Genomic DNA, 72,089 nt, shown 5'->3' on the forward strand with positions numbered 1-72,089 from the left:
AATCCAATATAAATCATGCTCATTGCTCAGTTTAACTTAGAAAGAGAAAGTCTTTTAATTGAGAGGGAAAAAAAAAGTATCCAATGGATGAAGACATTGGGGCAAATTTAGAAATGTGAAGACCTAGCTTCCTTTGCTGTTCATTTCCATAATTAAAGAGCCCCCCTTCCTTTGCCTATTGCTTCCTCATGATTAAGAGCTTCTTGATAACATTGTTTTTAAGGGGCATTAATATCTCATTTTTATTATTTGTTAATAATTTATATATATGAAATTTTTTATTTTTCAGAGCATTTTAAAAAGTACATCTATATAAAGCTTTCTGGTGATTGATGATAGACTTTCTCTAATTTCCAAAAACTGCCCATGCAGGACAATTATCTTTTCACTATACAGCTTTTCTGGATTACACTAGTGGATTACATAGTGGGCTTTTTTTTTTTTTTTACAAATTTCCATTATTTCACATTGCTTATATTATTATTTTTGATTTGTTATATTAAAATTTGGGAAACTGTACATCTCCATATGTTGATATGGAAGCTTCTTATAAAATTGCTTGTTCGTTTCCCATGGTGGTGTTTTTTATTATCCCCAAACTTTTTTTTAATGATTTTATTTATTTATTTGATAGAGATCACAAGCAGGCAGAGAGGCAGGAAGAGAGAGAGAGGGGAAAGCAGGCTCCCCACTGAGCAGAGAGCCCAATGCAGGGCTTGATCCCAGGACCCTGGGATCATGACCTGAGCCGAAGGTAGAGGCTCTAACCCACTGAGCCACCCAGGCACCCCACCCCCAAACTTTATCAACATGATAATCCTTACACTATAGAGTATTAGTATTCACTATATTTGTCTTCCCTTAGAGAATATGAGACTCTTTTAAAATTTTATTCCAGGGATACCTGCGTGGCTCCATCAATTAAACGCCTGCCTTCAGTTCAGTTCATGATCCGGGGGTCCTGGGATTGAGCCCCACATTAAGCTCTCTGCTCAGTGGGAGCCTGCTTCTCCTTCTCCCATTCCCCTGCTTGTGCTTGCTCTCAATCTATCTGTCAAATAAATAAATAAATAAAATGTTTAAAATAAATAAATTAAATAAAATTTTATTCCAGTTTTATTGAGATAGAATTGAGATATAACATTGTATTTCTCCAAAGTATACAAGATAATTGTTGATCTGTTTATAAAGAATATGAACCTTTTAAGGGCAAGGACTGATTATTCTAAATGTGTGGATTCTTAGCATCTATTAAAATTCCTAGTTGTTAATAAATTCACAATAAATAGGTTATGGAATTATGAACTAAATGTAAACATTTATGCAACTTCTTTCAATCTCTAACAAGCCAAATTAAGAAATAAATGAATTAGGACTGCCTCCATTAATTATAGTACATTAATAGGTGGCTGAGATTATTTTCTCATGCCTTGGGGTCTTCTCCCAGATGATCCTCGATGTGCTTCTTTGAATGTTCTACATATCCAAATCGGTCACATGACCAAGGACGAATCTTCAGAGACTCTGTCTTGACTGAACACAGCATGGGGAATTGAAAAGATCTTTCTTTCTGTGGGCCAGGCTGTGGAGCACCATGATGCTGGAGCTCTGGGAAGTCTCCTACTAGGTATGGAAGGCATGACAATGAATCAAGTGAAAGAAAGGTAAGCCCGACAAAAGGGTAGGGAGGTAGAGGAATGATGAGAATGACTGCCAAAAAGGCAAAGGAAAGAGACAGAGAGGACTGAGAGCTCTTTAGGACTTGGTGTGAGGATCTGAACAGAGCCTTGCCTGTATTGAGACACCCCAACAACCAACAATATTGTTTAATTATATTATAAATAATTTATTCCTATTCTCTCTCTTTTTCTCCCTTCTCCTTCCTCTGCTCCTCCCTCCTCTTGTTCCTCCTTCATTTTCTCTCCCTCCCCCCATCTCTCTTTCTCTCTCAGTTATTTAATAGAATGTGGCTTGTATCTCTGACCCTGCAAACAAATACTTGATGATGGTGAAATAGTTAACTATAGGAAAAATCTGAAGTAAGTTTCGATGTTCTGTTCTTAAAATGGATAATAGCTTATAACTTGGAAGATTTTACCTTTCATGATGATAATGATGACAAAAGTGCTATTCCTTCAAATGCTACTTCATTTTGCCCTTGAATAATATTTCAGGTTTGTTAATCCAGAAAGGTGAAGTCATTGGCACAAAATATTTGGGCAATATCTGAAGAGCCAAAGAGTCAAACAGATGATTTTGGCCAATAAGATGGATAAGTAACTATTTTCTTTATGTTTAAAAAGTACATACATTTTTCCAGTGTATTATCCTTCCTTATAATAGTCAAGAACTACTTTTCACATTTCAAGGGTAATTTATCTTTTGAAGCAACCAGTCTGGAATCTGTAGTAGAATCTGTAGATTTGTAGTCTTACTGAAAAAAAATATATATATATATTTTAATGTATGTGAAGTGTTTCCTTAATTTCACTGTCTTCTCCATAATACATGACTCACAAAAGCTTCATTTCTCTGGAATTAAGTATGGAATGTCAGCAAAAGCTATACCTTGGCAAGGCAATCTGGTCAAACAAGTTAAGATGCAGATGTGTTTTTGAAGCATCCTTGTGTTCTTTTTACTCCCTTTTGTTTATATCAACACTCTTTCACATTTCACTCTTTTTCAAGATAGAGTGAAAAAATGATGTATGCATAACCCACAGAAGGAAAGAAATGGCTGCTGATCTTTACCACGTTGGGACATGGACAATGTAGTTTTTTGTTTTGTTTTGTTTTAATTCTAGTCCCTCTCTGGGCACTCAGTTCTGAGGACCACTGCATTCCTCTTCTTGTCTGCAATAAGTGACGTATTCTGATAACTAATGATTCTTAATGTCATTTTGATGTATCAGTAGCTTCATCACCACATGCTTCTTTTTCCAGGGGGAGGCAGAATAACCTCGGGATAAAACTATGGACTATGGAACCAGACAGGTAGAGGTAGAGGTGTACATTCATTTTGTCACTTCGTAATGTGTGATTTTAAGAAAAGAACTTAATTCTTCACTCCTCAATGCTCCTTAAAGTGGTAATAATGACATTCCTTAACATACAAAGTTATTGAGAGGCTTTGATGACAATATTTAAAATTAATTAGGAATAGGATGTGGCGCATAATAAACCATCAATATATTAGGTGCATTTAAAAAAAAATTCTCCCCCTCTTTGTCTTCATCCCCCATCTCCTATTTCATTATCACCATGATATAGTTTTTGAGCTACCTCTATTAATGGGATTTATCATCAGTCCTCAAGTGAATTGAAGAAGAGAAGCTTGTAAACCATTATAATAAATTAAGCCCCTATAAAGGAGAGATTTTATTGGTGAAATGTTACCACTCCAGACATTTTTATTTGAGAGGATTTAGAAGATGGTAAAACCTTCATACAAAGGCAGATGGAAGAGATGAGCATCTCATTTGCTAAGTCATGATCCCAATGATTCTCTTAGGGAAGAATGTCTTCCTCTTCAGCAGGCTCATGGGGGCTAAGCCTCCTCTTGAGTCACCTGTGGAGGATGCTGTGGGGCATAGGAACTTACATACCTTGCCGACATGTCAAGGAACACTTAAAGCTGACTCTATACATCTTAGGCTGCATAAATCTGTCTACAAAGTGGGCAAACAGATTAGTCCAACTCTTTGAAAACAACAACTCACCAAGTGGTTCTTTAAGCAGGAGTCTGCTGTAATTCACTGGAACTCTATTATATGCTTGAATGAGCCCTGAAATAACACTATTCTGCTTTTTTCAGTGAGTTATGCATGATCACACGGAGAAGAACAAGTATCAGCAATAGCCTCTGCATAAAATATTATTGTCTTATTAGCATATTTACTGGACAAATGCAAAGCGTGAGAGGTTCAGCCCAGAGGGTCTGCTGGGGAGGGAGGGGTGGAGGCCAAATATATACTTGGTAGCAGTCAGTGTCTGGCCAGATAAGGATTTCCATTCCAGAGCTCACAGATTTGGTTCTAAGTAGGGTACTTCACAGTATTTGAATAGATGGGAAACACAGCTCTTTTCCTTTACTTGCTTGCTGGTTTCTAAAAATAGATCTGCATACTCTAAAAGGGATCTTCTCGGATGGTCTGATGTGTAGTGGTAGACAGCAAGAATGGAAATGGTATAGTCTGGTGTTTGAAGTTCTTCATAATATAACCCCAAGTCTCTCTTTCAGCCTTATTTTCCACTCCATTCTTTTCTGACCCTACACTTCAGCTAATCTGGATTCTTCTAAATCCTCTCAACTCAGACTTCATTCATTCCATTACCTTCTGCTAGAGTGTCTTCATGATACTTCTCCATTTAATGATTTTTTGAGGGCTAGCTCAAGGTCATCTCTTAAAGCTTTCTAGTGGTCTCTTTAAGAAATTCTCGGGTCCAAATTGGTGCTAATTTTACCCTATATCTTATTTTCCCTCTTAATCCATACATCTTTGTTAGGAACATGTGTTCTTTATCTCTGGATTTCTTATAATACTTACCACAGTAGAGAGTTGGTGGTAAGGCTTCTCAAGCCATTATAACAAGAGAAAGACAGACTGCAAGTTCATGACTTTTCTTAAAATTATCACTGAACTGCAGTATCAGGGAAATCTGGAGAGAGACAAACACCTGTAAGGAATCATGGGATGGAATCATTTGCTTACCTGAGGCTTACTGTTTCTACATTTTTGCAGAGTTCATTACCTCGACTTCTTAACAATGGTCTATCAATACTTTTAAAATGTCAGGGGTAATTTATCTTTTGAGTTAATCACCCTTGGATTTTTGTAGTCCTGCTGACTAAATTTTATTTTTTTTATTAATAGGTATGAAGAGAACTTCCTTATTTCAGTGTCTTCCCCATGTATTGGTCCATGAAGTACTGGTCTCAGCAAAAATTACACCCAGGGGCAGAAACTGTTACCTAGTCAAACAAGTTAAGATAAAGATATCTTCTTGGTAAGGGCTCATCTTTTCTTGGCTCCTTTTCGTATCTACTCACATTCCTCGATATATCACTCTTCTTCAAAATAAAGTAAAAAATGTGTGCCTAAACAGGGAAGAAAAGAAATGACTGCTGATCTTCAGCCAGATTGGGAAGTAGACAATACAGTATCTTAAAATTCTAGTTTCATACCATCTTGCAGGCAATTTTACCTGGAACTCTTACCAGTTGCTCACAGAGAAAATCATGGTGGATTCTGAGAAAGCTTTCCCTGTGGGGCTGACATGGGGAAAGGCAATAGTGGGTTCTGCTGGAGCACAGAGCTCCCCTAGGCCCACCTCCCCATCTTTTAGATGGAAAAAATAAGATGAGGTAATTTTATTTTTAATTTTGAGGAATCTTCATACTATTTTTCACAGTGGCTACACCATTTTGCATTTCCAACAACTAGAGGGCATCATCTAAAGTGAAATAAGTCAGACAAAGTCAAATATCATATGGTTTCCTTCATGTGGGATTTAAGAAACAAAACAAGTGAACAAACAAAAAAAGAGACAGACATAAAAGAGAGTACCTTCAATAAAGAGAAAAAACTGGTGGTGGCCAAAGGAGAGGTGGGGTGGGGAGGGCGAGGAGAAGTGAAACAGGTGATGAGGATTAAGAGGACACTTACTGTGATGACCACTGAGTAATGTATAGAACTTTGAATCATTATATTGAAACAATGCAGCTAATACAACACTATGTTAATTGTACTTCAATTTAAGAAGAAGACTATGTTAAGTTCTTAAAAATAATAATAATAATAATATAAGAATAAGAAGAAGAATAGAAACTGTCACTCTCAGGGTACTGAGGAAAGGAAATTGGAAAAAAATTGGACTGTATGGAAAGGAAATTGGAAAAAAATTGGACTGTATGGAAAGAAATTATAATGGTAGGCAGGGCTAGAGCCCTGAACAGGCCATACCACGATACGAGGAACATGGTTCCTTCCTGAGACTAACCAAATCCTCAGGATGCCCCACTGCCTCCCATGGCAGGCTAAGGAGCATCAGTAGGAAGCTGCAGTGAGCTACTGCCAGGACACCTGGAAGAGATAAGACTCTCACTGGGCAGAGCACAGTGGGCAATCCCCATACTGAAATTCAAAGAGACATTAATTAACATTTCTATAAAACCAGCTCCTGCCTGCCCTTAAACAAAAGAAGCCTCTAGGTGTCTTGAGACCTTTGTTTTGCTGAAGATAAACATAGCAATAATAAACCTTAAACCAAGCCTAAATCCAGACCAGGAGTTAACAATAGCAACAACAAAACAACACTAAAGACTCCACAGAAGAAAAGGCATGACCCTTTCCAAGCATAAAAACCACTTCCTCAGACTGTACTTCATTGACACAATCTGTCTGACCAGCAACACAAAAACTACAAGGCAGAGCCCCAGAGTTACAGCCACCACTCTCTCCTCTGGGAAGAGCCCAGCCTGTCCCTTTTTTCCATGTTTTCATCCAGAATTCAAACCAGGATATCTCATTACATTATTATTATGTCTCCCTATAGAATTTGAACTGTGGAGAACTTTCAAAGTCATCAGTCTGACCCCAGAATGCCTTTCAAGATCCCCAGGTGGAAGAGGGGTCTGTAGAGAGACCACACCTCTCAGGGGCTCTTAATAGAGCTAGGTTCTTAATAGAGTCTTTATGTATCTTTCATTTGTAGTTTGTTTTTGTTTTTTTAAAGATTTTATTTATTTATTTATTTGTCAGAGATTGAAAGAGAGAGGGAGAGAGCATGTATAAGCAGGCAGAGAGGCAGGCAGAGGCGGAGAGAGAAGCAGGCTCCCTGTGGAGCAAGGAGCCCCACACGGGACTCAATCCCAGGACTCTGGGATGGTGGCCTGAGCCCAAGGCAGCGGTTAACTGACGGAGCCACCTAGGCATCCCTCATTTGTAGGGTATTTAGATTTTAATTTTTTAAAATAAGTAAAATTATTTTACAAGCAAGTCCTAACCCAAAAGTTTTGGAACCTGTGAAAAACTGTAGGGTTCCATGGAACAGTCTGAAAACCACTGAGATGGAGAAACCGTTATTTCCAAATCTCACATTCTGGGATTCTGAGACGCCGGATACTAGGGGAAAGTAGGTCTTCTCAACATGTGTTTATATGACAAACAAGTTTGATAGAATTGATCCATTCCAAAAATCAAAAGGAACTGAAAGTAATCCAACTGAAAGGCATATGAACAGCTAGATATTCTGATTTTGAATTTGTGGAACAAACCTACAAGTAAGAAAAGCCTTTGGAGCTACATTTTCAATTAAATTTGCTGCAGTTGCTCTTCAGGTTTTTGTTCTTGCCTTTTCCTACGGAGTCTGAAAACATTAGCTCTACAAATAAGGTGGAAAGTTCTGCTTGTTAGAAGTAGATAAAGAGATTACATGCCTATCTCTCTGGTATCTAACCACCCTACCAGTTGAGGAATTGAATACATCCATGTATAAGCATGCAGTTTGCTCTGCTTATCCACTCTCTCTATTCTGTTCTCAAAAATTAAATTGTGATAGACTTTATAAAAAAACACAATGGTTGTTCAGATCAGTATTTTACTGATTCTTACAGAATGGATTGTAATCAAGCATGCCCTTTTTTGGTTTTAACAAGAGGAGCACAAAAGCCCTCTAAAACAAAAAAATAATTCAATATTCCACTATGACTACAATTATAAAGGTGGATAGTAATTAATAAACAGCCCTGGGGGGAAGTGTGTTGTGTTTATATTATTCTTCTTGAATTAACCATACAATAACTCACAATGAAAGTGACATGTATCTCTGGTGAATTATGAAACATCAAACACACTGATTGAGGAAAAACTCCCTTAATGATTCCAACATGTGTTTAATTATGTATGTTCATGCTTTCTCTTTTTAAAATGTAGTTGATAAGATTCTGTCTTTTGGAGTCTCATGAAACCTTTTCAGAGAAACACCTCCTGATCACCCCACTGGGCTCTTTTGCCTGTTTGCATTCAAAGTAGGAACTGTAAGGATTGTACCTTAGCCAGGACTTTGCACCTACTCTTTTAAAGTTCACCAAGTATGGTGTTCACATGCAAGAGAAGGAGAGATTGTCCTCATCTCTCAGTGGGAGGAATGAGAAAGAATTCAAAACCATCTATAATGTGCCACATATGGTGATCCTTCAATGACAACTTGGACATACAGTATTGATTAGTGTAGAAAAAAAATGATCAATGTACCATCCACATCTTGTTACTGCAATGTCAAAAATCATCCTTTGTAGTTGCACAGCTCATTTTATATACCTTAACATAAATATACTCTTTTCTGAACCATAAACAATAATACTTGTAGAAAATCCCAAAACACAGAAAAATATCAATAGAGAATACAAATGGCCTGTAATCCAATCATCTAGTGATATCCATATTTTACACTTGTAGTATACACACTCATTTATATAATTTTGTCAGATTGCTTTTTTAATTTAATAGAGTTAAACATTTCATAATATCAACATTGTTTTATATTTTTTACATATTTTGAATATTTATATTATTTTTAAATAATCTTGCATTGTCTTACTAATTTCTTAAACAGGATACAAAGCAGAATTTTAGCCTGACTTTCCTTAAGCTTCTCATCTACTATTGTTAGGACATTGACTTTGATATGGTAGGGATGCAAACAAAGGTGGTAGGAAACATGATTAAATAAATCATCTTGTCAAGAAATGGTGCTGAGAATGGTGCAGGTCTAGCCTCCTAGATCCAAAATTCTAAATTGAAAAAGAATCTGAAAAACAATTTTTTAAACTTAATTGATTTTATGATTTATTTATCAATAAGGACTGATCTAATCTGGTAAGAGACTATATGATCTTTATTTATATCACTATTATGTATATTCATATCTTCTGCTGCAGAAATACTAATATTTCATTATAGGTTGTTGCCTGAGACTCCAACTGGTGAGTTATGTTCTGTATTAATTTTCTAAAATCTGGAATTTGAATTCTGGAAAAAAAAATCTGTCCTCAGTGTTTTCTCAAGAAGTAATTGTAGCAATTAACACTTCTGAAGGCAGTGCTAAACATTGTTCTAAGCCATTAATATACATTTTTGTTCATTTTATCCCCTAAATAAACAAGGATAGCTGGTTACCCATCTCTCAGATGATATTAAATAACAACCAGTGTGTGGGAGAACTGTGATTCAACCTGAACCTCACGCCTCTGTGCTTATCTTACCCTTTAATTTGCCTGAATTCCATCGCCAGATGTCTTCCAGGCTGGACTGAAATACCTGGAGCAGGGCAAAAGGATGCTTTCAGCATTTAATTCCTCTCCACTCTTGAGTTTTTCTAAATTCCTATAAATTCCAAAATTTCCATCATAGAATCCAGGTACTCCCTGCCCTGCTGTTACCTTCCTGAGATAGTCTATTTTTAGTTTCTTTGCTCATTTTTTTCCCTCTGTTGACAATTTCTTAACTTCTAATATTCCCTACCAAAGACATTGCCTAATTCAATCTTCTTTACTGTGTTTTTTGTTTAACATAAATATGACCAGCCACCACCTGAAGGTAACATGTCATGTCCAAAAATAAATTCACATGGAAAGTGCTAAGGCTTTGAAAAATCATGCAAGTCCTCACAAAGGGATTCTACAAAAGATAACAAAGGAGAAATTGTATCATATAGTACACAGAGGGTCTTTCTAAAATTATCTTTCTAAAAACCATATCTTCCTCCAGTTGTATTTCTCACAGCAATTCTTTCTTTTCTGTTCCTTTCTTTTACCTTCCTTTGTTTCATCATCTGACTTCATCTTTTTGTCAAATCCGCAAATCCTGTTAAACCTCCTTCCCTCTTTTTGCATTCTGGACCTATTATGTTTTTCTCAGGGTGGCCCCATGTTATTTCTCATGTCAAGTAACTCATCCTTTCTTTCAAACAGAAACTTTCTTACAAGGTTCATATAGGTCGGGGCACCTGGATGGCTCAGTCAGGTAAGCAAATGACTCTTGATTTCAACTTGAGTCATGACCCCAAGTTACGAGTTCCAACCTGAGTCAGATCCATGCTCAGCAGGCAGTCTTCTTGAGGATTCTCTCTCCCTCTGCCCCTCCTCCTATTCACACACACACACTCTCTCTAAAATAAATAAAAAAGAAAAAAAGAAGAAGATTGATGTAGGTGTTGGGGGGAAGCTTACTTAGGTGTTTGTTTCAACTGTGCATGTCTTTCTTGTGGTGTTGTCTATGTCTTTCAGTTTATGCAATGGCTAAAATTAAGATACAATGCTATGCAATTAAAGCATTTAAGCTCTAACTCCTGATGATTTCTTTTTTTCTCATCTATTTACTGTCTCTGTATCTGGTCAGGTCTATATTGCTCAGCAAAAGTGTCCTTCGCTTGTTTTATTTATGATTATTCTGGCTTTACTGTGATTACTATCTTATTGAGGGTTAAGAGGGGAAATTATTGTCAACTGGGATGAGAATGAAGTTGACATCTACAGAAGAATGTGATGATCCCCAGATCTCTTCTTACTCACTGGACCACTTCCATCATTGCCCTTTTTAGAGTTTCTACCATATCTTTCTCAGAGCAGTTGCTCAGCAAATATTTGAACAGATGTTACACAGCATTGGCTTTCTAATAAAAGGATGTGGGCCCATGGGATTTGCTTGTTAGTCAACTTCTAATCCTTCCCTATTGTTCAATCACATTTCACTATTGTTCCTGTTTTCTAAATATTTTTTTAAAGATTTTATTTTTTTATTTGAAATAGAGTAAGAGAGAGAAAGGATGAGCAGGGGACAGAGGGAGAGGGAGAAGAAGACTCTGTACTGAACAAGGAGCCCCATGCAGGGCTTCATCCCAGGACCCTGCGATCATGACCTGAACTGAAGGCAGATGCTTAACTGACTGAGCCACCCAGGCACCTGGGTTTTCTAAGCATAAGAAACAGGTATACCACAGGGTCCATAATGGGCATCCCCAAAGCACATAAAGGACAGGCTGATAGAGGCAGTCTTGTGTTTGAATAGGATACTTATATTGATAAAAATCTGCTAAAATCCACATTCCCAACTGTCAGATATATCAGTGGCCACAAGTTAACCTAACATAGTGATCCACCCAACTTTTTCTGAAGCACTGAGTTCCCTGGTAGATGGAAGAAATACTAAAATATTTGTCAGGATCTGAGTTCAGACACATATGAGTCATTTTTATCCCAGTCCTCTGAAAACAGAAGTACCAATGCTTCATTGTTCTTGATTTTGATAAACTAATATTCAAAGCAGAGTTTAATTTGTAATGATGGTGAGCTTGGAATATGATGGGAGCAGAACGAGACCTACTAACTTGTGTGTGCAGAATCCAGTTTTAAAGGAAAGATAAGATTATATGAAATTTTCTACCTAAAATCCACAGGACACTTTCAGTTATTTCTGGGAATATTTTGTCCTATGGGTCCCAGTGCAAAATGAGAATGCCTATCTCATTTTAGGAAGCGTGTAAAACATGCCATTAAAGCCACAAAAATATAAAGGCTTTTCTGTGGTCTTTCTTATCTTGTCATAATGACTTGATATTTTAGTGTCTTTCTATGTATATAAAAATTAAAATTTTGAATTATTAGCATTACTTTTACCATACATCCTTATGTTGGGCAGTGTTCGTTTTAAATGAAAATATAGGAGCATTTAATTCATAGGTGGAATGATCAAAATTATACAATTTATGTTTCCTAGTTCATATATATATATATGTACTTCATTCTTGCCAGAAAAATAGAAATACTGCAGAAAAGTGACTCAACTGCTTTTACTCCTCTTCTTGATACGTGCACATTCTAAAAACCTATTTTTTGGTCTAAAAACAAGTAAGGAAAGGGTGAAAGAAAGAGAAACTATGGGTTGCCCTGTGTTTCCCTTCTCTTCTTTTCAGTGGTTGGCTGATACAGGGAAGTAAACAAAGAATATCTATGATATGGTTCTTTAAATCTTTGTGTTTCTTAGAATGATTTCTTTCTATCTTCAAAGCATGTTCTGGTTTGAAAAGAAAGTGTCACCTCTCAGAGCTTTCAGGACTGTGCTTACACACATATAAGAAACATCTTTCCCTTCCACAATCTTTGAGTCTTGCCGAGCTCTCGCATATTGTAGATCCACCAGAATTTTGGGTTTGTGGGTCATCAGCACCGCTACATCCAAATAGGACAGGAAGGAACACCAGAAGACGTGCATGTTGCGTGTCTCTCCTCTGCTCCCCTGGATGCTCCAGCGTCCCCTCAGACAAAGCACCAGGGCGAATATCAAATTATTACTGATTTCACATTGCGACGACAGAGCATTAACTCAACAGTGCCCAGTTTGCACACATGTGAAGTCACCCCTGTGGACATCTCACTCCTGTTTTCTGGGACAGCTCTAACCCAAGAGTGGACAGTGTGGGGAGGAAAGGAAATGACATGACTCTCTGCTTTCTTGGGTCTCCTGTCAGGATTTTTAAATAATGTGTTCACATGACATCCATTATTGGGTGTCATTTTCATAATGTCATTTTCAACCCAACCTAATTTTGGTGAAAATCTGCCCTATCCCAGAGAAGAATGAATAAAAAGACTTACTGGAAAAATTCATGGTGCCTAAACAGATGTTGCCTAAGTGAGAAGCTTAAAAAATTATCACCGAAGAACAAGAGATGGCTTCTTTCTTTCTTTTTCTTTTTTCTTTTTTTTAAAGATTTTATTTATTTATTTGACAGATCACAAGCAGGCAGAGAGGCAGGAAGAGAGAGAGGAAGGGAAACAGGCTCCCCGCTGAGCTTAGAACCCGATCTGGGACTCGATCCCAGTAACCCGAGATCATGACCTGAACTGAAGGCGGAGGCTTTAATCCACTGAGCCACCCAGGTGCCCCCATGAGATGGTTTCTAAGTCATAAACTCAAACGCAGATAATGTTTAAGTTTTTTATTTTTTCTATCCTCTGTATTAAATTCTTAGTTCCTGAAAAAATAAAAATCGTGGACCATGAATCCTGACACAAAGCTCCTTCTACCCTACATACAAATTATATTTTACTTAGGGGAGATTCACCCATTCAATGACGAAGGTGCCACAGAAGATGTTTAGAGCCATGAATATCCAGCCAGATTGTGCCTGCTTGTTTGGGGCACCTCTGATCCATGATTCTGAAGACAAATAGTAATCCAGAAATGGATTTGTACCTTTTACACCTCATTAGCTTACATTCTCCCTGCCTGTCAGACAGGGCAAAGATTTATGACTCAGGAATTCTTTGCCTCACTGCTTCTCTTTCCCACCTGGGGATTGCATATTTATTTCCACCTTCCACCTTTGACCATTGAGTTTAACTCAGTGAAGCATGTACGACAATGAATCTTGGTACCACACTTGTCTAGTCCTCTAGCTACATACGATCTGTAAGAGGACAAAGTGGCGATACAAAAATCGAATGGCATAACAAAACCAGTTCGGTAAATTTGGGGATTTTTCTGTCCATTGGAGATATATCAGTGTATTCTGAAGAATTTATCTTGCCTGTGAGATCAAAGCTGGTGAAATGCAGGTGCCTAGATGGATAATAGGTAAGATCTTAAGTTTCAAACATTCAGGCAATTTTCACATATTTCACTTCAGGGGAAGTCAGTTTTCTTAGCTTACTGAAAATGACAAACTGCTGTATTCTAAATAGCTTTACATTTTCAATTTTTAAGTGAAACTTAGGTGGAATTTCTATCAAAATTTTTATATGAAATATTTATTAGATGCACTAAAATTCTTTGTTGCATTTGTCATAGCTGAATAGTTAAAGGAGCTTGGCCCCGTTTATTGCCAAACACATGTTTTTTTAGCTACAGCTTAATGGCAAAAGGATAGGGTGTGAAGTTAGGGGCAGCGTTTGAGACCCAGAGAGTCATTAGACTGCACCACGTCTTTCAGAGTTTCAGTGGCCTTGTCTGTAAAACGTTTGTAATGATTAAGACCTCGGTTGTGAACTCTGAAGAGAGATTATGGGATGTTGAGTCTGAAGGAGATGGAGGATCTAGCATATTCAAGGGGTAGGTTGAGTATTATTGAGTATGAATTAATAGGTTATGCATCAATAGGTGTTTATTAAGTACCTACTTATTGTGAGCCCTTTGAAGATCTGGAAGACGTGGAGAGTAAGTCTCTGCCCTCAAGGGGGAAAATGAAGCCAAAGATGCAACACTAGTAAGAGAGAAAGCACCCTCACATTCCCTGTGCCCAACACTCAGCTGTCCCCACAGGCTAAGCATGGCATGTGCAGAAATACATTCGATCTTCACAGCCCTCTGATAAGTTCGTGTGTGTTGCCTCCATTTTAAAAGGAAACTGAAGTACAGAGAAGTGTAGTAAATTCCCCAAGTTCACACAGACAGGAAATGGTGAGATTAGGACCAAAGGACAGATTGTTTAATTGCAGAGCCTGTAATTGTGCCCTTCATATTACAAAAATTAAATGCTAAATTTTGTCTTTAAATCTTCAGAAGTAATTTTGTGTTCATTCCAAGAAAATAGTTCTGTGTTTCATGGGCATTTGCTAGTTATTTCCCTCAATAAAACAGGACCATAAAATAATTTATTTGTTGAAAAACCACAAGAGGGAGGCCAGAATAATGTGATAAATGAAGAATCCAAATATAGCAGAATACTAATTACAAATAAATTGCCAGTGGTTTATACACATTTAAGATTCAGTATAATTTCAAGAAAACAATTTTTGGTTTGTTCATAGATGTGGTGACATTTCAAATTGACTTTCTCACTTGTAAAAACAGCTCTGAAAATAGGCAAACACAATATTACAAAATTTCTCAAATTTAAGCCATGTAATTGTACAGGTGCAAACTCCTCTGAAGCTCTTAGGAACATAAATGGTTGCTATTTTATAGAACTGGAGTTTAATGGTTAGAGAGGTCTCATTTGATGTGAATGTATTTTAAATTTCAATGAACTGTGGCCGTATGTTAAATCTCACAAACTAATGTGAAATATCACAACATAAGACATGGTTTGTCTAATAGACTAAAATCAAAACCTCCAAGACAATTTTTGAGAAATATTTTCATAAAAGTAAAGTGTTTATTCCTACTTAGACATAATTATCTTACACTGAAGTATACCAGGGTATAAAGGAGGCTTTAAAAATAAGGTCACTTGAATTCTACTGCTTTTCTCTATCATTGTCAGTGTCAGATCATTCATGTAGCCACTCGATAAATATTTATTGAGCTGTAGGTATGCCAGACACTATGCCACAAAATGAACTTATACAGATGAACCAAGCAGATATGGTTTCAGTCAGCAGTGTTTTAAGATAGGCAGGACGTCACAGTAAGGCCAGTTCAGCCAGGTACAGATAGTAAGTGAGACTTGAAAAACAATAATATAATGTAATAAAATTGGTCTGCTTTTTATCATTATATTCTAGCAATCCTAATGATAGAATTTTGGGGCAGTTGGGGCAGACTTTCCTATGTACCTGTGTTCCTCTTGTTATTAAAGAATGTTGATAGCTTTATTCAAAAAACAGAAACAGCCTGGGTATCAAGCAACAGGTGAACGGGTAAACAATGAAATGCTACTCAGCAATAAAAACAAATTTTTGTCACATGCAACAATATGGAGAAACCTGCGAGATAATATTAACTGGAGGAAGCCTTACACTGGCGTATCTGCTGTATGATTACATTTATATAAAAATCAAGATTATGAAAACTAGCCTCTGGTAGAAAGTGATTAGAGCAATGGTTGCCTCTGGAGTAACATAGGTGGATTTTGACTGGAAAAAGATATGAAAAGTCTTTTTTGGATGCTTGTCATATTCAGTATCTTGATAGGGTTTTGTGTTACAGAGATATGTGCACTTGTCAAGATGCTGCAAATTTATATTTAAGACATGTGCATCTTACTGCATATAAATGTCATACAAAAGAAGAAAACTATAACCAAACAATTCAATTATATAAGTGTACTACTTATGTCAAAGTCTGTTGGCCTCTGAAGTTTACTTTGTAATGCCTCAAAAGTAAGAGGAATTGATGGATAGATAGAAGAATGAATAAATGGTGAAGTAAATATAATAAGGTATTATTGGTAGAATGCAGGTGGTGGCTCTACACGTTTTTTATAAAATTCTTTCAGTGGTTTTTGATGCTTGATAATTTTCATTATACAATGTTTAGAAAAACAGATGATAAAACACAGATAAAAAATACCTAGCTTTCTGACCAAGTGAATGCCATGTGCTGATTGTTTAAGGATTAGAGCAAGTCACTATTTGCAAAGGAAATGACGGCCACTGATGGGCCTAGGTCAGCTGACACCCACCTCATAAACTGAGAGTGATATTCTGCCAATACCCACTGCAGTCCATTTTGTTTCTGAAAATATTTTCCATTTTTGTTTGTAGTGTATTTTGCCTGCCTTTAGCAGTAACTCACACTCACCTCCAAACCGAGGAGACAGAAGGATGGCAAGCTTGGTAATTTCTATTAGCAAGCTGCAGGACCTATAGGTCTTTAAGGAGGATCATGCAATGAACAGAATCAGTCCTCTAAAGCTACTTGTTCTCCGCCTTGCCTTTCAACTCACTGAGTTGCGCAGCCTCTGGGGGGTAGAGAAGGAAGCCTTTTCTATTTTTCCCTGAGTTCTGAGAATGCCTTCACAAAGGTACCAGTCAATGATTCTTGATCTTTGCGTCTTTCCCTTTCAGCATTTGTTGTATGTAGTTTTGAGGTCTGGAATGGAAACTCAGCGATCTTCGACTCCCTAATGACTCCTTCCTGGCTTTTGTTAGTTCATAGAAATAAGCCCTGTCATTCAGCAAATCACATCTTGCTGGCTGGACCAGGCAAGCTTCCAGATAAATAGATCTATTTGTTTCCTTGAGATGTCCTTTTGGTAGCACAGACTCTAAAATATATGCCTCAGTACATTTCCAGCACCTGAAACCCCAACCTGCCTTTTGCCAGTTCACAGCAATACTTCGGAGTCTGCATGATATATCTGTTCCACATTTGAAAGCTTTAACTTTACTAAATGTAAACTACTTACTGACAATATACTTTTACTTAGAGAAAAGGTTTGGGAAGGAAGGAAGCCTAGGTCTGCCATCCCTTTTTTAACAGGGATGTTTTCTCTTACATTTGAAAAACAGTGTCCTAATTTAGTATAATGGAGAACATAATTATGCCCCCAAATTTTCAATGGATGATGTATTTTTGCATGTATTCTGGGATCCCACCTTCAGTCAAGTCCTCCAATGGGCAGGGACATGGAGATAAGTATAGATGAAAAGTCTGATCTGCTATTCTGCATATAGCACGAAAAGAGTTTTAAGGCTGCATAGTTTCTTATGTCTGTCTGTCTGTCTATCGATCTATGATCTATCTTTAAAAAAAAAAATTCTATGGACTTGTCACTTAACCAGAATTCAACTGGCTGGTCTTGTACTAGACTTTATGGGACAGAGGTTAGGGATAGGCATGTGCAATAATCAGTAAGAAAGGCTTTGATACGGAACAGAAGAATCATCTGGACAATGTAGTACAATTGCAGACTTCAAAACCCATAGATTCTGCTTCAGTTTGCTTCTGGAGATAGACCCTGAATCTGAATTCTTAACAGGTAGCAGTTATTTTTGACGTAGGTGATTTGAAGGGCTCTACTTTGAGGAATACTGTGCAGAGTCCAGTTCAAACGTAGTAGTATCATAAGAATTCACATAAAACTCAGGCAGAAGTCAGAGGCAGAGAGATTTAAGTCTGCATTCTAAATGTTTCTCCTATTTTGGGGAGCACAGTGGGTGAATTATTATTTTTTATTTTATTCCCAACACAGTTCACATACAGTGTTATATTAGTTTCAGGTGTACAATACAGTGCTTCACCAATTCTATATGTTACTCTGTACTTCCTGCAGTAAGGGTACTCAGTCTCCTGCACCTGTCTCATCCATCTTCCTACCCACCTCCCCTCTGCTCACTGTCAGTTTGTTCTCTACAGTTAAGAATCTTTTTTGGGAGGAGTTGGTTTGTCTCTTCTGTTTCTTTGTTCATTTCTTCTATTTCTTCTTTAAATTCCACATCTGAATGAAATTATAATATATGGTATTTGTCTTTCTCTGACTTATTTCACCAAGCAGTATATTCTCTAGATGTAACCATGTTGTTATAAATGGCAAGACTTCATTCATTCTTGTGGCTGAGTAATAATATTCCATTGTGTATACATAGACCACATCTTCTTCATCCATTCATCTGTTGATGGACACCTGCGCTGCTTCCATAATTTGGCTATTGTAAATAACGGCTAATGTAAATAATAGCCAAATAATTTGGCTATTGTAAGTAATGTAAATAATATTGTAAATAAATGTAGGGGTGTGTATATCTTTTTGAATTAGTGTTTTCATTTCTTTGGGTAAATGCCCAGTAGGGGAATTACTGGATCCTACAGCAATTATATTTTTAATTTTTTCCACAGTGGCTGTACCAATTCACTGGTGGGTGAATTATTAGCCTCTCTAGCCTCAGTTTTGGTAGCTCTATCAAAGGACTCATACTGGTATCTGCCTCACAGTCTTCTGAGATGATTAAAATGAGTTAACCAAATAAACACAATACCACTAAAAATACACTATTATTTCTGGATGTAGACATCCGTATAAAACAGAAACATTGATCTTTAATTTGTGCAGATCTACCTCTCCAGACCTACCCTAATCTCTAGGGGTGCTGGGCTGTGCACTGGTCTGGGAAAGAAAAAGAAACTCTTGGTTATCGCGTACATCATTAAATCCTAGGCATTGTGTGGGACCCTCTAGAATAGTTACCTCATGTCACCATCACAACATCATCATTCCTTTGTGAGGGACACAAGACAGAGAAGCTAAGAAGTTTGCTCAGCATCTCTTATCTTATCAGTGGCAGAGTCTGTTTCAATCCACAACTATTTGATCCCCAAATTCCTTCAAATAATGGAAAGCATTTCCTTTTCCAGGCATGTTATGTGATTCAAATCACTAAGTGAGTTAATTTCCAAAATGATATCATTTCATTATCAGGAGAAAATTGATTTTTGTCAAAATGTCTATTTTCCTGTCTCAACTTTCAGGACTGAGCACATAGATTTGTCCACGGGACCATCAAAACATGTCTTTCAGGAATGTTAATTTTACTTGAAGATTTAGAAAAAAAATTTCTTTAGAATCAAACAAGCAGAGACATATTATGAAGTTGAAGTTATGTAAAATTATATAAAATTGTGTAAATTATGTAAATTTATAATAAAATTTTACATAAAATTATGTAAAATTATATAAAATTTGCCTGAATTGTGGCAGTACAGCAGGCTGACATAGCATACACCTAGAGGCTTAGAGCTTGGTTTGTTTATTTTGATAGCTAAGGCTTGCAGAGCTCCTACTCTGTGCCCCGCAATGTGGCAGATGTTCTACCTGCCTCATCTTACATCGCCTTGAAGTAGATATTATTACTACAATTATTTTACAGGTAAGAAAACAGGCTTACAAGCTAAAAGAACTTTCTCACAGTTGCCTAGTAAAAATCAAAGCTTGACCTGAGGTTGGTGAAGTCTGTACTTGGAACTGCTGCGTTACACTCAATGCTGATATCTGTTACCCCATACTTGTTAAGGAGACTCAGTGGCCTTGTTTAACAATAAGTGACTTCAGTGAGCATGAAGGAGTAGCTAGCTCTGCAAGAAGTTTCATTTCTGGAAAGCCTGTGTGGAACTGATCTTTTAATTTGCAAAGCCTCAACAGATAAATTTTTTGTTTAGGCTTTAATAGGATTATTGGGAGAATTAAAGAGAGGTGGCCTATTTCCTACTTCACTTGACAAATCAACTGTCTGTTCTTTTAAGGGAAAGACAAATAGTGGTGGCTCCAAAGGGTACTTTTTTTTTTTTTCTTCAGAAACTGGAATATACAATAGTTTCTGGTTCATAATCAGTGAATTACCTGTGCAAACAGAATGTGATGCTCTTTCTCACAGTGGGAGATTTCATAGGTAAAATGTATTTGCTTTTATCAGCAGAGAGGTATTATTTCTGCATTTTCCCCAAGCTAGTTCTTTGCGCCTCTCTGGTTTCAGATTTCATCCAAAATCCTTGAAAGTCAAAGACAAGTAGTTAGCTCCTCTGTTTCTGAACTAACCACACACTGTAATTTTACAAATTATACATATGAGATCAAGGTGTGAAAACTTGCAATTGTCTCTCGAAAATGGTTTTATTCTCAATTATCTCTGGGCAACAAAAACACCTCTTTGGGTCTGCCTAGTGCTTCATCATCTATTAGGAGGTTTCGAGTGTGTTATATCATGCAATGCTCACAACAGCTCCAGGAGGTCTGTTATGATTATGTGTGTTTTATGCATTCAGATAAGTTAGCAGGCAGCCAGGATGTGGAGGAGGCAGTCCTAAATCCGGTGCTTTGATTCCAAGTCTGATCTTCCTCCTAAATCATTCCTGTCGTCCATCACTTCTTTCTGCCTAACAAAAGTGGACAAGGTGCATTGTGTGATGAGCGCGGTGATGAACAGGGGCTTCAAAGCCTAACAGTCATAAGCGGGCAGATATGAGAAAGAGTGTGACAGTTGATTTTATATGTCAGCTTGGCTGGGCTAAGGGATACTCCGCTGGGAAAACATTATTTCTGGGTGTGTCTTTGGAAGGTATTCTGAAAGACATCAGCATTTGATTCAGACTCAGACTGAGTAAAGAGATACGGCCTTGTGTGCAGGCCTCCTCCAGTCCCTTAGCCTGAACATGGCAAGAAGGCAAAGGAGGGATGAATTTCTTCTCTTCCTTCTTGAGACTTCCTTTTCCTCCCGATCTTGGACAATGAAGCTCCTAGTTTTTGGGCCTTCAGACTCTAGGACTTATACCAGCAACCCTCTGGTTCTCAGTCTCCCAGCTTCTGACTAAGTGACACTACTGCCAGCTTGAAGATGGCAGATTGTGAGACTTCTTGGCCTCTATATCCACATGAGCCAATGGCTATCATAAATCTCTTACATATACTTCTGTATAGATCCTATTGGTTCTATTCTCTAGAGAACCTTGACTTGTCTTTTGGGCTTTTTTTTTTTTTTTTTTAAGATTGATTTATTTATTAGGGAGAGAAAGTGGGAGGGGCAGAGGGAGAGAAGCAGATTCCACTGAGTTCAGAACCTGTAATGGGGCTTGATCTTATGACACCGAGATCATGACCTGAGGTTGAATCAATAGTCAGATGCTTAACTGACTGAGCCACCCAGGTACCTCCTGACTTACCTTTTTCATCTGTCTTTTGTGACCTTTTATCTTTTCTCCTCCCTCTTTCACATTCATCTCTACTCTTGGAATCTTGTGCTGGCCTTTGTTGTACAAAGCCCATGGGTTAAAGCCTGCTGGTCATCCCTTCCTTCCACCGTGCTCCGGTCTCAATGAGGGCCACAGTTACTGGTATCCATCTTACTTAGTTTGTTGTTGCTACTGAGAAGTCAGATGAATCATTTTCCAGGAAAGTTTTTGTAACTACTGACCTAATCACGATTACTTCTCAGAATTTTAGTTTTGATTGGAAGATGCCTACGGGTAGTAATGATTCATCCAAAGGCATAAATCATTAGGACTTTTTCCCTTCCTCTCTCCCTTGATTTCTTCTTCCTTTCTTTTCTTCCACTTTTCCTTCCTTCCTTTCTTCTTCGCTTCCTGCCATCTTCTTGCCATGTCTCTGCCTCTCTCTCATTTCCTCTCTCCATTCTTTCCTCCTCCCTGCTCATAAACGGAGACATTTTGCTAACAATGACTGAAATGTGCCAGGCAATATGCCAACCACTATGGACAAAAGAGTCATGAGAAAATGACACTGACTCTGCCTAGAAATTCCCTGAGGAAGGCAGACATGTTGACAACTATAAGACAAAGAAGTGTTCTAGTGGGGGAACCCTTTATTAACTTCCAATGAGAGGCTGTGATGCAAAAATCAAAAATAATGAATAGAATCAGATTTTCAAATGTTTAAAATGAAGTAGCATATAATTAAATATATAAATAGTATGATTTAATAAAGTACCAAGTAAGGCACAAATGAGATATATTTTTGCTGTAGGGGAATTTTTTTTCCTGGACATAATGTCATGGGCATTGAAGCAACTTGCCCTGGTAGAGACTAAATTGATAGATTTATTTTGGCCCATGATCAATACTTCTCTCTTTCTTTTCCAAGCAAAAGCAGTACCAGAAAAATTATCATGGAGTCACTTGGTGAAATTTTTCTTATAATAGACATCCTTTCTCAGAAAAGTGGACTTATTGTCCAGGAAAATGGGTATGATCAGCCCTATTGGGTTTTAACTGTTTAGAAAAAATGTGATTGACTTTTACAAATGAATGTCCGGAGAGGAAAGAGAGTTAGGGTTTCTGCATCAATAAAGTACAGAATACAAATACCAGCCCTGTTCTTATTTATATGCTTCCCTGACCTGTGATGTGAATGGGAGCCGGAACACAGCAGTTTGAGTTGGGGCTCCAAGAGACCCGTTGCAGGACACCTTGATCTGTGTTTGGCATTGAGGAAGTGAGATTGCCCTTCCTTGGGGAATCGATGATTCAGTTTCACATCACTAGTGGATCCTCCTCTTGTCTGAGGCTAAGCAGAGTTCGTAGGTGATGGAGAAATTTTGTGGCAGCTAAAAGCAAAGCAATAGAGGACGGAAGAGACACTTTCTTTCCCCTGATGGGATGTAGAGGCACAATGGACAACCCTCCCACTGCCATAGAAAACCTATTGGAGATTATGTAACTTAAGAAGAGAGAAAACCCACAAGGGATGTAATGAAGTCACCACAATATGGCATAGAGAATTGTGATTATTAAGATTGTTAAAATAACAAAAGCAGCTTAAAAAAAAACCAATTTGTGGAATAGTTGAAATAAGTTATACAGATTTGGGGTCAACTCCATAACTTACATTTCCATGTCAAAAACTCTCATGGTAGACAGTGACTCCCAACATGGAAGATAATAACTGGGAGGTCTGGGAGGATCTGAAGTAGGGATAACATTTTCTACCCTGATTCTTCATAAGGGACAAATTACATTTCTTTTTACACAAATTGGCCCTCTGAAAGCTTGGCGTGTATCATGTAGTTAAAGTCTGAAAAGGGCCTAAGGAGTTGAGAACACCTAATTAACCAATTATGATCTATAGCAATTACTTTTAAATGTAAATTCCTATACAAGTGGCTCTGACTAGAGATATTCATCTCTGCCACTAACCCTCATAATATGCAGTAATGAGAAGAAATATGCTGTGTGTATTTTGCTTTCTGACAGGCATTATTTGATTGCCTTATTTCTCTTTCGTAGGTTTAGGGCATTCTGTTCGAAGACGAATGAATATGTGCTCTGCCAAATGGTCCAGGCTGAGAGTGGGACTTATAATATGTAGGAAGGAATTTAGGAGGTCATCATTCATAATAAACACAAAATGCCCTTCATGGCTAGATTTGTTGGAGTCATAGAAGGAAAACTTTATACAAAAACAAAACAAAACCTGTAATCTTCTTCTGAAAAAACTGAGCATGTAATTAGTTATTTTCTCAGCCCAAGTGCTTTAGAAGAATTTGTCCTGAGGTATCTAGTGGATGGCATTGTATTGCAAACAACTTTTAAAATAATAGTCTCTGGCGCCTGGGTGGCTCAGTGGGTTAAGCCGCTGCCTTCGGCTCAGGTCATGATCTCAGGGTACTGGGATCGAGTCCCGCATCGGGCTCTCTGCTCAGCAGGGAGCCTGCTTCCTCCTCTCTCTCTCTCTGCCTGCCTCTCTGCCTGCTTGTGATTTCTCTCTGTCAAATAAATAAATAAAATCTTTAAAAAAATAAATAAATAAATAAATAATAAAATAATAGTCTCTGACCTGTTTACCTCTACTTGAGGTACCTTTAAATAGATGGTTATGTCCCTGCTCACCCAGGTATGATCATAGGGAACATGCCAAAAATGTTTGTGTAGATTTATGCCATTTTAACCTCTTTCTCAATCATTAATAAGACTTCTTACTTTGCTAGTGCATTTTCCTGTCTTCACCCATTCTCTACAGATGGTTCTTTCTGGACAGATTTATTCTTTGCAGTTTATGGAAAATTGAGGATTATAGGTGGAAAATAAGACCAGATAGGTAATAGAGAAAGGACAGGACTTAATAGAAGTAAGTTTCAGTCTATTTATTAAGAGTATGGAGAAGGAAAAATCGTTAAAAGTCGGCAAAAGAGTTGAAAACTGGAGGAGTTGAAAACATGAGGGCAGGTAAGAGAGAAGGGATTGTTCAAGAATTAGACAATAGAGCAGTGAAAAGCACCTGTGGTGGGAATATCAAGTAAAAGGGAGAGATACCAAGAATTTGTCTTTCTGTTATAGTATTGAAGATTCGAGTTAACTAAGTTAAGCATTTATTATTTTAAAAGTACGATTTGGTTTCTAAACTGTCTCATTAACTGTAAGAAAGCCTGAGGATTGGACCAGGTGTGGGATGTTTCTTAAGGGTTAAGTATTACCATTTTTCAGGACGCCTGGGTGGCTCAGTTGGTTAAGCAGCTGTTTTCAGCTCAGGTCATGATCTCAGGGTCCTGGGATCGAGTCCCACATCGGGCTCCTTGCTCAGCGGGGAGCCTGCTTCTCCCTCTGCCTCTGCCTGCTGTTCTGTCTGCCTGTGCTCGCTCTCTCCCCTTCTCTCTCTCTGATAAATAAATAAATCTTTAAAAAAAAAAAAGTATTACCATTTTTCTAGGGAATGTTTCATGGAGGGCAGAGGTCTGCAAAGTATTGATCATGGGCCAAATCCATCCTGCCACCTGTTTAGGTAAACAAACATTTTTTTTTTTTTTAATACATCTCTGTTCATTGGTTTCCTTGTTGGCTATGGCTGCTTTCACACTACATCAATAGAGATGAAGGGTTGCAACAGAGACCTTGTGGTGTGCAAAGCCAAAAATATTCACAGCCTTTTTCTTTAAATCAAACTCTTTAATATGAGGTAATTTCAAATTCACAAGCAGTTGTAGAGAATAATATGGAGGTACTCAGGCAGTGGTTATCCATTTCCTCCACAAGTAGCATCTTTCAGTATCACAGCCAGGATATTGGCATTATAAAGTCAATATAAAGAACAGTTCCATCACTATAGGGATCCCTTATGTTGCCCTTTTATAAGCCACATCTGATTTTGACTAGTCCAGACTCTCTCCCTCAATCCTGGAATCCATGAATCTCTTCTTCATTTCTATAATTTTATCATTTTAAGAATATTGTATATATGGAATCATACATATGTTACCTTTGGGGACTGGCTTTTTTCACCTAGTATAACTCCCTGGACATTCATCCAATTTGCTCTATCAAAATCACATTCACTTTTATTGTTGAGTAATATCCCACTTATGCATACACTATACTTTGTTTAACCACTGACTCACTGAAGTACATCTGGGTAGTTTCCAGCTTTTGGTTATTACAAATAAAGCCACTTTGGACATTTGTGTATAGGTTTTTTTTGTTGTTGCTGTTTTGTAAGATTCATCACAGGTGAAGTTTTCATTTACTTGTGATAAATGCCCAGGAGTACAATTTCTGGGTCATATAGTAGTTGAATGTTTTGTGCTTTTAAGAAACTGCCAAACAGTCTTCCAGAGTTTCTGAACTGTTTTGCAGTCCTATAAGCAATGTGTGAATGATCCCATTTCTCTGCATCCTTGACAGCATTTGATTCTCCCTATTTTTTATTTTAGCCATTCTGGTAGGTGACAACAAGTTCTGTAATGTTTAAATATTTTTAATGTTTATTTCATGTGCTGTTTTGCCATCATTATATTCTTTTTTGCAAAATGGTCATTCAAGTCCTTTGCATATTTTCTACTTTGACTGTATTTTTTTTTTAGTGTTGACTTTTGACAGTTCTGTATATATTTCAAGTACTAAATGCATTGTGGGATATGTTTTGAAAATAGTTTCTCCCCATCTATAACTTGTCTTTCATTCCTCTTAACAGGGTGTTTCATGGAGCTAAAGTTTTTAAGATTTTTTTAAAGATTTTATTTATTTATTTGACAGACAGAGATCACAAGTAGGCAGAGAGGCAGGCAGAGAGAGAGGGAGGAAGCAGGCTCCCCGCTGAGCAGAGAGCCTGATGTGGGGCTCGATCCCAGGACCCTGAGATCATGACCTGAGCTGAAGGCAGAGGTTTTAACCCACTGAGCCACTCAGGCACCCCTAAAGTTTATAATTTTGATGAATTCTGTCTTATCAGTATTTCCTCTATGAATCACAGTTTTGGTGTCAAGTTTAAGAACTCTTTGTAATGGTCCCAGAAATTTTTCTTAAAATGATTTTTCTTAAGTTTAATGTTTCTACATTTTACTTTTAAGTCTTTGATCCATTTCAGGTTAATATTGCTATAAGGTAAGAGTTTTATCAAGGTTCTTTTTTTCTTTTTTTAAATGTCTATGGATTCTAATTTCTCCAGGACCATTTGTGGAAAAGGACTACCTAATGTTTAAAAGAAGGAATTTGCTAACTCCTGACCCAGGATATTAAGAAACATTTTTTAGAAAGTATACTACAGAAAGAGAACCCAGTCTAAGTTATTGTAATCAATTTCAGCATAATTATATTCAACAACTTTACAAAGATATATTATGAATTTTTCATAAAAACAATTGTTCCTTTCTCACTAATAAATGAGCAAAAGGAGACATTACAACCAATAAGATAAGGGCACCTGGGTCACTCAGTAGGTTATGCATCTGCCTTCTGCTCAGGTCATGATCTCGGGGTCTTGGGATGGAGCCCCACATTGGGCTCCCTGTCCAGTAGGGAGCCTGCTTCTCTCTCTCCCCCTACCTTCCCTGTACCCCCCACTCATGTTCTCTCACTCTCACTCCCTCTCTCTTTCTCAAATAAATGAATAAAACAAAACAATGCAATAGTGCCTGATCTTATCTGTCCTACATTTCTCTACCAACATTGTTCTGGTTCAGGTGAACTTCATCTGGGGACTCTATAGACATTTTTCATTTGTATTGTGCAGAAATTTGTTTTTATTGTACTAGGATTTTTCAAGCTTTGCAAAACTTTTTTTTTTTAATGTCTATACTATTTGTGTCTAAAGTTCACCTGACCTCATTCTTTATCACGGAATATTCGACTGAGTGCATAATGCTCTGAAACACGCAGTTGGCCTGCTTCATTATTCAGGATGAATAATCAGAGTATTCTGACATCTTGCATTCAGATACCCTTACTGCACTGCAGTGAAGGAAAGACGTTTCTACTCCTTGATAAAATGGATAGCCTTAAATAAAAACATGGATATGACCCTTTTTGAGTGAACCTTATTAATGAACTCTTTCCCATTTCACCTATAGCCTCCAAAAGATATTCCAGATCAACAATTTAATGACCAATGTTATGAGGGTCACAGTCTTATTATGAAGTATTTTAGTTATGCCTGGAAAGTGGATTTTAAATGGGATTTTTCCAGATTCTCAGGGTTGTAAGCACCACAACTTTCCTTCACTTTAAATATTGATATGAAAATCTTTCCTACAGGAATGTAGCTCTTCCCTGTTTTCTTCAACAGAAGATGCTGCATGATATCTGACCTTCCCTCAAGATCAAAAGCTTTTGCACAGCAAAGGAAACAGTTAACAAAATCAAAAGACAACTGACAGAATGGGAGAAGATATTTGCAAACGACATATCAGATAAAGGACTAGTGTCCAGAATCTATAAAGAACTTAGCAAACTCAACACCCAAAGAACAAATAATCCAATCAAGAAATGGGCAGAAGACATGAACAGACATTTCTGCAAAGAAGACATCCAGATGGCCAACAGACACATGAAAAAGTGCTCCATATCACTCGGCATCAGGGAAATACAAATCAAAACCACAATGAGATATCACCTCACACCAGTCAGAATGGCTAAAATCAACAAGTCAGGAAATGACAGATGCTGGCGAGGATGCGGAGAAAGGGGAACCCTCCTACACTGTTGGTGGGAATGCAAGCTGGTGCAGCCACTCTGGAAAACAGCATGGAGGTTCCTCAAAATGTTGAAAATAGAACTGCCCTATGACCCAGCAATTGCACTATTGGGTATTTACCCTAAAGATACAAATGTAGTGATCCAAAGGGACACATGCACCCGAATGTTTATAGCAGCAATGTCCACAATAGCCAAACTATGGAAAGAACCTAGATGTCCATCAACAGATGAATGGATCAAGAAGATGTGGTATATATACACAATGGAATACTATGCAGCCATCAAAAGAAATGAAATCTTGCCATTTGCAACAACATGGATGGAACTAGAGCGTATCATGCTTAGCGAAATAAGTCAAGCAGAGAAAGACAACTATCATATGATCTCCCTGATATGAGGAAGTGGTGATGCAACATGGAGGCTTAAGTGGGTAGAAGAATAAATGAAACAAGATGGGATTGGGAGGGAGACAAACCATAAGTGACTCTTAATCTCACAAAACAAACTGAGGGTTGCCGGGGGGAGGGGGTTTGGGAGAAGGGGGTGGGATTATGGACATTGGGGAGGGTATGTGATTTGGTGAGTGCTGTGAAGTGTGTAAACCTGGTGATTCACAGACCTGTACCCCTGGGGATAAAAATATATGTTTATAAAAATAAAAAAATTAAAAAAAAAAAATCGAGACATTCTTTTTTAAATTATTTTTTATTATCATGTTCAGTTAGCCAGCATATAATACATCATTTGATTTTGATATAGTGTTCAACAATTCATTAGTTGCGTATAACACCCAGTGCTCATCACTACATGTGGCCTTCTTAATGCCAATCACCTGGTTACCCATCCCCCCATCTCCTTCCCTTCTGTAACCCTCAGTCTGGTTCCCAGAATGTAGGGTCTCTCATGATTTGTCTCCCTCTCTGGAGATCCAGGAAATATTCTTGTGTTATTATTGCATCAGATATTATCCCAGATGCTAAACACAGTAATTTTCTCCATAGCCACAGATTGTATAAACAAGATGTCCATCACTCTCCACTACTGGCTCCCAGAATGATGAAATGTTGTGATCTTAGAACTGACTTCAGTAGTTTTACCATGGCCACTTTCACTTGTTCTTCCAACATGCTGTTTCTATTGCTATGGGTAGTGGGGTTAGAATTAGAATAGTGACCATTTTTTGTAGAATAATGTACAATTATCACATTACAATAATTCCAACTGAAATAAAATAAAATTTGTCCTATAAAAAGTTCGTGAGATTAAAAAAAATCTTGCTATCATCTTTTGCAGTCAACAAATGAAAAAAGAAAGGAAGAAACTGAGAAACTTCCATTCCATGGAGTGATTATATAAAAGTTAGAGTTCCTACTTTTAATGAACTTCTAATTTAGGAATGGAAGTATGAACTGCTACTCATTTTCCTCATTCTCTTGTTTCTCCATATCAGTGTGTTTTGCTCTCAGAATTTGTCCTGGGCATTATGTGCTAGTGTAACTCAAAGAAACACACACAAGTGTCTTCACAATTCAGAAGAAGCTCATACCACTTCCTATTATGGAGACAGATAATATTAAAAAACAGTAAATGCCAAAAATTATTATCAAAACTGATATAATTTAAAAGAGCTACATTTAACATATAAAAAACTTTAACATAAAATATAATTTGATGATGACTATACAATTCACATTATAATTATATAATTCATAAAAATTACGACTAATATAATGATGGGGTTAGGTAATGGAACATACGCTTAATGTGTGTGTGTGATGAGCATATTATACTTTTTTTCTGATAAGTGTTTCAGTCTTACAAGTATATCTCCAATTTTACAGACAGTGTTAAAACTCTCAAAACTCTTCATGCATGTGAGGTCTAAGCTGATGCCTCTCCTTTGACCTGTTAGGTGGGATTCAGTTCAGCCTCTACAAAGTGATGATGGACCAAGATAAGGAATAAGGCCCACAAGGAAGTATATCCTGAGAGGCCCAGGAATAACCCAGCCCAGTCATAGGTAAAACACAAAAACAGTTTCAAAATTCCAAGGAACATAACCATGGGCTTCTTGACTATATGAGTGAAAGAGAATAGGAAAACACTGAGGCAGGTGGGAGATAGGATGCCTCAGATGGAATCCTCCTTGCTGTTGTGCATGTTACATGCCCCTCTAGGGCCAATTTAGACTTTCTGAGTTGGTACTTCACTGAAATGACTTCTGGAAGATGAATTCTGACCTCTATACTCATTTACTCAGTAAGTGCAAATTCAAACTGAGATAGTACAGCTTAGCCATTTAGACGGTTACATAGTGATTTGGAAGATGAGCTTTATATTCAGGTGGACCTGGGTTCATATTCTGGTTGTGAATGAACTCACAATGTATTTGACATTTTTGAGCAAACATGCTTCCTCATCCGTAAAATGAATTTATTATTATTGTAGCCTTCATAGGATTTTTGTATAAATTAAACATGATTCTTCATATAGATTATTTAATACTGTGCCTGGCACAAAATAAGTTTGTAAGGTACACATTATTTATGATTATTATTAATGTCTCATTTTAGCTCTAACATTTTAAAAGATGGATCTTTGCTGAGACATGGATAGGTATTATTGTGACTAGTTGTAATTTGTTAGAGTTTTGTAGTTCATTGATTAATGGGTACATTTATTTAACAAATATCTATTTAACATTTGTTATATTCAGAGACTCTACACGTGTAAAAGGCTATATGAAGTTCTTTAAAAGTAGCTCTTATTTTTTTCAAGTTTCTTGAACCCACCTTTGCATTTCTATTGGGTTATAAAAAGGTCAAGATTTTTAAATGGTTTTATTTTCCTCACAAATGAGGAAGGTCATACTAGCCAATAGGATCCAACAGTACCTTAAAAGGATTATTCACCACGACCAAGTGGGATTTATTCAGGTATGCAAGGTTGGTTCAACATCTGCAAATCAATCAATGTGATACAATACATTATTAATAGAAGAAAGAATAAGAACCATATGATATGCTCAATAGATGCTGAAAAAGCATTTGACAAAATACAGCATCCTTTCCTTTTGAAGATCAAAACTCTTCAAACTATAGGGATAAAGGGTACATAACTCGATATCATCAAAGCCATCTATGAAAAACCCACTGTGAATATCATTCTCAATGGAGAAAAACAGAGAGCTTTTCTGCTAAGGTCAGGAACACATCAGGGATGTCTATTCAACATAGTACTAGAAGTCCTAGCCTCAGCAATCCGACAACAAAAAGAAATTAAAGGCATCCAAATCGGCAAAGAAGAAGTCAAACTATCACTGTTTGCAGATAATATGATACTATATGTGGAAAACCCGAAAGACTCCACTCCAAATCTGCTAGAACTTGTACAGGAATTCAGTGAAGTGTCAGGATATAAAATCAATGCACAGAAATTAGTTGCATTTCTTTACACCAACAAGACAGAAGAAAGAGAAATTAAGGAGTCAATCCCATTTACAATTACACCCAAAACCATGAGATACCTAAAATAAACCTACCAAAGAGGCAAAGAATCTATACTCAGAAAACTCTAAAGTACTCATGAAAGAAATTGAGGAAGACACAAAGAAATGGAAAAATGTTCCATGCTCATGGACTGGAAGAAAAAATATTGTGAAAATGTCTATGCTACCTAAAGCAATCTACACATGTAATGCAATCCCTATCAAAATCCCATACATTTCTTTCAAAGAAATGGAGCAAATAATCCTAAAATTTGTATGGAACCAGAAAAGACCTCGAATAGTTGGAGGAATATTGAAAAATTCAATATTGGTGGCATCACAATTCTGGACTTCAAGCTCTATTACAAAGCTGTCACCATCAAGACAGTATGGTACTGGCACAAAAACAGACACATAGATCAATGGAACAGAATAGAGAGCCCAGATATAGACTCTCAACTCTATGGTCAACTAATCTTTAACAAAGAAGGAAAGAATGTCCAATGGAAAAAAGACAGTCTCTTCAACAAATGGTGTTGGGAAAATTGGACAGCCACATGCAGAAAAATGAAACTGGACCATTTCCTTATACCACACACGAAAATAAAGTCAAAATGGATGAAGGACCTCAATATGAGAAAGGAATCCATCAAATTCCTTGAGGAGAACACAGGCAGCAACTTCTTCGACCTCAGCTGCAATAACTTCTTTCAAGGAACATAGCCAAAGGCGAGGGAAGCAAGGGCAAAAATGAACTATTAGGACTTCATCAAGATCAAAAGCTCTTGCACAGCAAAGGAAACAGTTAACAAAACCAAAAGACAACTGACAGAATGGAAGAAGATATTTGCAAATGACCTATCAGATAAAGGGCTAGTATCCAAAATCTATAAAGAACTTATCAAACTCAACACCCAAAGGACAAATAATCCAGTCAAGAAATGGGCAGATGACATGGACAGACATTTCTACAAAGAAGACATCCAAATGGCCAGCAGACACATGAAAAAGTGCTCCATATCACTCAGCATCTGGGTAATACAAATCAAAACAACAATGAGATATCACCTCACACCAGTCAGAATGGCTAAAATTAACAAGTCAGGAAATGACAGATGCTGGCGACGATGCGGAGAAAGGGGAACACTCCTACATTGTTGGTGGGAATGCAAGCTGGTGCAAACACTCTGGAAAACAGCCTGGAGGTTCCTCAGAAAGTTGAAAATAGATCTACGCTATGACCCAGCAATCACACTACTGGGTTTTACCCTAAAGATACAAATGTAGTGGTCCGAAAGGGCATGTGCACCTGAATGTTTATAGCAGCAATGTCCACAATAGCCAAACTATGGAAAGACCTAGATATCCATCAACAGATGAATGGATAAAGAAGATGTGATATATATATATCACATCTTCTTTATTCCGTTGTATGTATGTGTGTGTGTGTGTGTGTGTTACACACACACACACACATACATACAACGGAATACTATGCAGCCATCAAAAGAAACGAAATCTTGCCTTTAGTGTCGATGTAGATGGAACTAGACGGTATTATGCTTAGTTAAATAAGTCAATCAGAAAAAGACAATTGTCATATGATATCCCTGATATGAGGAAATTGGGGGACAGGAAAAGAATAAATGAAACTAGATGGGATCGGGAGGGAGACAAACCATAAGAGATTTTTAATCTCACAAAACAAACTGAGGGTTGCCGGGGGGAGGAAGGTAGGGAGAGGGTGGTGGGGTTAGGGACATTGGGGAAGGTATATGCTATGAAGTGTGTAAACCTGGCAATTCACATACCTGTATGCCTGGGGCTAATAATACATTATATGCTAATAAAAAAATTTGAAAAATTAAAAAATGAGGACTGTCTTATTTCTACTGATTGAAAGAAGTGTCAACTGAAGGTAATAATGTCATTTCCCCATATTGTAACGCTTCAGTTATGATAATATAACCAATGATACAGTTTCAAAGTCAGACTGTACCTACTACATCTTCAGCATTCAGCCAAGTTTACAGCCTTGTCTTAAAGGCAAGTTTCTGCCAACAAGGAAGCTCTGGTGATGCCTTCCAGTTACTCTCATTTTGCTTTAATAGTCCCATGCAACTTGGAGATTGAGTCTCAGTGGACAAAATGGAAATCCATGGGGAAATGTCTTGCACTGATGAAACCTAAAGGAATGAAAATGCGGGGATACCTTCCCACTCCTGCTCTCAAAATGACCTAACCACAGTGGTGGGCAGTTTCCAAAAAGAGATGCTGCATAAAAACAGATGCCTAGAGTTTTCCAGTGACTTGTGTCATGTGTATTTACATGGGGACTTGCTTTTCTCAGAGCAACTAGGCAGATGGGAGCAAATAATTCTCCCAAAGGGGTGCCTGGATGGCTCCATCAGTTAAGAGCCCAAGTCTCAATTTTGGCTCAGGTCATGATATGGGGGTTCTGGGACCAAGCCCCACTGTCAGGCTCTGCACTGAGTGAGGAGCCTGCTTGGAATTCTCTTTCCCTCTCCTTCTGCCTCTCCCCTGCCTCCTGACCTGAGCATTCTTTTTCTCTCTCAAAACAAACAAACAAACAAAACCACTCCCCCAAAGGAATTAGAATCCAAGTTTTCCTTCTGAATAGAGAATGTTAACATATAAAATAAATCCCTCAGAATTGGCAACTAAATCATTTTAATGACAAGAAAGTTGGTCAGTGTTTTAATAGCCTGAACACTAGTTTTGACTACTTGTTGCAGGAAGGCAGAATTTAGAAGGAACATTAAAAAGGAGAAGCTAAATGGAACATTAAGAGAAGAAAGTAAGTTAGGGACCATGTAGATATAAACACAATGGGTGTATTCTCAAATTTGACAATGATGTACACCTAAGCCTGGTAATAGAAGCCAGTGTTAAAGATCTGAAGGAAGACGAGTCACAAATTAGCAGGATTTTTCAACCTCAGCACTCCTGACATTTTGCATCAGATAACTGCGTGTTGCTGAAAGCTTCCCTGTATAATGTAGGACTTCAGCAACATTTCTGGTCCCTGCCAACAAGGTGCACTAGCAACCTTCCTCCACCTCACATTATGACAACCAGAAATGTCTCCAGCTGTTGTCACATTCGCATGGGGGGGAAGAAGAGAACAAAAGCATCCTCATAATGATAAAAACAACTAAAAATAATAAAAGAAGTTCCATTGCCAAAGCAAACATAACAAAAAGTAACTTGGGATTTTCTTAGGTTCAAGGCCTGGCTTTTTCTTTATTCAAGCTCAGAAATTGTAGTTGAGTTACTTAAAAGTGCTTTTTTAAAAAATTTTTTAAATGATTTTATTTATTTATTTGAGAGAGAGTGACAGAAATAGCAAGAAAAAGCATGAACAAGGAGGAGAGGGAGAAGCAGGCTGTCTGCTGAACAAGGAGCCACCGCGTGACTCAGAGCTTGATTCCAGGAGCCTGAGATCATGACCTGAGCTGAAGAGAGACACTTAACTGACTGAGCCACCCAGGCACCACAAGTTATTTTAAAGTTCTGAGATGTAATATCCTTATCTGTATGAGGGTTATGACACACACAAAAGCAAGTACTACATGCTTTTGAAAAGCCAAATGAGACAATATACTACGTGAAAACCATTCTATATAGCCTTGACATAAATGTTCTCTATTTTTCTCATTGAATAAATGTTTGTATGTGGTGTGCGTGTATGTGTGTGTGCACACTACATATATATGTATGTATACACACATACACACACACACAATGGAGTACATACAAATACTCCCTTGCATATCAATCCTTTGTTTTGTTTTAGAGTTCTAGTATTTAAGAATGCCATTTTTTTCAGACTCAAAATCTTTCATCCTATAAAGTTCACCCATTGATTCCTGTTCTGACTTCTGGAGCTGCTTACAATGTCTATTCACTGTTCAATAAGAACAGCTGGTAACATTCTAGAACATGGCTCTTCCACATTAGCTTAATTGCTGCCTTTATTGAATGTATCACAAAACCTTCAACTGCCAAAATTTTAGTTTACTTAATTTCATGCGAATGTAGGGTTAGATTATTCTTGTTCTGAAAATGACCCTGAGACATGGACATGCACAAAGCTCCTATTACTAATAGCAATATTAATAGTACTAGAACTATTAACTATTATTATATTAAAATTACTAATATTAATTATATAATTAATAAATAATAATAGTAACAGAACTAATAATTGACTACTTTATTTCTGTCACTAAGAAGGGTCCTTTTCATATGAGCTTCTTCTTTCTTCATAGTTGTCCTTTTTAAAAAAGATTTTATTTATTTATTTATTTGAGAGAGAGAGAAGAAAAAGAATGAGTGGGGGAGAGTCAGAGGGAGAGAGAGAAGCCATGCGGGGTTGGATGCCAGGCACAATCCAGGATCCCAGAACCTGGAATCATGACCTGAGCTGAAGACAGACACTTAACCAACTAAGCCACCCAGGTCCCTCTCCATGGCAGCCTTATGATGCAAGTGTTCATTTTCCATTTTATTGGTTAAGAACCATAAGCACATATAAAACTCTTCCATAGTAACGTATAAAGTAGCCAAAGACAGTAATAAAATCAAATTCTATCTGGGGCTGAAGCTTGCCTTGTTAACTACTTGCTCTCTTGTTGCTGTCTGGTCAGCCTCTCTCAAGAAGCGGTTGCTAAAGCCAGAACCAGATTGGCATCACCTCATGATCTGAATTAAGAGCTTTTATTGTGCCAGTCATACGAACAGGATGCAGTGTGGGAGAGAAATCCCACAACCTGCCACCACTACCCTTTCAGATGGGCTAGATTTCTGTCTAATGCAGATGTCAGGATGGCTTTCCGAGTTCCTTAGTTATTTCTCTTTGAGGATGGCTTTATTCTCTCTTAATCCTTAATAAACGTAATTTTTAAATTATATGCTAATTTCTGTTTGAAATAATGGATAAAGTAAAGGTCTTTTTTGTTATTGTTCATTGGGTTGCTTCAGTTTTGTCCTTGACTAACCTACATCTGAAACAAAGAGAAGTACTCTGGAGAGTACTCTGGAGAGAAGCAGCAGCCCCTCCGTAAACCCAAAGACGCATGAGTGGGCACACACGTACACACATCCCACAAAGAGAACAATTCCTTCTCTTTTTCTGATCCCCAGAGCAGTGCTTCCCAATCTCTGTTGAAAAAATCTTTATTTACTTATTTTTTTAAAATATTGTATTTATTTGACAGAAGAAGAGCTCAAGAGAGCTCACAAGTAGGGGGAGAGGCAGGCAGAGAGAGAGAGTGGAAACAGACTCCCTGCTGAGCAGAGAGCCTGATGCAGGGCTTGATCCCAGGACTCTGGGATCATGGCCTGAGTAGAAAACAGAGGCTTAACCCACTGAGCCACCTAGATGCCCCTATTATGTTATTATTACTTTAATTTTTAATCTTTTGCAGGCTGATACTTCAGTAAAATATAAAAAAGAAATGATAGTACAGTGACATTAATATATGATCATAAAATACAAGCCTACACTTCCTATTGTTATATTCAAGGAACATAAATTTACTCTGTCAGACTGCTATACAAGTGTCTAAACATGATCAATTTCTGTCCTTATCTGTAGCAATTACTTTGCATAGCACTTCTGCAGAGGGTTTTGTTTCAGCAAATGGCACATGAACATGTTTGTGTATAAAAGGTTACAAAATAGCTTGACTTTAAGTATTTTTCTAATGGTTGTTTTTTTTTAAGATTATTTATTTATTTATTTGACAGACAGGCAGAGAGACAGGCAGAGAGAGAGGAGGAAGCAGGCTCCCCGCTGAGCAGAGAGCCCGATGTGGGGCTCGATCCCAGGACCCTGGGATCATGACCTGAGCCAAAGGCAGAGGCTTTAACCCACTGAGCCACCCAGGTGCCCTTTTCTAATGTTTTAAGTACTGAGAAGGAAGATCTGGGACAAATGGAAAACAGATGTGAGAAAAGAGAAGAAATGGGAGCATCCAGGGGACAGGGTGTGAGTCTTTGCTCCATTTGTAGCTAATTTTATTTGGAAATTTTTCAGTTTTTTTTTTTCTCTTTGCTTTTCTGTATTCTTTTCTTTCACTTATATTTGTTATTTCCTAGTAGTAATTCTTCTCTTGACTACTTTTTTGATACTATCACTTTGATACTTTCACTTTGATACTATCACTTCTTCCCTTTTTTTTTTTTTTTTTTTCTCTCATTTTCCCTTTTCCCTGTTTGGTTATATAGCAAATATTCCAAATACAGAAAACCATCAGGACACGTACAGGAAAGTGCTCATGAACCTGTCCTCATATTAAAATATTAACAGTTTCATTTAAATCTTTCATGATTTTGGGGTGGAATAAAATATTTTATGTATAGAGAAAAATAGTTTAAATCCCTTTCGTCTCTCTCTGGGTCACTATTACACTGAAGTTAATTTTTTTTTTTCTTGTCTAGCTGTTAGGTTTTACTCCATTATAGCCACTCAAAGACCAACACATACTACTGTTTTATTAATTTTTGAACATTGCTCAAAATTGATGGCATGTGTGTATATCATGAAAATATTCTTTTTTAAATTCAGTACTGTGTTTGTAAGTCTTTCAGTCTTTCAAACATGTAGATTGAGTTCCTGTACTGTATTGTTACATAGTATTCCATTGTATATATATGGCATAATTTGCATTTTCCATTAGTTATTCCTCTTACATGGATGTTATTTTTTTAATTTGCTATGATAAATATTGTTGCAAACTATATCTTTGTGTATGTCTGATATAGACTTTTGAAGAGTTTTTGTGGCAGAAAACAAAGATTGAAACTAGATATTGTCAAAATAATCTCTAAATTTGTGAAGATGTGCATAACCTATATGATTACTATTTCTTCATTTTTATCCAACCTTGGTGTTGTCAGTTTCCTTCAATTCTTGCTAATCTAATGAGAGAGAAATGTTAACTTTTAAAATTGCACTTCCGATTACTAGTGAGATTAATATTCTTTGTACATTTATTGTCCAAACAGGATTCTTTTTTTATATGTATGTATGCATCACTTTATTATTTTAAATTATATATATGTTTATGTTTTTATGTTTATGAATGTGTATGTGTATGAAAATATGTATGTATATATGTATGTATGAGAATACAGGGCAAGTTCTAAACAGTTGGTTTACTAATGAGCTTTTTAGTATATAGCCCATTTGTAAGGTGAAAATAAGGCTAATATCCTAAATCATGAACATTTATTAATCTTTTGCTAATGTGTAAGGCAACAACAAACAGGATTCTTTATATGAGTGTTGTTCATTCACTCTTTCCTCATTTTTATTTTTCCTTTTTTTTTAAGATTTTATTTATTCACCCATTTTTTTTTTAAGATTTTATTTATTTATCTGAGAGGCAGGAAGAGAGAAAGGGAGAAGCAGGCTCCCCGCTGAGCAGAGAGCCTGATGCAGGGCTTGATCCCAGTACCCTGAGATCCTGAAGGCAGAGGCTTTAACCCTCTGAGCCACCCAGGTGCCCCTGTTTCCTCAATTTTCTATTGGAAAATTAGGTTTTTATTTTTATTTATTTATTTTATTTATTTATTTTTTTAAAGATTTTATTTATTTATTTTACAGAGAGAAATCACAAGTAGATGGAGAGGCAGGCAGAGAGAGAGAGAGAGGGGGAAGCAGGCTCCCTGCTGAGCAGAGAGCCCGATGCGGGGCTCGATCCCAGGACCCTGAGATCATGACCTGAGCCGAAGGCAGTGGCTTAACCCACTGAGCCACCCAGGTGCCCCGGAAAATTAGGTTTTTAAAAATTAATTTGTATGAGTTCTTCAAATGTGACAGTCATCAACTGTTTATCTGTAATATGGGTTACAGGTATCTTCTCCAAGATTGCTTGCTTTTGAGGGGCTTAGTAAATGCTTCCTTTTGTTCTTAAGAAAAGCAGCTTATGGAGTTAAACTTATCAATCCATTCCTTTATATTTGTGCTTTTAATGGATGTTTTAGAAAATCTTACCTTTAGCAGTATCTTAAGCATATCTTGTTCTAAGAGTTTTAGAGAGGATTTTAAACATTTCAATGTATAATCCATCTGAAACTAATTTTTGGTCTCTTCACTTTTCAATCTTCTATTTTATTGTATTTTACCTCTCCTCAATGCTCTTTTTCATTTCTTTTCTCCTTACTTCTGTATATCCTTCAAAACCTGTTCACCTATTAGGATATCTGCTTAAAAATTAGATTTTTTCATATTTACTTGTATGCTTTTTTAAAAATTTCTGGAATGCTGTTGCTATTTATGTTTCCTGTTTTAAATACTTAAAATTTTTCCATTATATTCATAATTCTGTTTTCTTAGCATTATCAAACTTGACCATCCCTGTGCAGAGTAGGAATATGAAAGATGGAGAATTAATTCAAAGTTAGTATTAAAGAAACTTTTCCTTGCTTTTTAAATATTAAATAAGAATGCCTTGCCTAGTATTATTTCCATCGGTAAATGAATAAATCAAGTCCTAACATAAATTTATTGCCCTCTCATTAAGTATTCAGAACTTTATTTATTTAAGATTTATTTATTTTAGAAAGTAGGTGCATGAGCAGGGAGAGGGGCAAAGGGAGGAGAGAGAGGATTTCAACCAGACTCCTCCTCTCCCCAAGCATGGAGTCCTCCACAGGCCTCAATGAGGGGTTCAGGGTGGGGTTCCACTCCAGAACTCTGAGATCATGACCTGAGCTGAAATCAAGAGTCAGATGCCCAACCAACTGAGCCACCCAGGTTCCCCAGTACTCAACCTTTAATATAACTTGCCTAATTTGTTTCTTGCAACAACATTGTGAGAATCCTCTTATTCTCATTGTTTGACAGACAGACTTCCAGTCCCAGTTCCCTGGGCACTATTCTTTTTGTCCCATGCAAGAAAACAAACCTATAAATAAGAAAAGTAGAAATGTAGTGGATTAGATTAAAAATGAGTTAGAAGGGGCACCTGGGTGCCTCAGTGGGTTAAGTCTCTACCTTCCTCTCAGGTCATGATCTCAGGGTTCTGGGATCTAGCCCCACATCAGGCTCTCTGCTCAGCAGGGAGCGTGCTTCCCACCTCCCCACCCCCGCCTGCCTCACTGCCTACTTGTGGTCTCTCTCTGTCAAATAAATAAATAAATAAAATCTAAAAAAAAAATGAATAAAAATGAGTTAGGGACACCTGGGTGGCTCAGTTGGTTAAGCGGCTGCCTTTGGCTCAGGTCATGATCCCAGTATCCTGGGATCGAGTCCCACATCAGGCTCCTTGCTGAGCAAGGAGCCTGCTTCTCCCTCTGCCTACCACTCTGCCTGCCACTCTGCCTGCCTGTGCTCACTCTCTCTCTCTCTCTGACAAATAAATAAATAAAATCTTAAAAAAATGAGTTAGAAAAGAGAAACATACCCTACTTGCCATTTATAAAAGCTATGACATTTTTAACAATGAATGGCATTTAAAATTAAAATTCAAAAGAGGGGCGTCTGGGTGGCTCAGTGCATTAAAGCCTCTGTGTTCGGCTCAGGTCGTGATCCCAGGGCCCTGGGATCGAGCCCCGCATCGGGTTCTCTGCTCAGCAGGGAGCTTGCTTCCCTTCCTCTCTCTCTCTGCCTGCCTCTCTGCCTATTTGTGATCTCTGTCAAATAAATAAAAATAAAATCTTTAAAAAAAAACTATTAAAATTCAAAAGAAAACAATTTCCCCCAAATTATAGAAAAATATTTCACATGTTGGGGCCGATTCCACGTTAAAACCTGTTAAACCCCTAGGGCCTACCTGGGCCTACTTGGCCATAGAGACTCCATGTTGCCTAGGTAGCCATTTTGTTGTTTAATAAATGCCTCAACAGTTACTGATATCAGTTCCAGGTAACTGTTGCTAAAACACACACCTAAAACAAGGCCTTTTTGCTGTTTAATAAACACCTCAGCAGTTACTAGTATCGGTTCCGGGTAACCGTAACTAAAACACACAGGTAGAAGACATCCAATTAGCCAAAGCCACATATGTAGAGGTCTGCTGTTGCGCCCTATGAAACTAACCTGTAAGACCAAGGAGGGGTTGCTCTCTTTGGAGACAGCTCTGGCCACTCAGTCTGACTTCTAATGCTTAGCATCAAATAAAGCTTTACATAACTTTCACTTTGTTTCAGCCTCATTCCCCTGGCTGGTCAGTCTAACTTCTAATGCTTGGCATAGAATAAGGCTTTGCAAAACTTTCACTTTGTCTCAGTCTTGTTCCTTTGATAACGGACCTAACACACAGACTGATTTGAAAGCATAATATGCAGCTCTAATCCTTAGAAGTTGGTTATTAGAAACAAATTTCTGATGAATTAGTAATTTGGTAAATGGTTCTTCAGTAAATTGATTGTCTAATACAAGACATTTCTTCAGAGAAGTGACATTCTGTTCGTTGGTATTTTCACAAATTGACTTTGACTGATTGCTTTTAATACACAGAGTACTTGGTGTGCCGGTCAACTTTCTTCTACATAAGTAGAACATAATTCCCTTTATTCCAGTCTCCATGGAGCTAGCTGTGTTCATTTATCTACCTGCCTTTTCCATCAACACTGAGCTTGCAGTCTTTGTCTTACACTATTTCAGACATAATCAACTGATCTGGATCTTTAAGAATGTACTTTGCTATTGTTCAAGAACTGAACACATCATTTTAATTTCAGAGATGCCTATGGTTGAAAGGTAGTTAGAGAGTTTACTTTAGTTAAACCCATTTTATAGTAATAACCAGCTTCAAAATTAAGTGACACTATGCTTTTTGAGATGCAAGATAAACTGCTTCTTCATTAGATGATCTAAGGTGCTCTCAATTTACTTCATTACTGGGTAATTTTGAATTTGTGCACAACTATGCACAGATTTCTTTGTTTGTTTTTTCTTCTTCATATAAATTGCTACCAAATGGTGAGGTCTCATTTTTCCTGAGCTTAAACTTTTTGATGTTAGAGGATGAGATCTGTCTTGTTCTTCCAACTTAAATTACCTATCTGGTTAAGATTTTGTCAATTTACTTAAATGTGTGCATGATTCAGTGAAATACAGTATTGGAAATTCACAATATATAATATATTTTATTCATGTATTCATGACATATTAGAACACTGGGATTTGAAAGAATCTTTGAGACCATTTTGCTCAAATTTGTCCTACATAAATGTTTCTTGGAAAACCCTTACAAGTGATCAATATCATCTCACCTCACTTAATCCTAGCATCTAAGAAGCCAGTTTTTGAAGGAAAAATGTAGATTTAGAAATGAAGTAGCTAGGTTGGATTCTATTTCCATTACTAATTTCATTGCAGTCTCTTGGCTTAATTTCTTTATATATGAGAATGGACAAAATTAAAGACGTGAAGTAACTATGAAGATTATACCAGATAAGGATGCAAATGCTGTACATGTAGTTAGCAATTGATTAATACTATTCCTACTTATATTTCTTGACAACTGCAGTGAGTGTGATACAAAATATCAACATCTGTAAGATTTGGTGAGCCCATTCAGAGGAAACAATTTCCCTTAAAAATGGTGCAAGGGTTGGAGCTAGCAATTTCAGAAGTTAAACAAGACAGCAACAGAGCTGCATATGACTTAAATTAAGAATAAATGTGAAAATTACAGGCACATCTTACCATCCCTAGCCATGCTGACATAGGAGGCTGTCTGTTTAAACAGTGGATTTATTTTGTTGAGGGGTAATAAATGCCAGGAAGCTGAGCATCAGTGTTGAGAGACTGCATTTTCCTTGATCAGTGTCTAGAAAGACATATTGACAGCTTGTTCCATTTTGTTGTCATAGGAAGAAAGGTTATACAGGCAGTGCTCAATGAAGATTGCTCAGGAAATAAATTGGGCATCAAACAGCCCACAGGTTGATAATGACTTGCTGAGCCACTCTATGTTTGATATATTAAGAAGGTAGATTTAATAGGCATTTTCAAATTGTAGAAATGATCATATTGTTTTCTGAAGCCTTTCTAATGAGCCCTATTAGTGGAAACATTCTCCAATATGTATTGTTTCTCAGGCCTTCAGCAGTGAACCAATTACCTTTGAAATGGAACTGGCAGGAAAAAGCTTCCAATGACAGCACATCGATACTACACCCTATAACCAGGTAGATGCTTTAAAAAAATTAACATATAATGTATTACTAGTTTCAGGGGTACAGGTTTGTAACTCGTCAGTCTTACACAATTCACAGAGCTCACCCTAGCACATACCCTCCCCAGTGTTCATCATCTAGCCACCCCATCCCTCCCCCAACCCCTCCACTCCAGCAATCCTCAGTTTGTTTTCTGAGATTAAAAGTCTCTTACAGTTTGTTTCCCTCTCTGGCTTCATCTTGTTTCATTTTTCCCTCCCTTCCCCTATGATCTTCTGTCTTATTTCTCAAATTCCTCATATCAGGGAGATTATATGATAATTGTCTTTCTCTGATTGATTTACCTCACTTAGCATAATACCCTCTAGTTCCATCCACATCATTGCAAATGGCAAGATTTTGTTTCTTTGATGGCTACATAATATTCCACCATATATATATATATACATATATATGGTATATACGTCTTCTTTATCCGTTCATCTATTGATGGACAGCTAGGCTCTTCCATAGTTTGGCTATTGTGAACATTACTGCTATAAACATTGGGGTGCATATGCCCCTTTGGATCACTCTATTTCTATCTTTAGGATAAATACCCAGTAGTTCAGTTACTGGGTCATAGGGTAGCTCTATTTCGAAATTTGTGAGGAAACTCCATGCTGTTTTCCAGAGTGGCTGCACCAGCTTGCATTCCCACCAACAGTGTAGGAGGGTTCCCCTTTCTCCACATCCTCGCCAACACCTCTCATTTCCTGACTTGTTAATTTTAGCCATTCTGACTGATGTGAGGTGCTATCTCACAGTGGTTTTGATTTGTATTTCCTGGATACTGAGTGATGTTGAGCACTTTTTCATGTATTTTCTGGCCATTTGGATGTCTTCTTTGCAGAAATGTCTCTTCATGTCTTCTGCCCATTTTTTGATTGGATTATTTGTTCTTTGGATGTTGAGTTTGATAAGTTCTTTATAGATTTTGGATACTAGCCCTTTATCTGATAGGTCATTTGCAAATGTCTTCTAACGTTCTGTCAGTTGTCTTTTGGTTTTGTTGACTGTTTTTTTTTGCTGCGCAAAAGTCCCAAAAGCTCATTTTTGCCCTTGCCCTTGCCTTTGGTGATGTTTCTAGGAAGAAGTTGCTGTGGCTGAGGTCAAAGAGATTGCTGACTGTGTTTTCCTCAAGAATTTTGATGGATTCCTTTCTCACATTGAGGTCTTGCATCCATTTTGAGTCTATTTTTGTGCATGGGGTAAGCGAATGGTCTGGTTTCATTTTTCTTCATGTGGCTGTCCAATTTCCCAAATACCATTTGTTGAAGAGACTGTCTTTTTTCCAATGGACATTCTTTCCTGCTTTGTTGAAGATTAGTTGACCATAGAGTTAAGGGTCCATTTCTGGGCTCTCTATTCTATTCCATTGATCTATGTGTCTGTTTTTGTGCCAGTACCATTCTGTCTTGATGATTACAGCTTTGTAATAGAGCTGGAAGCCCGGAATTATGATGCCACCAGCTTTGGTTTTCTTTTTCAACATTCCTCTAACTATTTGGGATCTTTTCTGGTTCCATATAAATTTCAGGATTATTTGTTCCATTTCCTTGAAAAAAGTTGATGGTATTTTGATAGGCAGAGCATTGTGGCCTCAAAATGTGCAGGGAATGATCTAGTCTTTTGCTACCAATTGAGACCTGATTCGTGACCCAGGATGTGATCTCTGGGGAATGTTCCATGTGCACTACAGAAGAATGTGTATTCTGTTGTTTTGGGATGGAATGTTCTAAATATATCTGTGATGTCCATCTTGTCCAGTGTGTCATTTAAAGCCTTTATTTCCTTGTTGATTCTTTGCTTAGATAATCTGTCCATTTCAGTAAGGGGGGTGTTATAGTCCCCTATTATTATTATATTATTGTCAATGTGTTTCTTTGATTTTTTTTATTAATTGTTTTATATAATTGACTGCTCCCATGTTAGGGGCATAGATATTTAAAATTATTAGGTATTCTTGTTGGGCATAACCTTTATGTATGTTATAGGGTCCTTCCTCATCTCTTATTATAATCTTTGGCTTAAAATCTAATTTATCTGATATTATGATTGTCATCCCAGCTTTCTTTTGATGTCCATTAGCATGGTAAATTATTTTCCACCCCCTCATTTTAAATCTGGAGGTGTATTTGGGTCTAAAATAAGTTTATTATAGACAGTATATTGATGGGTCTTGTTTTTTTATCCATTCTGATACCCTGTGTCTTTTGATTGGGGCATTTAGTCTATTTCCATTGAGGGTAACTACTGAAAGACATGAATTTAGTGCCATTGTATTGTCTGTTAGGTGATTATTACTGTATATTGTCTCTGTTCTGTTTTAGTCTATGTAACTTTTAGGCTTTCTCTTTGCTTAGAGGGCCCCTTTCAATATTTCCTGGAGGGCTGGTTTGGTGTTTGCAAATTCTTTTAGTTTTTGTTTGTCCTGGAAGCTTTTTACCTCTCCTATTTTGAATGACAGACTAGCTGGATATAGTGTACTTGGCTGTGTATTTTTCTCTTTTAGTAGTCTGTCTACATCATGCCAAGTTCTTTCTGCCTGCCAGGTCTGTATGGATAGCTCTGCTGCCAATCTAATATTTCTACCATTGTATACTACAGACCTCTTGTCCCAAGCTGTTTTCAGGATTTTCTCTTTGTCACTAGGAAGTGTAAGTTTTGCTATTAGATGATGGAGTGTGGACCTATTTTTATTGATTTTGAGGAGGATTCTCTGCACCTCCTGGATTTTGATGCTTGTTCCCTTTGCTAAATTAGGGAAATTCTCTACCATAATTTTCTCCAATATACCTTCTGCCCCCCTGCCTTTCTTCTTCCTCTGGGAACCCAATTATGCTAATATTGTTTTGTCTTATGGTATCACTCATCTCTTGAATTCTCCCCTCATGGTCTAGTAGTTGTTTGTTTCTCTTTTGCTCAGCTTCTTTATTCTCAATCATTTGGTCTTCTATATTACTAATTCTCTCTTCTGCCTCATTTATCTTAGCAGTTAGAGCTTCCATTTTTTATTACATCTCATTAATAGCTTTTTAAATTTTGACTTGGTTAGATTTTAGTTTTTATTTCTTCAGAAAGGGATTCTCTAGTATCTTCTGTGTTTTTTTCAAATCCAGCTAATATCTTTATAATCATCATTCAGAACTCTAGTTCTGATATCTTACTAATGTCAAATTGATTAGGTCCCTGGCAGTCAGTTCTGCCTCTTCTTTTTTTTTTTTTTCCTGAGGTGAGTTTTTCTTTTTTGTCATTTTATCCAGAGAAGAATAGATGAATGAGAGAACAAACACTAAAAGTGTAACAGTGACCCCAGAAAAATATTCACTAAGCCAATCAGAGGAGACCTGAAACTGGGGGAAAAGAAACAAAAAAAAAAAAAGGAAAGAAAGAAAGAATATGATCATGTTGGTGACTAGAACAAAGCCACATACTATATTTTGGGTGTATTTTGGTCTGTTAGAAGAAACTCTCTCCCAAAATTTAAAGAAGGGGAAAAAAAATTTATATATATATATATATATATATATATATACACATACATACACATATACACACACACACACACATACATATATACACACACACACAAATAAGGGTAAATATGATGAAGGGATGGAATATGACTATAAAGATGAAAATTTAAAAATATTTTTAAAGAGGAATTGACAAGAATTTGGCTGAAAAAAGAAATAAAATAAATAAATATATGAAAAGGAGAGAATGTGATCGAGCGGGAGACAGAACAAAACCATACACTAGATATAGGGTATATTTTGGTCTGTTAGAAGAAACTGTATCACATAATTTTAAAGAAAAAAAAACTTTATATACATAAAAAAACTTATATACATACAAAAAAATAAAGGGATAGAATACATACAAAAAATGAAGGGATAGAATATGACTATAAAAATGAAAATTAAAAAAGATTTATAAAAGGAATTGATAAGATGTCGGTTAAAGTAAGAAAGAAGAAGAATTTGAAAAAGAAAATTAAAAAAATTAGCTTTGAAAGGCTAAAGAATCATGGGGGGAAAAGCCATAAATTCTATGTGCTGTGTTCTCCTAGTGCTGGAGTTTTGCCATTCTCATTGATCAGTGAACTTGGTCTTGGCTGGATGTTCTTGCTGATCTTTCTGGGGGAGAAGCCTGTTGCAGTGATTCTCAAATATCTTTGCCTGAGGCAGAACTGCCCTGCACTTGCCTGGGGCCAGGCTAAGCAATCTGCTTGGATAACTCTTGGTAGCTTTTGTTCCTTAAAGGCTTTCCATACAGCTTTGGAGGGCAAGAATGAAAATGGTGGCTTTCCAATCTCTGGCCCCAGAGGAGCCAACAACTCAGGACCCCATTCCTCAGTGCACCTTCAGAGAAAAGCAGTTAATCCCTCCTGTCTCTCTGGTCCTCGGCTGCACCCTGTGCTCACCCAACATATGACTGAGTGTTTCTATCTCTGGCACATGGCCCCATTTGGAGTCTCCAAACCCAGCAGATGCCTGAGCTGTGCTCCTGTGCCACTTCTTCCAGGGGAGGAAGGTGAGTCTCCCTGATCTGCTGCTTATTGGGTACCTGCTTGAACAACAGTGGCCTGACTGTGTCTCAGTTCACAGTTTATGGTAATCCTGAGTTGAGAGCCCCTTCCTTGGCTCCGTATTTGCTGCCAGGTTCCCCACTTCAATACTTGGGAGCTCTACCACACTCAGACACCCCCAGTCTTTCTGTGACTCTGAGGGTCCTGAGACCACACTGTCCCAGCAAGTGTTCTATCCCCTGCATAGCCACTGGAGCAATGTCCTTCAGTGGAGCAGTCTTCTAAAAGTTCTGATTTTGTGCCCCACTGTTCTATCACTTGCCAGTAGCTGGCTGATGGAGGCTCCCTCCCACCACGGTCTATCTTCCCAAATATTACCTCAGATTCATTTCTCCGCATGTCCTACCTTCCCGAAAGTGGCCACTTTTCTGTTCATAGGATTGCTGCTATTTGTTTCTTTGATCTCCTGTTGAGTTTGTAGGTGTTCAGAATGGTTTGATAACTATCCAACTGAATTCCTGGGACCAGAAAAAATTTAGGCCTCCTACTCCACAATTTTACAACCCCCTCCACTTCCCTGCCTCATACACACTTTTGTGCTTTGTTCCTCCAAGTGTGGTCAGTGGACCAGCCACGGTCATCACCTGAGAGCTTTGAGAAAAGTATCATCTCATGGCCTACCCCAGACCTCCTGGATTAGAACTGGCATTTTTGTAAGATCCGCAGATAAGTTCTATACATGCAAAAGCCTAAGAAGCTACTAGATACACATGTGCACACACACACACACACACACACACACACTTTTACATAATGATTCTGGCATAGGACTCAGGAATCTGCATTTTTTTACAGTGCAAGTTGTCATCAAATCATACTTTGAATGAGTCTGTTCATAATGCTCTCACTCTATCTTTACAGTGTGGACATTTCCTCTGGGAAAATTTAGAAGATTGGAAACTTAAGGTGTCTATATTTTCTGGTCAGCTTAATGACACCACAGTGTGCATGGTTGATAAATGCATTTTAATACATAGCCTTGAAAGTAACAGTAGTATAATATACTTGTTTATGTGTATGTGCCCACATATGCACATACATTCACTTTGGTCTTATTTTGTAAATTCTCTAGGTACCTGGAAAGAATCCACTATGGTAACAGAAACATGATATTTTGGAGAAAATAAAGCTCTGCTAAATAAATGAACATGTTTTGTTAAATGTTGGAAGCTCCCTCAGAGTCTGAATGCCAGTAGGAGCTGTGCTTGTCTCTGCAAAGTAAATCGAATGTGTTTAATCAAATTACTCCAGGGAGATTCACCAACTAGAATTTAGTGGGAGGTGACCTTATGTCGGGGTTCCCATTTTCTTGCTAATGCTTGCTTTTCTCTGTGTGTGTGTGTGTGTGTGTATGTGTGTGTGTGTGTATTTAGCAAGAATAGTAAAAAAACAATTGATTTTGATATATCTATGCCAATCTTCATTCCCAACTATGGAGAGCTCTGCCAAGTCTGAAAGGGAAAAATGGAGCAGAATTAGAATCAAAGGAGATGGAGAAGAAACACATTACTGTAGAGAGAAATCTAGAAGAAATACACAGAGAAAATGTGCAGAAGGGTAAATTTACCTGTTGAAAGAGATGTTGTATTGAATCATTGAAAAGGACACCTGTAGGTGAAAGGGTATAGCCCCATATGCATATGAAGCCACAGAAATGCAGTTTGGAATTATAGACTGTCAAGGAGGCAGGGTGTTTAGACAGCATCAGGCCCACGATATTTCAAAAGATAAGACAACTGGGTCCCAAAGAAAACTGATCTCACTGAAGTACCTAAGAATTTAGAGAAATCAGTACAAATTGAGTCCTCATCTCTTGGGTTTCTTCTAGAGACTTAGAATCATCCTTTGAGTTTTCTCCCTCATGACTCTTTAGTTCATCTATGAGTGTCCTACCACTTGGATTTCCAAACTTACCACAGTGTGTGCTGAGATTTCCAAACTTACCACAGTGTGTGCTGAGACCGCCCAATTTCAAGCCATCCTCCCTGTCTCCTCTCCACTCTGAGCTGCTTTTCATTTCCTCAAATCTGTAAAACCATTTCTCAGGATAGGGCTTTAGCATAAACTGTTTCCTCTGCCTCTTGGTCTGCTGGCCACACCTTCTCTGCTGGTTCCTGCTTACACTTCAGCTTCAATGTTACTTCTTCATGGAGGCTAACACTAAACCATAAAGTGTGCCTTCCCTGTCATTTGTGTCAATGCATGCTTACCATTTATCATTGCATTTACTATAATTTACTATACATACTTTCCCATCTGTTCTGCTACAGTAGACTGGCAAATAGCAAAATAATTAGAATGACCATATAATTTATTATTCAAACCCAGAAACTTTTGAGAGTGGAGGGGTGCTATTAACGATCATGCCAAGGCAGCAGGCTTAAACCAGAACAAACTGGGTCATGTGGCCAGGATAGTCATAATGTTTTTCTAATGTGGAAGCAGTGTTTGTTCATTGTAATTTTTTCCTAGGTGAGGAAAGCCAGAATAAATGCAGCAGAGTTTAATACTTTACCAGGAAGGGGGGGGGGGAGAAAGAAAAAACCTCTAAGCTTGCCTGCTGCACAGAAATGTTTGAACTCTATTTTAGGGCTGAAGGCTTTTGGTCTGAAGAGGTTTAGAGAAGATAGGAATGTTTAAAAATAGATGCCCACATCCAGTCCCCCTCCTCACAGAGGTGCAACCCTTACCCTTGCATGGCTTTCTGCTAAAAGCAGGTTTCACGTTCCGGTGTTCATCCTAACAGCAGCCCTGACCACACAAAGCTCCACTTCTATTTGCTTTTGTTCTGTACCTGCAAGCCAGCATTCTAAGACAGCTGTTTTTTCATAAATCTTTAAACTTCTCTGATATTTCTTATTTAGGCTAAGTTATCGATTAGTATATATATTATTGTTTGGATTATTGCTCTGGTTACAATATAGCATAGCAGAGGTTTTGAGTGATTTGATCTGATTTTTATTTTTCCTATAAGCCACTGCTTTTATGGCCATATATTCCATTGATAATTGTGTGTGTGTTTGTGTGTGTGCGTGTGCGAGAGAAAGGGAGAGAGAGAGAGAGAGAGGGAGAGAGAGGCAGAGGGAGAGGAGAGAAATAATCTCAAGCAGGTTCCATGCCCAACACAGCGCCTAAGACAAGACTCAATCTCACAATGCTGTAATCATGACCTAAGCTGAAATCAAGAGTCGGATGCTTAACCAACTGAGCCACCCAGCCACCCCTCCCTTCCCTTTCAAATCTTTTTGGCCAGAACTCATAGTAGAAAATACATTTTGTACAATGACCCATTTTATGTGTTTATATGTCCATATGCCCATAGATATAAACATATATATGTGTGTGTGTGTATATATATATATATATATGCCTACATAAAGACATACCACATATATAAACTGAAATGGTTTTACAAAAAATTTTACCTTTTCTATGTATGAGAGGTCTCAAAGGAAGAGGGGGATAAGCTTTTTTACATAAGTTGAGTTTGAAGTTATGGAGGGATATCCAAATGGAAATTTAAAGCAGACAGATTATGAAGGATTTGAATTGGTATAGTTTGGGGTGCAGTCCAACCTGTAAGATTTGACGAAATCTCAAATCAGATTTATAAATACAGAGAACAAGCTCTGTATTTGGCCAGAGGGACAGGGGGACAGAGGGACAGGGGAAGATAGAGAAAGGGAGAGTAAGATACAGGCTTCCAGTTAGGGAATGAACAAGTCATGGGAATAAAAGGTACAACATACAGAATACAGTCCGTGATACTGTAATCCCATTGTATAGTGAGAAAATCCAGCTACAGTGAGCATAGTGTAAAGAACATATCTAAGGAAGTTGAATCATTATGCTGTATCTCTAAACAAATGTAACATTTGTGCCTACTATATTCAAATAAAAACATTTTAAACAAAGAAAATCCAACTGAATAAAGGGACAGACAGGAAAAAACAAAACAAAAACCATGAGATCTCAGTGTGTGAGAGCAAAGCAAGAAAAGAGCAGAGAAATAACCAAAATTTGGGAAGTCCTTATTTCTGGGGATAGAGGTAGAAGTAGGAGCAAGAAAGGAGCTTAGAAGGAAAGGAGCAAGAAAGGAAGAAAGGAGCCAGGAGAATGTCATCTGTAAGGAAACCGTTTTAGAGAAGAGGAGAAATTGGTGGTATCAAGTGTTTATTTATTTATTCAATATATGGCCCATGAAAGCTGGGTATTTCTTTTGTTCCTCGTTTAATCACTGAAAGAAAATGCCCAGCAATGGTAGAAACTCCCTCTGATTCAGGACGCCTGTGTCTTCTGTGTTCAGTGATATAGAAGGTATACTGAAGAGCACATTAATTCTAAGACAAAGGGACACGATTATATTATTAGCAGTAAGTAATCCCTATCAAATGACTTCTGACTAATGAATACATGGTACAACTTCCACTGCCTAAGTAGAATCTAATTGTTAGGTTTCATTAAAATGTAACAATTGTTCGATTTATGTAATATTATTTATAACACTGTCTAATTATTTTCAGCATCATTATTTGCAGAATCACTATTTAGAATAAGAATTGTGTAATTATATCCACAATGGAGCTGTGAATGTGACATGAAATGATCTGACATAGGTAGTGATTAGTAATCATCCCAGGAAGAGGAAATTGCAATTTATCCTTCTGCCTTAATAGCCAATTCTCTCAAATCTCTCTTTACTTATCGATTCTCCCAGTGAGAGTTTTTGTATCTTCTCAATCATCTATAGGGAAAGCGTGCTTTTATTGTGTGGATTTTACACATATTTTTTCAGGTACTCATCTGTGTGTTACAGACTTGTGCAGGGCTTTCTATTTGGCCTTTGCTACAGATGCCCAACAAACACGATTAATACCTGTTTAGTTGCTTTTGTACTTTGTCTTTGATGAAGAAAATAATAATATTCCACTGGTACATTATAGAGGCAAGTAGAATAGCAAGAATTTTGTAACCAGAAAATTCTCTGTCTTACTACTACCTGTGAGTGGCTTGGCGTTAAATGGAACATGGGTATATAGTTTAACCTGCAGTTCTCAATATTGTTATTTTTCAAACATAAATATTAACATTACCTCCTTAAAATCTCCTTAAAGGAGTCACTCAGAAGCATGTGACTACTACATGCAAAGCCTGACGTGGAATAGGTGCTCAGTCACTATGTGATAATATCATATTATTTTGGCACTAAAATCCTGAGGAGTTTATTTTCTTGTAAGAACCAGCTTAGCTCATTTGGCAGAAAACCCACAGCAGTTCATTATTCACACATCTATTCTTATATATACATGATCCATAACACTTAAGAAACATAAAAATACTGAGATTAATGTACCCCAAGAGGTGATAAGGAAGTTAGTAATCTTAATGTTCTGAGACCAGAGAGGCAGGATTAGTTCAACAGAGGTGATCAAGAAACTTCTGTGGAATGAAGTAGGATCTGACTGGGATCTTGAGGCTGCCCATAATTGTATCAGATATCTGGAATAAACCACACGGGTTGTTTGAGCAAAACAAAAATAGAGGCATATAAGTAATTCTTTTGTAACTTGAGGAGTACTATGAGAGGTGGTAGAAGAAACACGTTTTTTTTCTGGAATATTTTATAATCTTGGATTATTGTGTATCTATCAAAAATTCAACTAGATAGGACAGTAATCAGGTGAAATTACTTCTGAAATGAACATAGTAGTATCAAAAATAGACATCACTTTCTATCTCAATCTTTTTAACTTTCCTATCAACAACAATGTTTATTTAATAACTATTTCACCTCTTGAGCAATTCCAGATTGGTAGGAACTAGATGTAGTGCTGTTTTGAGATGGGTCCTGGGGATCAGGAGGAAGGAATATCAAAATTTAATACCAACACCTGCTATATGCAGATACAAAAAAGGGGACATTTGTCATTGTAAATCCAAAAATCTGAGTCCAGCTGTAGCCCCACTAGAGTAGTGGAAGGATATAGCTCTAGTCTGCGCACTCATCAGTGGAGTAATTGGTGGAATTATTCTTCCTGCATATATATCCACACCACAGGGATCTGAGACAAGCCATGTCCTACCTGAATTCCTGACCCACAAAATCACTAGCAAGTAAAATTAACCCAACATGTTTTAGGGGATAATTAGTTACACAAAAACAACTGAAGAATAAATGAGAACTAGTAGGGTCCTGCAGTAGCAGCAACCTAAAACTTGATGTTAGTGTATGTGTAGCAGATAGAGGCCTGGAGGGGCCCAAGGAGACTACTAGTGGAACTGGAAAGGCAGCATGGTTTCTGCAATAAGAATTTTAAGAAGTAGGATCTAGGTGATGTGCTGGAAGAACAATTAGTAAATTAGAATCAGGTGAAAGTGCCAACAACCTTATCTTAGCTGTGCATGGTGATACATGACTGACATGACAGGAGAAGGAAGAACAAAATGCCAAGCATAATTTAGAGGAAATAGAGATGAACCAGGAGTTGATGGGCTTGAAAATAAAACTTTCCCATCTTCAGTCTTTCTCAGCAAAAGACTCTAAAATTAGAATGGATTCAATGCAAATATCAAATAGAATGTTACCTATGAAAAATGTGTCCTTAGAGTAAAGATCACATCAATGTTACAGTTAGAAGTTTCTGTTGAAAGCTCAAAAAATTTTAAAGCTTCTCCTAGCTAGATAAAAGAGCTTTCATGGATCTCAGAGGTGTACTTTGTAGACATACTCTGAAAATAGCATTTCTGATAGTCTTCACAACATTTTCCCACAGCACCCTGACTGAGACCTGAAGTAGAAAGGGGACTCTCATCAATGAAATTGTGTGTGTGACTTTTCTCTAATAGAATATACTATAATATAATACATAAGAAATAATTTTAAATAGATTATATCAATTCAGACTTAAAATGTCAACAAAAAAGAAACAGAAACAGTTCAAATTAAGAGAAGTCATTAACCTCCAATTTTGTATGGGGAGAAAATAAACTGTGAAATCAACTCACATATAGACATGTATGTAAATATGCCATTCGTCATGGTAAGATTGATAATTAATTCAATTTCTTTAATGAATATAGGGCTATTAAGGTTTTTTACTTCATTTTGTGTCAGTTTAATAAGTTATCTTTTCAACCATTTTGATCAGTTTCTTTTTTTTTTTTAATATTTTATTTATTTATTTGACAGACAGAAATCACAAGTAGGCAGAGAGCAGGCAGAGAGGGGGGACTTGATCCCAGGACCCTGGGATCATGACCTGAGCCGAAGGCAGAGGCTTTAACCCACTGAGCCACCCAGGCGCCCCAAATCAGTTTCATCTAAGTTATGAATTCATCACCATAAAATTGTTCAAAATATTCTTTATTGTCTTTTTTACTGTAGGTGGTATCTGTAGTTATGTGACCCTTTATACTTCCAATATTGGGAAATTTGTTTCTGTCATTTGTTCTTTATTAGAACATCCAGAAATTTTTTTTTTCCAAAATCTAACTTTTGACTTGGTAATTTTCTCTGGTATTTGTGTTTTATGTTTCATTGAGTTCTGCTCTTATGTTATTATAACTTACTATTATGTTTTGTTCATGTATCTATTTACTTTTGTTTTAACTTGCTCTTGTTCTCAGATAATTAGATTGAGAGCAGATAATTGATGTTAAATCTTTCTTCCTTTCAATTATATACATATAAAGCTATAGTTTTCTCACAAAGCACTGCTTTATCTATAGCCTCAAAATTCTATTGTGTTGAATTTTCACTATCATTTAGCTAAGTGTTTTGCAATTTCCTTTGTTTATTTTTTTTATTAACTCTTTGTTACTTAGGAGTGCCTTGTTTAAATTCAAAATATTTGGAGCTTTTCTAAACTTCTTACTCTATTGATTGCTGATTTAGTACATCCTTTCTGAAAAAAGAGTGCTACATAAGATTTCAATTTTTTGAATTAACCTACACTTACTTTATGGCCTGGTATTGTGTCTGTTTGATATATTTCTGATGTTCCCTAGGGGATTATATGCATTAGACTTCCATACCCCCTATGAAAAAGTAAGTGATATGAAAATTATCTGTTTACCATAAACAACTAAAACATAGGACCAATTATATGAAGCAGTGTTTTTCAGAAGTTAGAAAAGAGGAAGGGCAACAAAATGGGAAAGGAAACACGAGGTGAGTCCATTCTGATTTACCAGGCTTACTGCCTACAGGCAGTTTGCAGGCTATAATACAGGGAGAGGAACCAAAATAGTCAGTAGTCTCATTTAATTAAGGAGACAGAAACCAGAGCATCAGCATATCTGAAGGGGGCTAGAATTTGAAAACTAGAATATTAATAAGAAGGAAGTTCTAGAGATCCACTGAGGAGTCCTCTTGAGCCATTGGCTTGAGAGGAAACTCCACCAAGAAAGCAGAAGGCCAAACAGCTTCTGCCCCTCACACAACACAGGGAAGGGGAAGAATCTGCATTCTCAAAGGCCAGAATGAAGAAACTTTGTCATGCATGGGGCACTGAGTTACAATTTAGTTTCCTAGGGCTGCCAAAAATAAAGTGGCATACAGCTTAGAACAGCAGAAATTTATTTCTCCAGAGTTCTGGATAGAATGCAAAAACTATTATGTCAGCAGGGGCTTGCTCTTTCTAAAACATCTAGGAGAGAATCTTTATTTAACATCTTCCAGCTTCTGGTGTTTTCTGACAGTCCATGGTGTTTCTTGATTGTGGATGCATCACTCCAATCTCTGCCTCTGTTGTCACATGGCCATCTCCCTGTGTATCTCTTCTCCTCTTCTTAAAAGGAGAACAGTGTGGAGATTCCTCAAGAAATTAAAAATAGAGCTTCCCTATGACCCTGCATTGCACTACTGGGTATTTACCCCAAAGATACAGATGTAGTGAAAAGAAGGGCCATCTGTACCCCCGTGTTTATAGCAGCAATGGCCATGGTCGCCAAACTGTGGAAAGAACAAAGATGCCCTTCAACCGATGAATGGGTAAGGAAGAAGTGGTCCATATACACTATGGAGTATTATGCCTCCATCAGAAAGGACAAATACCCAACTTTTGTAGCAACAGGGACAGGACTGGAAGAGATTATGCGGAGTGAAATAAGTCAAGCAGAGAGAGTCAGTTATCATATGGTTTCAGTTATTTGTGGAGCATAACATAGCATGGAGGACAAGGGGAGTTGGAGAGAAGAAGGGAGTTGAGGGATATTGGAAGGGGAAAGGAACCATGAGAAACTATGGACTCTGAAAAACAATCTGAGGGTTTTGAAGGGGCAGGAGGTGTGAGGTTGGGGGAACCAGGTGGTAGGTATTGGAGAGGGCACAGATTGCATGGAACACTGGATGTGGTGCAAAAACAATGAATACTCTTACACTGAAAATAAATTTAAAAAATTAAAAATAAATAAATAATAAATAAATTTTTTAAAAAAGTACACAAATCCTCTCCAGTTTGACCTCATCTTAACTAACCATATTTGCAATGACTCTATTTCTAAATAAAGTCAAATTCTAAGGTATTGGGGATTAGGACTTAAACATATAACTTTTTGTTTGTTTGTTTTTTTGAGAGGGACACATTTTAATCCTTACCAGCTTCCTGAGAATTGTTATTCCTTAATAGTGAGGCTAAATTAGTCCAGGAGTAAGGGCCTTTTCAGACCATCCGCACCAAAGCATAGACTCTCAAATGATAAAGTGATTTGCAAATTACTTTGTTCAAAGCCAAAACAAAATCCAATACACTTCAAGGAAATAAAATCAGCAGCCAAACACATTAAATTTATAACATCTGGCACTAATTAAATGTTCCATGCTAAAATCTGGATCATCTTAGGGTCCATTTATATTGACTTTTTTCCCCTGCATGTGACATAATTTGCTTCTTTACGTGTCTAGTAATTTAATTTTGCCTATTGGATATATAAAATGTTGCAAAGACTGGATTATATTATCTTTTTTTGAATGGTGGTGCATATGTGTTTTTGTTTTTGTTTTTCCTTTCCAGAATTTAATTTACTAGTCACCTGGAACTAAAATTAGTTTTATTTTTTGTTAGGAAATAAAATTCAGGGTGTTTCCTAGATAATAACAACAATAATAATAATTTGGTTAAATTACAGTTCTATACTTTCTTCCTGCAGTAGCTGGTAGCAGTTGAAATCTCTGCTCCATTTATTCAGCCTTCCATTGCTAGTCCTATTGAGCATTGCAGAGTATGAACACTTCTAGGGTCAATCAAGAACTTGAAGGAAGATTATACTTGGATTTTGGGGCTCCCCTTAAGTATATTTCTTTCCTTTCAGGTTTTCTTCCTATCAGTGTCCAGCTGCTCTGGTGGCACAAACTCCATCTTCCAATATCTAAGCAAATAATGACTGTATTTTTCTTAAAATTGAGTTGTTCTTCACTGTGAGTGTGGGAGTTCTTTTAGGGGGAAAACCTTAGCACATTAAATTTATAACATCTGGCACTAATTAAATGTTCCATTTTCTTCTTTCAACGGTATTATATCCTCCAGTTTTTGCTTCCTTTTATTCTCTATTCAACCACTTTAAATAATTATATTTTATATTTTGTACAAAGTTTATTATTGTTATCTGTAGTATGATTATTCTAACATAATATACACTGTCGTTAGTTGGAGCTAAGCTTTATCTTCAAATCTCCAGTGCCGGCAAGTAACGCTGTGATTCTTAGATTGTTGACAAATGTATATTGAGCAAGTGGATATGCATTTGTATAAAAAGGTCTCACTTGGAAGTAAAGGGTGGTGTGGGGGACATACTGTGATTCGCTGCCAGGCCTCCTTGCAACTCATTCTAGACCTAGTATCAATTCCAGCCACTGATACCCTTTGCCTTTGGATCTCTCATATTTCCACTTGGGATAATTTCTCCCATTCAGGCTTTTCAGTTAGTTTTATAAACTTGCAGACCATTCATCTCTTTCATTTTGCTATTTGTGAATTGAAGAGATGTTCCAATTTTCCAATGAACCTAAGAGACAGACATAGAAACTGCTCTCTTAATTGAGTCACACTGAGTTTCTCAAGGGAGAGAGGAGTGGATTTAGAAAGCTTCTGCTTTCTTTTGATTGCATTTCTTCAGTATCAGTGGTAAATGTTTAAAAAATAATTTGCCCATCACTTTGCCCCTGGTTTCATTCAATGGAAAATCTTCATATCATTTCACTTGCCTTAAATAAAGCCACAAGGTGGGGTAAAATAGGTCTTTTGAATTTTGTCAAAATCTACCTTGTTTAGAAATACAATTTTTATTTCCTTCTTTCTTCTCTCCATTTTTACCCCTTAAACTGCTTTGCTACCGTCAGCCTGTATTATATATTTACTCAGGCTTGTCAACAATCCAAATTTATGTCATTGGTTTCTGTATTTATTTGTTTACCTGTATTTTCTGCCAGTATTGTCTATAATAGATTTAAAATTCCCCAGAGATCAGAAAACATGTTAATCAACTTGCTTTGTGGACTGCCTTGCAATTGAGTTATCAACTGAAGTTCCTGCAATTTTTTATAATGACTGCTGGGTTGTAAAAAACATAATTGGGTTAAAATTAGCCTTTTCCTGTCACCTCTCTTGCCTTTGAACCACCTCTACCCTGCCAATGGATTTAAGTTCCCAAACCAACTCTCTCATTATTTCATTGTTTATTGAATTATTATTTCAACAGCAAGTATTTATGGGGACTTACTCTCTATTAGGCATCTTTCTAGACAGAGAGGGCTCAGTGGTGAAATACACTGACTTAGACATTGTGATTCAGGGAAAAAAGACATACTCTCTGATATTGAGACCCTCATGTTTGAATAGAAATAAGAAATTTGGGAGAGAAAGCATAAAGACATGAATAGGGATTTTAAGAAATTGGCAAGACAATGACCTGCTATACCTAAGAAGATCCCCAGAAGATGAGGTGATTGGATTGTAACATAAGCATTGCTGAGTATTTTATTTGAGACCAAACCAGGTTGAGCTTTGCTCAGTGTATCTGCTGAGCATGTATTTCCATGGTGGTTCTCCTTGTCATTTTTGCTTATTGTCTGGAAAAGGAGAGAATGATTTGAATTGGAGATGGGGAATGAGAATCTAGTTTAGAGAGATTTATTTTTGTTGGTGGGTTGAGAACAGAGACAAGAATGGTGAATAGTATGGCATAACATTTGTCCTCCCCTTTCTCTTTTAAAATGTTGGGTTGCTTTTGAGGAACTTCTTTGGAGAAGGGGCTTAGGAACTATAGAAGAAGGAGAGATTGTGAAATCAAAGAACTTGGGTTTGTAAGAACAAAGAACTTGGGAGACCTGGGTACAAATGGTGTTGCTTGGAGGCAGTAGTGGACACCTATTATGTCTACTTCTGCCCCTCTAATTTTCTGGTAACATATTCTCAGTTTGCCTTTTATTATTAAGAAGAAATTCTCTTCTAGTATAGGCCCAATGTTTCAGGGGAACTCATATACCCCTAGATCCATGAGTGGAACATGATACAGTTTATTCAATCAATAAATACATTCTACCTCTGCTCTCTTTTGTTCAGGGATAGGCATGTAACACAAAGCAGGTAAAACAGAGACTGTTCAGTGCATTTTTAGAGTACCTGTGCTAAAGAAACTCTGCGGAGTCCAGTGATGCCAGCTGTGCGTATGCCTGAGCCTGAAGCAGGCATAGAAAAGCAAAGCCAAACATAGAATGAATGAGCAAGATCAAGTCCTGATGATGTGATGCAAGCTTTAGGACCCAGCTGAGCCTAAATGAACTTTTCAGACATGAAAGCCAGGGAATTATGTGCGTGGCTTAATAATTTTGAGTTAGGTTTTTCAAAGAAGACTTAGGTGAGAACGTTCAATACAGAATCAGCAAAAGGACCTGTCATCCCATATCACCCCTTCCTCCACCCTCCTCTTCCTAGATTGTGATACTTTACAGAGCTCTAGCCCTTTGAGGGCTTAGCATGACCACTGTTTTTTTTTTTTTTTTTTAAGGTTTTATTTATTTATTTATTTGACAAAGAGAGATCACAAATAGGCAGAGAGACAGGCAGAGAGAGATGGGCGGGGTGGGGGCGTGGGGGGAAGCAGGCTCCCTGCTGAGCAGAGAGCCTGATGCAGGACTCCATTCCAGGACCCTGAGATCATGACCTGAGCCAAAGGCAGAGGCTTAATCCACTGAGCCACCCAGGTGCACTAGCGTGACCATTATTAAGTGATTGCAAATGCTGGCTCAGTGCAGCAAAGGAAGAGATGATTCACCTCCCCACCAAGAGTATTTGTCCTGTGGGCAATGAATCTAAGAACGTGAATGTAAACATTTCTCATAAGAACCCCTCAGAAATAGCTGAAAATATATTGAGAGGAAGCTGACATCTAATACTCACATCCATAAGGCTAAGTACTCTGGTAGTTTGAGCAATGATAGTAGATATTACATTGATGTTACATTTGTATTCCGCTGGAATATTTGCTTTGCATAAACCATAGGGTGAGGTCAGTAGGCTATGAAATTGGCAAAGGCATTCTAAAGAGTGAGAATAGTATTAACAGAGAAGGGGAACAGGTTACATGTGAATAACAGCAAATAGTTGGGTATGACTGAAACAATGGGGTTATGTTTTTAGAGGAAGAGGGAGTAGCATTAGAAATATGAAAGGCTAGCTCATGTTTTTTTCTATTTTTTTAGTTTATTTTTGTTTTTTTTAAGATTCATTTCTTTATTTTAGAGAGAAAGAGAGCATGAGCAGGAAGGACAGAGGGAGAGGGAGAAAGAATCTCGGCAGACTCTGTGCTGACACAACCTGAGCCAAAACCAAGAGTCGGATGCCTAACCAACTGTCCCACTCAGGCCCCCCACTTCCTTTAAAAAAAAAATACTAATACCTAAATTGTACTCTTTAATCTAGCATCCAAGATCCATTTTCACATCAGTTCTACCCCTGAAACTTTTCTTTACCCAAATGCTTTCCTTTCCTTCCTTCACCAGGCTGGCGTATTGCTTCCTTCTGGTTTTTGCTCAAAGCCATTCTCCTTGCCTGGATCACCTTTTTTCTGCAAATACAACCCATTCCATTCCCCTGATGCCAGTTATAAGTTGCTCTGCATCATAATTTATCTTCCTAAAATGCACTCGTGTTATCTTACCAAATTAGTTTGCAAGCTCATTGAAGGGTAAAGGAGAGAACGTGATGTTCCTCATTTTCCACCTCCTACAGGGCCTAGTATAGTTTCCAGAATGTAATGTCCAATGAACAAAAGTGTGATGGTTTGTGGATAAGATCAGAGAATATCAACTTGTAGCTCTCCTTCAGCTTTTTATGTTCCACGGGGATCTCAGGATATGCCTGGATGTCATATCTTCTTAAAAGGGATTTGGAAGGTATCCCACTGATCACCCGCCCGAGACAGATATCCTTGTTCTCACCATCCCAGTATATCTTGGCAAAGCCTCAAAGGCCCCCTGTCCCTGTTCAGTGGCATCAGCTGTAGGGCTTTCAGAAATCTCGGCAGCTGTGGAGAAATGTCCCATGGTGGGAAGCTTGTAGCCTGCATGCTAGTGACTGTACTGAGCCAGACTTTCCCAGGAGTGGTTGTTTTGTTTAGGTTTGTTTTCCCCAGCCTACCAAAGCATTACTTGCCTCTCTGCAGCCTTGCAGTCAGCTCAGCTGTGTGACCTACTAACAATCCTCAGGGCCATATTCCCCCCTAGGGATCACTTCTGAGCAGACAACTGAACCCACAGGGAAAGGGAAGTTAGGGAGATGAAGTGTTGCTGTCTGGATACCTGTGAGCTCTCATGACAGAGGACAAGGGTCCTGCCTTTGCAGCTTTCGGGTTTCAGAAACCCATTTCAGGAATTGTGGGGTTTTTTTTCCCTTTTGTGGAAGACCTTATATTCTGAGTAATAAAAAGAACATTTAACAACTTAATTACATGAAGTATCAAAAGGGATCTTGGGATCTCATTGACACCTTGATGGGTAAGAATAACAGAAGATTGTTTCCCAAATTATGTGCCTTGGATAACTTGTTCTGCCAGAGGCTAGTGTTTGTTCAGGAACAAGAGGCCTCTGTGATCAAAATGTAAGGGAAATTCTGGGTTTCTTACCATAAGATTTTTCAGAGCCTGTAATTTGCTTAAGTACTTGAGGACTCTCTAAAAGGTGGTTATAGAGTACAATATTTGCCAAATTTACTTAACCACACAAACCTTCTCATAAAGAAATACCAGTTCTCACCTCCTAGAATTAAATATATAGGAAAAGCCATTCTGAATGTTCTCATGTATAGGGGAGGAGAAGAAGAATTATAGTTCCCTTGCTAATGAAGTGCTCTTAAGGGTTCTTAGCCGTCTTCATGGGCTGTAAGCATACAGTCCCTTTCTGTTTATATAGATTTATCTGTATACATACTCAGTCATTCATTTACTTACCCATTCAGTAAAAGTCCAGGTGGCAGGCACTCACTGTATGGGGCCTCACTTTTCCACTGGGCTTGTTTTAAGTCCTCTGTATAGTTTATACCAAGACTTTTTCCCTCTGGTTGTGTTGTCTTCCATGTCATAGAGAAAGATCTATAGTAGAGTCCTAAAGTCCCCTTAAAGGACAGTATTTCATTTGTATTTTTGTGATTTGTTGGTGGAGAAACTATATAACAGGATGTTGTGAATTTCTTAAACTATAAAATCTGTGGGTATTTTTTTTAAACATTTTATTTATTTTTAGAGAGAGAGCAAGCATGTGGAGGGAGGAGCAGAGGGAGAGGGACAAGCTGACTCTGCACTGAGTGCACAGCCCAATGCTGGCTTGATCTCAGGACCCTGAGATCACAACCTGAGCTGAAATCAAAAGTCTGACACTCAACTGACTGAGCAACCCAGGCACCCCTGTGCTTATTTTTTTTTTTTAATTTTTTATTTTTTATAAACATATATTTTTATCCCCAGGGGTACAGGCCTGTGAATTGCCAGGTTTACACACTTCACAGCACTCACCAAAGCACACACTCTCCCCAAAGTCCATAACCCACCCCCCTTCTCCCAACCCCCCTCCCCCCAGCAACCCTCAGTTTGTTTTGTGAGATTAAGAGTCACTTATGGTTTGTCTCCCTCCCAATCCCATCTTGTTTCATTGATTCTTCTCCTACCCACTTAAGCCCCCATGTTGCATCACCGCTTCCTCATATCAGGGAGATCATATGATAGTTGTCTTTCTCCGCTTGACTTATTTTGCTAAGCATGATACGCTATGGTTCCATCCACGTTGTCGCAAATGGCAAGATTTTATTTCTTTTAATGGCTGCGTTTTTAATAGCATGCTGAAATTCTATTCCATATCATTATGAGACACAGTTACACTTGGGTTTACAGACAGTGATCGTGGCACCTATAGACTAAAGAGTCTTTTAGAATAACTCCAGCATCTCTAATTTTACAGCATTTACAATGGAAAACATTGCTGTAGAGTTTTCTGAGTCAGAGAGAACTGAGTTTGAATCTGAACTCAGCCACTGAAAAGCAATACAACCCTAAGTAATTTCTCTCAGCCTTATTTATTACCATGATTTAAAGATTGGATACCTTAACATAAACAGACACACTGCCTGATACTTGGTAGATCTCTGAGTCTTCTCTTTCACTGAAAACAGACATTAAACAAAACTGTAGTCAGCATTTTGGGACAAAAGGTGTTGTTGTTGTGCTAGTTGCCTTTACTTTTTGTAGTCCCAAAGCAAATGTAGGAAGAGGTGATTCTCATAATTATTGATGATTTAAATAAATTATATCAGGTAATTTGTGCCAGATATTATTGTAAGGGCTTTATGTGGCTTAAAGTATTTGATTCTTTAAAAAAAAAAAAAAAAAAAAAAAAGTCTTATCAGATCCCTTTATTATCCCAAATTTTAAAGATGAGGAAATGAAGTGGGGCACCTGGGTGGTTCATCAGTTAAGTGTCTGACTCTTGATTTTGGCTAATACTATGATCTCGGGGTCCTGGGTTTGGGCCCCACATAGGACTCCATGCTTAGTGGGAAGTCTGCTTGAGGATTCTCTCTCTCTCCCTCTGCTCTTCCCTCCTCAAATAAATAAATATCTCTTTTTTAAAAAGATGAGGAAATGAAGGCAAATGGTTTATATAGTATGCCCAAGTTTCTCTATTTAGAAATTCGCAGTACTACTTTTCAAACTTAAATAGTATTTTTTCTAGCCACTATGCTTTTTTTGTTTGTTTGTTTGTTTGTTTGTTTTTCTAGATACATGCATTCTGGGGAGGGCTTATTTGCCATGTTTTACTAACTCATTTTTTTAAAGGACCTCACAGCCTGTGAACATGGACAGGCCCTGCTATTTGCTTAGGAAGAGTAATCCCAGCCTATTTTGTATACCGAAATACAAAAACTACTATGCATCATGCTAAGAAATGATCATTTTTCAGATACATTAAAGCTGAATAATGAACTTTCCTAAAAGCTTGAACTGTGTTATTCCAGTGAGGCTCTTTAGTGTTGTAAATAGCTATCAGGAGCCAAAAAGTTCCCTATGAAGAATGTGTCGAGGAATAATCAAGTTGGGAGATACACAAAAGGTTATTCTGTTTATTCTCCTGAGTATTAACAGCAAAACGTATTCAACAGTCATCTACTCAGTGCTTATTTTTTTTAAAGATTTTATTTATTTGACAGAGAGAGATCACAAGTAGGCAGAGAGGCAGGCAGAGAAAGGGGGAAGCAGGCTCGCCGCTGAGCAGAGAGCCTGATGTGGAGCTCGATCCCAGGACGCTGGGATCACGACCTGAGCTAAAGGCAGAGGCTTTAATCCACTGAGCTACCCAGGTGCCCCTACTCAGTGCTTCTAAGACAATGTCTCTAAGATTATGCTTCAATGACTGGACTAGCCACTGGAGATAATGAAAAAAGAAGAAATATCCCTGTCCATAGAAAGCTCAAGATCTAGAAGGAGGAACAGATGGGTAGACAAATCATGACCTTACCTTGCTAGTAGAGGCATGTGTGAGGAGCCCATCAACACTGAAGTATATGGGCATATCAAAATAACTCTGGGGTACTTGAGTGGGCTCAGTGGGTTAAGTGTCTCCCTTCAGCTCAGGTCATGATTTCAGAGTCCTTGGATCAAGCCCTGTGTCCAGCTCCCCAGTCATCAGGGAGTCTACTTCTCCCTCTACCCTTCCCCCATCCATGCTCTCTCTCTAAAATAAATAAATAAATAAATAAATAAATAAATAATAAATAAAATCTTTAGAAAAGTAGTTCAAAGTATAATAGAATGGACTTCACAATTTTATCAGAATATTTTTTAACTGGTAATAATCTACAGTGATGGGTCTAATTGTAAGAAGTTCATTCTTAAGCATAGTCATATTTGTTCTTGATTTTGCCATTGGTGTTTTCAGGTCTCTTCTCATGAACCTAATGATGTAGTAGTTAATTGTAGCTGCTCTAGAGTTGGGTAGCATGGGTTTGAAACCACTCCTACAACTCATAAGTCTCTGACCTTGGGCAAGTTACTCATTCCCCTCTGAGCTTTGGTACCATCACCCATAAAATGTGGATAATAGTTGAGATAAACCATGTGGGCATTCAATGTATGTTACTTGCAACTATTACTATTATTGTTATTGAGAGTAAAACAAGGAGGTGTGAGGTTTATAACAACATATTTGTATATTCAAGGACGGTTTGTTTTTACTTTTATTTTTTAGAGGATTTATTTTCTTTTATTTTATTTTAGAGAGGGAGGCAAGGGAGAGCAGAGGGAGAGAGAGAATCCCTAAGCAGGAGCCACACCCAGCATGGAGCCCACATGGTGCTCAATCTTACAACTTAAGCCCGAATCTAGAATCAGATGGATTTTTGATATATAAATTCAAGCGTGTGTTAGAGAATATCTAGGACATTTCTCCCACTGATACCAATCATATTCATGTAGTTAATACTTCATGTAGTTCCATACCTCCATTGTTCTCTGTTCACTAGTCAGAATCACTTAGATAAATCATAGATGAGCCAAGCAAGAAGCTCATTTTCCTGGTGTCATGTGTGAGGTGGCCTGGAATTAAAGCAATCACAAAATTCTATTGCTAGGCTTGTTCCTCTTACCCTTGCCATGGTCTAGCCCATCCACAAGAGTGACCCAAAGAGTCAGTGATTTTTAGCAACATATTTGCTTGTCCCAATGGCTTTGCTTTAGCTCAAAATATACAGATTTGAAGTACTATCTAGATTGTTTGGACTCAAATATTTATGCTGGTGCTAGATTTACCAAACATTCTCAGTAACAGAGGGAAGGGAGTAAATCTAGACATTTAGAAAGTTGGGGCTAGCTATCATGATGCAAGTGTGGTTATTGGTGTTCTTTAAAATAAAATTGGCAGCTTGAGTAATGGACTCAATCAAATTGACCAGATGCTTTGCACTTGGTTAAATGCATTCTAATTAGCCAATCAGTGCAAACAACTGATTAAATCTTTTGCTAAAGAATTTCCATTAAACAAACAAACAACAACAAAATGGTTCAAGCGAGTTTACTTTGCTTTCTTCTCGTAATCGTGAAGTTATGAAGGGAAACCACAGGTATATGTCCACCCCTCATCCTTGTTAATCCCTAGATGACCAAAAACATTATCCCAGAATAACTTTAAGATTTTGGTTAAAAATGAAAGTTTCAACTGGATGAACCATAGTATTTGGAAAACTTTGGTAATGACTTTGTGTGCACATTATTGCCCTGTGCACTACAGATAGGAAACATAGGGATACTGTATTTTAAACTTGTACAAAATGTTTTACTAATTTTACATATGATCATATGTAATACCCCCAACTCAATAAGTATACTATTATTTAATTAATAATATGCTTTATCTAATCCATTCAGATAAATTATTTAATCCTATTGGCACCCCTGGGTGCTGAAAGACAGGAATTATTAACCCTTTGTTGCAAATGACAGATTTCTGGCACAGAAACTGAATAACTTGCTCAATGTCATCCAGCCTGGCAAAGTTGGTACTAAGCCCAAATATCTCAAATCTTAGCCAGTAATTCTTTCCACTTGTTAGATAGATAACAGTAGACTAAGGATAACATGTTGATCCATTTAGGACCACAATTATAGACAGGACTCCTTCATCAAAAATATTCTTTAATTTCACAAAGTTCATCAATAGATAATACGTTCCTTATGTAGCTCAATACTAATATCAATCTTAGTATAACATTTGAATTGTGCAGTCATCCATTAATATTTTCTTTACCCAATCTTTATAATTTTGCAGCCATAAGCCCACCAGTAGAAATTCAAATTTCCAGGGCACCTAGCTGGGTCAGGTGGTTAAGAGTCTGACTTCAGCTCAGGTCTTGAGCCTGGGATCCTGGGATCTAGGCCTGCATCAGGCTCCCTGCTTGTTGGGGAGCCTGCTTCCTCCTCTCCCTCTGCAGTTCCCGCTGCTTGTGCTCTCTCTGCCAAATAAAAAAATAGTATCTTTTAAAAAGAAAGAAACTTGAATTTCCTAGTTAGGCAGCTATATGCCTAATGTAACACCTCTGTTTGGTATGTATATTTCTAATTATTAAAAACAAAAGCAAAAACTAACTCTTGCTAAGTGTTTAATATGTACAAAAATAAAATTAAATCAGAATAGAAAACACTGCTATGATTATAGGATGAGAATTGATCAACCTCCTGCCAAAATTCCAATAATAGTAGATCAACGTGTCATGGTCATAAATACCAAACTTGACCCTTGTTCTGTGGGAGTTTTCCTCTTGATAATATATAAAATGAAGTATTCTCTCTGCTGTGTTAAAGAACTAAGAATAAAAGCACATTATATATGTGCAGAGAAAATACTAACTTAGCTTTTTTTTTTTTAATTTATTTGACAGAGAGAGAGATTACAAGTAGGCAGAGAGCCAGGCGGCGGGGGGGGGGGGAGCTCCCTGCTGAGCAGAGAGCCAGACATGGGGCTCTATTGTAGGACCCTGAGATACCACCCTAGCCAAAGACAGAGGCCTAACCCACTGAGCCACCCAGGCGTCCCCTAACTTAGCTTTTGATGGTGGGAATACATGTGGGTTTTACTTAACTCCTTTATATTCTCCTATAGTGTCCACAGTTTCTATATAGCTTCCTTCTTATTTGCTTTATTATTAAATATTCAGTGAACTTTACTTTTATGGAATAAGCACCTCTGAACTGGCCACATTTTTACTCAGCCTTAAAATGTACATAACTGCAGGACACATACAACAGTTACTTATTCTTGCCTAGAGGTCTATGTCCCAGAACTAACTCCTCCTTTTGCTAGAAATGATCCTTCCCAATATCCTCTCATGGGGGACTACTCATAAATTATATCTTGTCTTGGCATTAGGAATCATCCTCAGGAGACTCACTACCACTCAATCGCATCTGTCCATTTCTATCACGTTATAACATATTATATATATCATAATTATCATCATTACCTGATGTTTATCTTTTTGTTTCTGTATTACATTTTTGTCAAACCAAATTTAAGCTTCCCAATAATATTGACCATATACTGTTTTATTTATCGCCACATCCCAGTGCACATGATGATGCATTGTATGTAGTAGAAGCATAATAAATATTTTTTTGAAGAATTGAGTCAGAATGAATAAGTTAATTGAGCTAAAATGGTAATCTAGTTACCCACTGGGCTGTTTTTTCCTATCCAAATCCAGATCTGTAGTCAGAGATGATTAGGTTATTTCAGTGGATACTTTTATACCGCTGTATCATTTGACTGCCCTTCCTGTAATAGTGAAGGTAGTGAAGGTACTGAAGTTATATAACTGAAATGATTTTTTGAAGGAGACAGTTGACCATTCCAAGCCTATATATGATTGGTAAACCATTTTACCTGGGGAAAAGGGAATATTTCATAGCTTGTAAAGCTGATGGATTAAAACTAGTGAATTGGAAATAAAAGACCATAGACTAGTCCATAAACTAAATCAGCCCAATGGAAAATATTTAGTGTGATCATAAGGGATTTTTCACAAACTCAGTTCACAAAGAGGAAAATATGCAAGGCAGTCAATTTTCCACTTTGGGTCCCCTAACAAAAGCTTTTAGAACTGACAGCTTATACTTTATTAAAGAGAATATAAATTTATAAATATGCACACAAACAATCTTGTGAGTAATTTTATTTACTAGCATTTCAGGGCCAGACAAGAGAGAATGTCACTATGAGAAAACCTCCTGATTTTTCTCTCTCCTCCAGCAATTTTTATATGTATGCTTAGTTTTGTATTCTTTAAAAAATGTTTATGCATTTTTAAATTCAAGAATGTATATTAAAAACCTGCTATAAACTAGAACTATTCCAGATGCTGGGGATGCTGCACCAGAGAAAAAAATATGTATATAAATTCCTGCTAATGGATTATATGTTCTAGTGGGTGGATAGAGACAAATATAAAATAAAAAATAAAGTATATCAGATACTGCTAAAGACCAGGAAGAAAAATCATGCAGAGATGGGGATTATAAGTTGTCAGTTGGGGAGAGGGAGGAGGAATAAGTGCAATGATCCAGAGGTTGAAACATTCCTAGAAGTTCAAACCAAGAATAGATTGAACAAGGAGAAGAGGTGAGTCATAGCAGCACTGGAGACCAGATCATAGAGACCATGACAGGCTATTGTAAAGACCCATCCTCTGAGATAAGAAGCTGTGAAAGAAAGAGGATCACACTGAATCAAACGCTTTTGGCCAAAACAATCTATAGGATAAGTGGCCATTTTCTGGAATGGGGAATATAGTTTGAAGGATCCTGTTTTGGTGAAGGATGGGCATCAGGAGTCTGATTTTGGACATAAAATATTTTGAGAAGCCTGTAAACAGTTGGTTGTATGAGTCTGGAACTCAGAAGAGAGGTCTGAGAATCCTAGGCTAGAGATGACACTGAGAGCCATGAAACTGGATGAGATGACTGAGAAGGAAAATATAGAGCTCCATGAAGAAAACCCAAGTCTCACTAAGGGTCAAGAAAAGGAATAGGAGTAGCCAGTAAAGTAGGGACAAAATCAGCAGAGTATGGTGAACTCTACTGTAGAAGGGGTTTGGAGTGCAAGGACTCAGTGCTGTTCGTAGATCAGATATAAACAAACAAACAAAAACTGAAAATTGACCATGGAATTTAACAGGATGGAGGTTCTTGGTGATCCGACAAGAAAAATTTCAGTAGAATAGTAGGAATCAAAGCCCAGTTAGAGTGAGTTCAGGACAAAATGTAGAAATGGTGACAACAATTTTGAGAGGCTATTCTCTCAAGGAGAACCAAAAAGTGATCAACATCTGAAAAGCAGATATGAGCATACATGTTTGTCTTTAGTGACAGAAAAATGATCAATCAGCATTATCGTTTATAATGGCATAGACAGAGCAGTAGAAAGAGTAGAGGTGGTAACATGGTGATTTTTAAAGCTAATTCTTTTTTTCCCTAAATAAAATAGGACACAAGGGCTTTAAGTACAAGTGAAGATCAGGAAGGTATTGTTTGAAAATTTGAGAAGAAGGATAGATTTAAACTTATCTTGTAGAAGAACAGAAGAATGAATGCATCATAGAAGAGGTCAAGAAACTTTTCCTACGAAGGACCAGAATGTAAATATTTTGAGCTC

The sequence above is a fragment of the Mustela putorius genome, unplaced genomic scaffold (genome assembly GCF_011764305.1).
Source record: "Mustela putorius furo isolate JIRA1106 unplaced genomic scaffold, ASM1176430v1.1 tig00003850_pilon_pilon_pilon, whole genome shotgun sequence".
In the NCBI taxonomy this organism is placed as follows: Eukaryota; Metazoa; Chordata; class Mammalia; order Carnivora; family Mustelidae; genus Mustela; species Mustela putorius.